The sequence below is a fragment of the Periophthalmus magnuspinnatus genome, chromosome 24 (genome assembly GCF_009829125.3).
Source record: "Periophthalmus magnuspinnatus isolate fPerMag1 chromosome 24, fPerMag1.2.pri, whole genome shotgun sequence".
Classification (NCBI taxonomy): domain Eukaryota; kingdom Metazoa; phylum Chordata; class Actinopteri; order Gobiiformes; family Gobiidae; genus Periophthalmus; species Periophthalmus magnuspinnatus.
In genome coordinates, this window is record NC_047149.1 from 10,484,502 (window position 1) to 10,555,378 (window position 70,877).

The following is a 70,877-nucleotide window of genomic DNA, read 5'->3' on the forward strand; positions in this document are numbered from 1 at the left end:
TCCACCACTGGTATTAGTCTATGATCTCTTTGGCAATAGATTCCAATGTCTTATCATATTTATTCATTGGAACTGTATAGCAGCCTATCACAACATGTTGCCATTGACACTTTTAAATTAGGGCTGGGTACACACTTATTTACTTCCAATAATATGAAAACAGAATATGAAAAGACTATAGTATTTCAGGGTGTGTTAATTCTCTTACATGCTTCAGTCCTGACTTGAGTGAAGGGATCCCTGGTTGCCTGTTGAGCTTGTCCCCATAATTCTCGGCTGCGTCATGCTTTCCCACCTCAAACTTGGGCTTGTAGGCTAACTGCTCACTCAGCCACATCTGCGTCCTCACTTCAGGCTGTAGCGGGTAATCGAAGGGGGGCTGCTCGCTTAAACTGCGACTGCATAGGTCTTGTGGAGACGTGAAGCCGGTGAACAGGTTGTGTTTGATAGGAGAGGAGAAGGCTGAGGCGCTCCTGTGTAATGTCCGATCTGATTCTACATTGGTGGACTTCCGGCTCAATTTGTAGTAATGACATGGCCCTGAACCTGGGGAGCGCAGGAGGGAGCTATTGCATCGAAGCGAGGACGTCAAAGGAAGGTAGAAATCTGTTTTGTTGGCGCTTGTGTCCTTTTTGAAACCTTTGAGCAACCCCCTGTCCAATGAACCTTGCAAGTCAATGTTCTTAGTGTTGCTATAGGTACGCGTGGAGTCGTAAACCGCCCATGACGACAGCTTGTTGAGAGATGAACTTTTTCGGATGGGTTCCTGGTTGTTCTTCTTCGCGTGGGTGCTGGGAGATGAAGAGGAGGTGAGCTGCTGACAGGTTTTGTACCACTGCGCTGTGTTCTGCTGTTGGGCGGAGAGCTGGTCGTATGAGCGGGTCAGGGACAGAGGCCTGAGGGACGTGGGGGACAGGCCGGAGACGAGCAGAGAGTGGGGCTGCAGAATGGAGGACACATCTGGAGGAATACACCACACACAGATATGGTTGTATGTGAGGGATACTTCATTTGATTAAATTATTTTTTACAATATTTTAAGCCAAAGGTGTTCTGTGTAACTTTTCTAGTGGATGGTCTGTCACCTACATGACTATTGCTTTGCCTGGAAAGTTCCACAATATTGCATTAAAACTTAACTTTCTTCATGGAGACAAGCATGTGACGTCACCGGACCAAGTTACAGGTCAAATATAATGAGAGGGAAGACTGCTGACAATAGAAATGCATGTTTTGAAGGTATTTCTTATAAGCAGTAACACCTACAATTGGAATAAATGCAAGATATAAAGTTTTAATGGAATACTGTGAAACATTCCAGGCAAAGCATTAAAATGCCCATGATGACAAGCAGAAAAGTACATCTTTAAATGCCTTCCATTCCAATAGTTTCTGTTGGTTTAGTTCAAAGAATGTAAAAATGTAATCCACTTTTTTGGTGCACAGTCTTGAAACATTTTTAACTGTACATATAGAATCAAATAGTAAAAACTGTGGTACCCTCCACACTGTCGGAGCTGTAGGTGTAGAAGCCCGTGTCTCCACTGTCAGAAAGGGAGCTGGCTCTGCGGCCGGATGTCCTGCTGCGAGGGGCACGGCCTGGAGTGCTGGGGCCGGACAGGAGCTCTGTGGACCCTCCATGACTGCTGCAGCCTGAACAAGAGCAAAGGGCTTCGCTTAGATTGTATCACTGCTGCATAGGCTTTGGAACAGGCGTTAAAATGTGTCACAAAAATGTTACTGTGATAACGCAATCAAGAAACAGCTGCTATTTATTTGCAGTTCATTAGAATCTAAAAGGTGAATTTAACAGAACTAATAGTTTATAGCTAGGCCTATGCTCAAATAATTCTTGGTAAAGCATTAAGAGAAGAGTTAGCCTATTCCCCGGAATGTGGTAGTGATGTAACAGACTAGCCTACATATAAATATCATCAGAGCCACATGCCAGCTCTTCTGTAGCTCCACAGCCATAATGAAGTCATGCACGCTTCAAATGCAACAAATAACCTGATATATTTCATGCAGGATTATGGAAAATGTTGCTAGCATTATTAGCTTACCACTCGGATGACCAAGCACCAATAGCTTACTACTGACCTGTTTTGTTCACGTCTGCTCCAATTCTCTCCATGTTCTTATTCGAGTAAAACAGTTTCCCAGGACAGAGAGGGGTTATGTAACGCGCATTTCTTTAGATGTTGGGCATACCACAGACGCGTGGAGGAAGCGGGATGCCCTCCCTGAGCTACTCGGATGCAGGAGGATGCGCAGCATCAGCAGCACGAGCCGCGACGCACTGCTCTCTGAAGGCACCAGGGGGCGACGACCGCGCGCATTGTCAAAAAGGTCAGAGAAGAAAGAATGCACTTTATATTTTTCCCAAACGTTTTCCTTACAGGGTGCTCTTCTCCAGGGAGCCGTTTATTCCAAAAGTGTAATTATTATCTTCGTGTGACAAACGATTTCAGTTTAGTTTTTCTAACCTATATTGTTCATATTCCCTTCCTAGGAATTATTTAAAGCGGGTGGACGATTCAAATTATAACTTGAATTCAAAACTCAGGGTTTAAACATCTCGTATGCCGATTGTTTCTACCCGGGAAACACAAGACAGCTGTGGCAACAAGAACATGTGATTCTTTATCATCTCTAGATATTTAACATTATCCTGCAGGTAAATTGATAGTAAGGTCACAACTACTAACGTAACGCTAACTTGTTTAAAGGTGCACTGCATATGTAAGTGGTGGAGGGTCTGTCCTCTGCGCGGTTCATTGGAGATGATATTGAACTGCCTGCAATGTTTTACAGAATGACATGTTTACCTGTCCTGCATTTAAACTAAACGTTTAACACTTTCGTTGAACGTGTTGACAATATCTTATCCCTGGATGTCTCAAAATTTACATCATGTTTGTATGTGTTTTTAAAAGTTACATCGTACACCTCAGATGACCTGCTGTTGTTAACATTCTGAACCTGCTCTCAAAGGAACATCAACTTTATGCCTTTTGTGACTCTTCAATAGCATGGCCCAGGGTGAGAGGCTGAGCTCAGAGGAGGAGGCCCTCATCCGCAGCGTCTTCAAGAACTATGTGCTGGAGCATCACTCTGAGGATATCACCCAGGTCATCACCGAAGCTGACGTGCACACTCACCATCCCATAATTGTCAATGCCATGAACCTATTTGAAGCAAACATGGAAGTAAGACCTCGTTAAAACCTTTGCTTGCCTTTATATTCCATAAATTTGCTGTTTTATTGAATGCTTTATTTTTTATACAGGTTGGGGACTATTTTAATGTGTATCCCAGGGAAGTCTTGGTTCTTTTTGACGAAGTTTTACAACAAACTGCTCTGGAGCTTTCAAGAAATGGCCAGCAGAGGGGAGCAGAGCAGAGCCCAATGTGCACACTTCATGCCCGGATCTCAGGTGAGTGCCAAACTACCTAAGATGCCTTTAATTGTTGATTTGCTGTAAAAGGAAGTGGAAGCTGTGTTTTCAGAGGTGTTGGTTGCTTATGTGCATTTTTACTCATACAATATCTTTAATTTCTAAGTTTCGTTGTCATTTTTGTTCATTCTATATATTCTGTTGAATTGAAGTACGTGTAAGTGTTTTTGCCATTGTTTGACAGTTTGCTTAATAATACCTATTTGTGTTATTAAAACAGTTGGGAATATTTTTCTTTTACATTTTCTGGATTTGTTTTGCCAGTAACAGATTTAAGGGGTTGCGTTTCAAAGTGGGTGTGGGTGATCTGTGTAAGTTCTAGTAGAGGTTTCCCAAAATTTGTTTATGTTTTTACATGTCCAAAATACATGACTGTGGTGTGCCTTTTGTCCAACACATTGTTGCCAGCATTCACAAGATGCTTTTTCCTTTTATACTTATTTTGTATTACAGGGGGTTTAAAATAGTGATTACTTCATTTGTATTCATATCTCTTTTTGTAGGTTTACCTGTATGCCCTGAGCTCACCAGAGACACTATCCCTAGATCCAGAGATGTGGGTCATTTTCTCTCAGTCACTGGCACAGTCATTCGAACTAGTGATTCTAAGGTGGGCCGAATAAGATTAACTTCACTCAGTTACTCAAGTGATAAAATTCTGGCTACATGTTTCACACAATAACCATATTAACCATATTATTTGAGTTTAAATATAATTAAAATTGTTTTATTTCCCAGACATCCATCAGGTGTCCAAGTACCACCTGATGGAGCTTGTGTGTCACAGTTTGAGAAATACTTTTCTTTTTGATCCAATTACACATTTATTATATTTCACTTTACCACAGGATAGTTTTCAAAGGAAGTCCTCTATTAACATAATCCTATAACCCTGTAATGTGACTTGCATGTAATGTCTGTGGGTAATGGTTAGGATATGAAGTGGAAATCATTTATGTTTTTTGCTTTTCCTCTTTTTCCATTGAAAGGTTCTAGAGTATCAGCGCGACTACATGTGTGCTAAGTGTCGTTACGTTTTTCAAGTCAGTGCTGAGTTTGACCAGTTCTACACTTTTGTCCCTCCTGTGGCCTGTCCCAACCCTGACAGCTGCGAGTCCCACAAATTCAGCTGCCTCTCTGGGGACACAGAGCCCGCTGCCTGCAGAGACTACCAGGAGATCAAGATCCAAGAGCAGGTACAGCAATAGGTTGCATTGACGGGCAAGTGCATATGTAACTCTTTGTGAGATTCATTGTTTTTTTGTTTTTTTTTCAAAGAAATATCCAAAATGGAAAGCCACAAACATAGAACGATCCATGTTAATCTTATGGTTTGTCTGATTTACAATAACGCCTTTAGAGTTGTGCAAAATTTCTACAAAGGCCCAGTAATTACAGAGATATTAACCATATTAAAAAAGACAGTTAAACAAAGCAAATTCTACCATAGAATTCTGACCTGACCTCCAGCTCAGTTTAAACTATAGGGATCCTAGACTGTTGTGATCTTGTGAATGCAGCCGATTACTCCTGACAAATCCAGATTCAGGGTTACACTTTATCGTAACTAGGTATACTATACTGAACCCCATAAAGAAATATGTACGATGCATTTGACCTTCAATGCCACCTGTCGGGGGCAGTGGACGTCTTAATAAAACCTGTAGGAGTGTCATGGTCATAACATATTAGGCAATTTTTAAGATTAGTATATAGTAGTGTAAAATTGAACAGTATAGCTTCCCTTATGTGATGTTTGTGCAATTTTCCAAACCTAAATTGGAAAGTGTTGTAAATTGTAATAAAACATAATTTATAAGTAATACACAGGTATGAACAATGGAAAATATGGTGTGTGCACATAATACATACACATACATAATACAGTTATTTGAAGATACACAGAAAATCAGAGTCAATATTTGAGCCAATTTAATATTTATTTTTGCTTTTGAACCAATGTAATATGTATTTTCCAATCCTCGCAACTATTTCATAAAGTAGCTGCAAGGATCGGTCCTTCCTCGGTAGGCAAAATGGGATTATGATCAGATTTCTAGAGTTCTAAGACTATTAAACTGACAAACAGCAAAATAATCTTACAGGTCCAGAAATGGGATAATAATTTGATTTTATTGTGCATGTGAACAAAGCCAGTGATTGGCATTTCGAAGTCTGGTGTTTTCCATTTTCAGCTGTGCAATCTCGTCAGCAAAATCAAGACTTTTCAGTAACTGTGCTGCCAACTTGTCCTCCAGCTCTTCTGTAACTGCAAAAATGTCTCTCTGAAAGTCTGTGAAGTTATCTCTTGCACAAGCTTCCAGTTTCTCATTTTGGATTCTCAGTTGATCTTCCAGACGTGACATTTTATGTTGAAGTTTGGTGTTTTCCAGCTTCAGCCATACAGTCTCGTCAGCAGAATGAAGACGTTTCAGTAACTGTGCTGCCAACTTGTCCTCCAGCTCTTCTGTAACTCCAAAAATGTCTCTTTGAAAGTCTGTGACGTTCTCTCTTGCACAAGCTTCAATTTTCTGATTTTGGATTCTCTCTTGATCTTCTAGACTTGAGATTTTATTTTGAAGACTGGTGTTTTCAAGTTTTAGTTGATAAATCTCTTCAATGTAATCTTGAGTTGTTATTTCTTGAGGCTCCAACCTCTTCAGATCTTGAAAAGCTAGAGTTTGTCTTTCAAAGTCGGACACATTTTTCTGGGTATCATGATGTTTCAACTGCATCATTTCTCCAGAGCGACTGTTCCTGTCCTGTTGAACGTTGGTATACTCCTCATTTTGTTCAGTTTGGATTTTTAAGTTCTTTTTTAAATCCATACCAACAAAATCCTTCAGCTTGAAATTTTCATTTTTGGCTTCTTGCAGTTCTTGTTTCAGAAGACCAATTTCATTTTCAAGTGAATATATTGCTGCATTGAGGTTCTGATTTGCCAGTTTGAGATGATTACTTTCCTCTTTTTGGATGCAGAGATTTTCTTCCAGATCCCAAATCGTTTTCTTATAGATTTCCACTTGGCTGAGGTTTGTGTGGTTACGTTTACAGCTCTCTTCTGTCGCCTGAAGATCGTGGACCACCATCCTCAGCTGTGAATTCCACCTCTGAGATTCACACAATGCTTCTTTAAGCTGAGCGATCTCCGCTTCATATTTGTCTCTTTGGGTGTTCAAATCTTGGTTCATAACACTTATGAGCTTCTTGTGATTGTCCACTATCATTTGGAGGTCCACCACGTCTCCTTGGGTCTCCTGGTTCAGCTCTCCAAGCTCTCCGTTTTCCACTTTGAGGCGCTGTAACTCCTTTTTCAGCTTGCTTTGCTGAATATTCTGCAGCCCTCCTCTGACCTTCGACTTGACCATGCCTGTGTATTTGGTGACTTTCTTGGTCAGTTTGGAGAACTTACTGGGATTTTTTTGGTCTTTTCTGTCTCGGCCACACACATTCATATCTGTCTCCGCTGAGTTGTCATCGCAGAGCAAAAGTTCAGAATAATCCCAGTCCTCTACACTTGGCTGACACAAGAATGGTAAAACGGACTGGGGATCCTCAAACTCTGATATGAATTCCTCTTGGAAAATTGTGTTTATGTCTTCCATTTGTTATCTTCTTTAAGTTATATGAAGATGTTGAAAGAGTTTGTAAGCTAAAATGAGTAGCAACTATTCTTTCGTCTGCTGTCTCTCTGCTGTGACTTTCTCTGTCGCGTCTGCAGTATTTGTTATATCAAATAATGAAACTGTTCAGTACTAAATCTCCAGCAACTTTGTGTCAAAGCTGCGAGTGATGTCATATAGTCGTCGTCATGGAGACCGAATAGAGCTGCATGACACCAGTCGACCCAGTGTCGTCATGACGATAGAGGAATTCTATGTAAAGTCTACATTCATCATTACATGCTAGAATACCCGTAATTTAAATTACATCTAGGTTTTCATGTTTTCTAATTATTACTTGGTTTGATGGGATAGTACCTGTGGTAGAGAAATTTTTTGCCAAGTCTACAATCATAACATTCTAGACTGCCCATGATTTAAACTATATATGACAGTTTTTTGTAATTATTATTTTGTTTGGTGTGAATAGCATAGTACCTGCGGTAAGACTAAATAATAATCATTGATTTCTGTCATGCCATATGCTTCCCATGTCCAATCAGGAAGTGACAATTTATAAGGTAAATTGTCTGAATTATTCTTAATAAATAATAATTTCATGCTTTATTAAAGCTAATTAAGGTGTAATTATTATAAATTGGTACCAGATTTAGTGTAAACCCCTGTGTTGGACATATTTATGTCACTACAGGTCCAGCGGCTGTCAGTGGGCAGTATTCCACGCTCCATGCTCATCGCTCTGGAGGATGATTTGGTGGACTCTTGTAAATCAGGTAAAATTATATTATCGATGCAAAACTTTGTATGAATCGTTAGAATATTAGTGAATACATGCTAAAGTAAAATCATTAAGCTTTTTAAAATTAGGTTTGTGCAAATGGAGAAAAAAGCCAAAGCCAAGCCAATTACAAAGATCGTATAGCTAGGTTAAGCAGAAAAGACAATGGAACTACATAGACCCTGAACCTTTGCTTTTATTCAGTGCAGCTGACATGAAGGAATAACTTCAAATGTAGCACTTTGAATTACTTTGTGTATGAATTGTGCTATAAAAATAATCTTGCCTTGCTTTTAATGCATTGCATTTTTACAATAGTGGAAAGCCTCAAAAAAGCACTTTTTTTTTCTTTTCCTTATTCAAAAATTGTATATTTTGGGATTTCACAATTGGACCCATTACCCAAATTGTGATTTCTTTTGCGATGCAGCTCTTATCGCAGCGCATTGCTGCATGCCTAATCGATTACAGTGACTGGTAGCTTGCTTGTCTTTTCTTTCCAGGAGATGATGTGACTGTCTATGGAATTGTGTGTCAGCGCTGGAAGCCTTTCACTGAGGGCTCTCGTTGTGACGTGGAGCTCATCCTTAAGGCCAACCACATCGAGGTGAACAACCAGCACACGGCCATCTCTGTGCTGCTGGAGGAGGCCCACAGGGACATGGAGGACTTCTGGGACACTTACAAGCTCAACCCTCTGGCTGGTGAGAACTTTAAGGCCCATCCATATGGTACTACTGTATATGGTGGATACTATTGGGGAGTTGGTTTGTAACGTGTTTCTTTTCTGTAGGTAGGGACCAGATCTTGATGAGTTTTTGCCCACAGATATTTGGGATGTATGTGGTGAAACTGGCTGTTGCTATGGTGATGGCTGGAGGGGTACAGAGGATAGACTCTACAGGAGGCAAAGTTAGAGGTACCGTTCTGTATCTGGTCTTTTTTTCTGATCATTATACAAAAGTCTGGATACACCTTCTCATTCTTGTCTGGGTCAGGAAATATCAAGATTGTGTAAAGCAGTGATCAAAGCAAAGGCTGGCTGTTTTGAAGAATCTAAAACATGTTTTGATGTTTACTATATTCCGTAGGTGTGTATTCATAGTTAAACAATTCTGTCTTTTCTAGGAGAGTGCCACATGCTTTTGGTGGGCGACCCGGGTACAGGGAAGTCTCAGTTCCTTAAATATGCAGCAAAAGTCATGCCTCGCTCTGTGCTCACAGCTGGGATTGGGTCTACAAATGCAGGTATGCCCTTGTAATAATGCTAGTTTCCCCCCGTTAAATATGATGTCAATGTTGGATTTATTATTGTTCTTATAGGCCTGACTGTAGCAGCTGTAAAGGATGGGGGAGACTGGCACTTGGAGGCGGGAGCTTTGGTCTTGTCCGATGGGGGCTTGTGCTGCATAGATGAATTTAACAGTATCAAAGAACATGACCGCATCAGCATACATGAGGCTATGGAGCAGCAGTCCATCAGTGTTGCCAAAGCTGGGTACGACATGCCACAAACATTTGCTTTTAAAGTATGGTTTACAGTTTTGTGTATTTTGTTATGTCCATAATATTATTTGTATATTGTAATTATAATGTGTTTGCAACCCTGGTAATGTTATACTTAGTAGTACTTAAAATGTCTCCTTCCAGTATGGTGTGTAAGCTGAACACCAGAACCACCATCCTGGCAGCCACCAACCCCAAAGGCCAGTACGACCCTGCCCAGTCCCTGTCAGAGAACGTGGCCCTGGCCAGCCCTCTGCTCAGCCGCTTTGACCTGGTGCTGGTTCTATTGGACAGCAGGAACGCAGAGTGGGACCGCACCATCTCCTCATTCATCTTGGAGGACAGAGGATGCCCAGGTGCTGCTCTTCTGTCCTATGTCACTTACTAGTATATCAAGAAGCACCATCATGGACGAGTGACCATTTGATTTAATAGTTCACTCTAAAGATAATGTATAGTGTGATCTATAGAGTTGTTAAGTGTGATGTCAGTACCAGGTCCAAGACAAACTATATTGTGGCAAAATAAAAAAACAAACAAAAAAAACCAGCTAGGACAGCTGTGAAGTTGCCTGGTGGGCCCGAAAGTGACGCCATTACTTAACAACTCTATATTCACAAAGTGGCTTGTTTTAAGAATGTTTTTCTTTACTAAGTATAAAGTATGTAATAAAAAGCACAATATATTTTAAGGTGCACTATGGAAAGTCAGGCACCTGTTTGTCTGATAATGGCTGTTACAAAATATTATGTTGTTATTGATCACCAACGTCTTGGTGCATGTTCAGGACAGCCTGCAGACTCATCCAGCCTGTGGCCTATAGACAAGATGAAAGCATACTTCTGTTTGATTAAACGACTGCAGCCCCAGCTCTCACAGGATGCCAACAGAGTCCTGACCAGTTACTACCAACTGCAAAGACAGAGCCAAGGACGCAACGCCCGCACCACTATCCGTATGCTGGAGAGCCTGAGCCGATTGGCCGAAGGTAGGACAGGCATCTACCATTTGTTTATAGACATTTGATATTAGACATTAGAACTAAATGTAACTTCAATTTACCACCCCACAGCACATGCCAAACTCATGTACAGGGAGACCGTCACAATTGAAGATGCTATCATGGCGGTGTCTGTCATGGAGTGCTCTATGCAGGTATCGAATTGATGTTCTGCTTTTGATTGCAGCATATATTATTTCGCAGCAATAGCCTCTAATAGTGATGCCATTATTCAAATTGTTAGTTGAAAGAATTTCAAGCCATAAGATTAATATGGCAAGTTTGTTGAGCCAATTCTTAATCAATAATGATTAAGATAATATATGATTAAGATCAATAATGATTCGATATTTGTGGATCATAAATTTGGATATTTCTTCCAATATCTCCCATAGAGTTTTATAGGCCCCTGAACTATTTCCTATTGACCACCAAGTTTAGAACACTGATATAAAATAATTTCTTGATAATTGTGCGAAACAACTATTAATACTTCTTTGTTCTTGACTCTAGGGTGGCGCTCTTCTTGGGAGTATGAATGCATTACTGACATCTTTCCCTGAGGATCCCGTGGAGCAGTACAGGACTCAGTGCCAGCTCCTGTTAGAGGGACTCCACCTGCCCCAGCTGCTGCAGAAAGAGATGGACAGACTTTTAGCACACGCAGGCAGCTGAGGAACTTATGCATTTATACAGACATTTTATATGAATTTACAATAATCTGTGGTATTTTTACTCCTTATTTTAAATTTTATATATCATGACATAGTGTAAATAAACTGTACACTGTTTGATTAAGTCTGGGGGTTGAGCCGTGGGGAGTGTGTGTATTTTTTTGGTGCGGATTCTGCTACATGCTTTTCTCTATGGAAATGTTATTTTTTTGATTGGAATGTTCCACACTATGGTATTAGACATATCTATATATCATTTATTTTCTTATGTTTCCTATTGTTAAAAAACACCTTGATGAACATTTATTCCTATTGTTAGTGGCTTGCCTCTCCGCAGACCTGACCTGTACGACCTGAAGATAGATGGGTTTAATGCCATACTGTGAACCATTCTAGGCAAAGTAATAGAGCCTTGACCAGAAAAAATATCAGATGATCATGTAAATTAAGTCAGTTCTTCTCAATAGCCAGGTCTTAGTTATTGCATTCAGACAACACTTCTGTTTGAGATGGAAAGCACAAAAAACATTATGCCGTTCTATGTGCATATAATGGAGGAACTGTATACATTTGAGTATGATTTACAAAGGAAGATTGATCCATCTGTTTAGGGCTACAAAATTAATAAATCTGTTAATCTTATGGTTTGTCTGATTTACAATAACGCCTTTAGAGTTGTGCAAAATTTTGTACAAAGGCCCAGTAATTACAGAGATATTAACCATATTAAAAAAGACAGTTAAACAAAGCAAATTCTACCATAGAATTCTGACCTGACCTCCAGCTCAGTTTAAACTATAGGGAAAATGGAGTCCGTTGCGCTATACACGTTCAAATGTTCGTACTGGTTTACCTCATCTACAACAGAGCAACATGAAACTGTTAAATCTGAATAAAGATCTGTACAGTGTGTTTGATGATTAAAAAGGAGTTACATGGAATAAAGGAATGTAGAGTTATTGCTAGACAATAAGAAAATATTATTATCATGAGAAATTATTACTTCAATAAGAATAATGTAAGAATGCTCGTTTCTATTGTAAGCGACAAAGACCAAGAGACTGAAACATAAAGTCAGAAGGTTTAATGAGTTGCACACAGGTAATGTGGACAATGAAGCAACGGACTCTGAGGAAAGGACAGAAGAGAGTCCTGAGACGTGCACAACATCTTCATGAGTTCCGGTACATTCCATAGGTCTGCGCCCCTCGTGGGCACGTGTCATTTACTTTCGTGTTAGTAAATCAAGACACTAGCTTGATGTAGCGCTGCACTGCTAGAAAATACCTTATAATAATCAGATGAAAAGAACTGGCACGGCATAGAAGGGAAACAGTGCCCTCTACTGTTATTAAAGTGGTGTAGCCACTGGCCAAAATACTGAACCATTAAACTGCAATATCCCACTATATATACAACTAATCAGTGTTCTCTGGTTTATAGACTATGAATGTAGAAATGATATTGTTACCTCTGTCTCTGTTATTACGTTTTCACAAGGTATATTTTGTTTAAGTTATGAAGTAGCTACAATTGAGTAAAAAAATCACCTCGAACGTTATATTTGCCTATTGATATTCAATCTAAACAGAAAGAAACGGCTGTGACGACGACATCTTGACTTTTTTTTCTATTAAATAATAAATCATTAAAAATAACGTACGTAATGTACGTATCGTACGCTCAAAGACAGCGGTGGAAGTGCGGTCCATGGTGTAGACCTGTCCCACTTCAGCAAGATGGAGGGCGGCTACACTGAGGAGGGCAGATTCTCGACCGGAACCTTGAAACTACACTTTTGAAGAGTACTTCGAAAGGACCCTTGAAGGGTGCATTTGGCGAATTGGGACACAGCCACTGTTAGCTATCAGCGGATGAACGCACTTGGCTCTTTTTGGGAGAGGGCCTGACCCCGTGAGTCACAGCTCTAATCCTCTTGTCTATTCACTGTATGGTACTATTATTCCTGATTTATGTTTATTTATTATCCTGATCATATTTATTCCATTCTGGGGCATGTATCTGCGCCACTTTCACCTGGGTCTACTGGAGCAAAGAGCAGTAGTCTGGATGAAAGTGGACTAAAAGCAGTTAGTAGTGACAGTAATCCTGTGATAACTAAATGTAATCTTAGTTTGCTTAAAAAAAACAAAAACTGCTAAATCGTTATAGATCATATTTTACAGGCTGTTATAGATGACGCAATAGCACAACTCACTAATGAGCTGCATATAAAATTTAATTTTATTCTGTTGCTATTTTTTTTAATCACCCTTGCGTTTATATAGATTTCAAAATGACAATATCTTAAACATATGTTCATTATACGTGAAGTTTAGATAAGTTAAGGTGAACTTTGACCTACTCACTTCAAAGGTCAGTATTGTGCGCGTGAGAAAACCAGTGCTCCGCTCGCGAGCGCTGTGAGGATGCGCTGAATGCAGTTTCTTTGCAGGTACTGGGTACCTCTGTGCATAAAAGCACTGTAACATGTCTTCACTCTGCAAATATAGTTGACCTAAAACATGACAAATTCACTATATTAGTTCAGGGTAATACATTAGAGTTAGATAAATAATCAAAATACTGTTGATCAAAATCACTGTTGATCTAGTACTGCAGACATGTTAGACACTGAGAGGCCAGAATAACTGGGTTAAGCCAACTACCAATGTATTATTTCAAAACATTCACACGCATTTGGGTTTATTAAAACATAACAAAACAGTATCTTCTAATTTAACATGTATGCAAAGAGCTCAACAATTGCTGTTTTGCCATGTGCGTTCAGGTTTTGGCATAAACTGAAATTTTAGAAACCAACATGAGAAGCGTTTTGGTCTCTACAGTTTTGTCATTTTGGTTCCTTCTGTTGGGTTTGCTGTATGCTGGTATGTGAGCCCTGTTTGTACCATCAGTGTCTGACACAAATGTTTCTCTCCACAGATCTGTGTGAGACAAAGCCCAGCTCTGCTCCGGACGTCCAGGCCTCCTGCACACGTCCTCACATCAGGAGCTAAGTCCTCACACACTCTTGCACATACAGACATACACATTTACACAAATACACACACACGCCTCCGCCTTGCCTACCTCCGCCGTGTCCCTCCTTGCTACCCTCGCTATGCCCCTACCCGCCACTTCCGCTATGACCCTCCCCGCTACCCCCGCCATGCCCACCTCTGCTGCCCCCGCCATGCCCCTTCCCACCGCTACGGCTACGCCCCTCCGTGCTGCTCGTGCTATGCGCCTCTCTACTCGTGCTAAGCTGCGCCGTATACGTCTTGCTGAGGCCCGCGTTGCTCCACATGCTAAGATCCACCCTGCTCCTTCTGCGATGCCCCTCCCTGCTCATCTTGCTAAGCTGCTCCATATTCGTCTTGCTAAGGCCCCCGTTGCTCCTCCTGCTAAGGTCCTCCCTGCTCATCGTGCTAAGATCTTCTCTGCTCATTGTGCTAAGGTCCTCTCTGCTCATCGTGATATGGTCCTCTCTGCTCATTGTGCTATGCCCCTCCCTGCTGCTCAGGTGATCCGTATTCATGTTGCTAAACCCCGTGTTGCTCCCCCTCCTGAGGTCTTCCCTGTTAGTCCTGCTATGCTCCTCCCCGCCGCTCCCGCCATGCCCCTCCCCGCTGCTCCCGCCATGCCCACCCCGTCCACTCCCGCCATGCCCACCCCGTCCGCTCCCGCCATACCCACCCCCATTGCCCCTGCCATGCCCTTCCCTGCTGCCCCCTCCATTCCCCTCCCTGCTCCTCCCTCTAAGCCCCTCCGTATTCGTCTTTGTAAGGCCCGCCCTGTTCCTTATGCTAAACCCCGCGTTGCTCCTCCTTCTAAGGCCCTCTCTGCTCCTCCTGCTAAGGCTCTCCTTGCTCCCTTTGCTACGCTTGCGGCTGCTATTGCAGGGGCCCTCAGATCATCCATGTCCCGTTTTCTGTCATTTCTGACTCCACAGATGCCAACTAACTACGACACTGTATCATAATATACATAAGTGTTTTGTTGTAAATAGTGTGATTCTTGTGTTTTAGTGTGAAATAAAAAACAAAAAAAACAAAACAAAAAAACAATTAAGAAATCTGCCAAAATATGCCTGATGTTAAGTATAGTGCTGTGTGTATTAGTGATCATTCTGTGATTTCTGTTGTAAATAGCATGTAAATAGTGTGGTTCTTGTGTTTTAGTGTGAAGCAAGCAAACAAAAAAACATATATAAAATGTTAGGGATCAGATATTGTGTTTTCTGCTCCCCCTCTTCTTGTGTCTTGTTTGTTCCCACAGAGCTGGTGGTGACGAGGGCTCCTCCTGCAGCAGACCAGACCAACCCCTCTTCTCTGTTTTTGTGTTTGGGCAGCACGGTGGCAACTCTCATGCCTCACAGCAAGGCCTGTGTGGAGTTTTCATGTTTCTCCCCGTGTCTGGATGGGTTTCCTCCGGGTACTCCGGTTTCCCCCATCAACTAAAACATGAACCCCCCCCCTTTCAAATCTTTCAAATAATATAATATTTTCTTAAAGCATACATGTTGTTTTTGTGATTCTTGTGAAATGCCAATTGAGTGTTTTTGTCCTTTGTGTTCAATGCACTTTGTTCAGTGGAATAGTTCTTGTGAAATATATATAACAGTTACAAACTAATAACACATTAACTTCCAGTACCTGGTTTTCATGATTAAGAGGTCACTATTGTAGCATTTGTGTACACTGCACTGCTTTTATGTGTGGAGTTTGCATGTTTCTGCCTGTGTCTCAGTGGGTTTCAATGAGCAGCACACTAAACTTTGAGGTGAGAGAATTTTCCTTGTGTTCAAATTGATAGGTGACAGCACGGCGTGACAAACTGTAGTGTGTCATGGTGGCTGAGTGGCTCACACTCATGCCTCACAACAAGAAGGTTATGGGTTTGATTCTGGTTTCCACTATCAACACAGAGCACACACATGCACAGCTAAGGCCCTGACGAAAACTAACTCTGGAGATCTGGAAATGGCTCACCAAGTGCTGCACTGTGCGCCCACTGCTCCTGGAAGCTTGCATAAGAGGTGTAGATGGATGGGTCAGAGGTAGAGGACAAATTTCTCTATGGGGACAATAAAGTGTTCTTTAAAGTAGACCTATTCTGCAAAATAGTTTTTTCAGAGCTTCTAATCATGTTATAGTTGTTTCCCCTTCTCATTTACCCTCTCAAATTTGTTTTTGAAGTGGTTTGTGCATGTCTTTAATCTCTTACTTTCATTATTTATTGTCACCATCTTGCCAATCAACTCTCGTTTTCACCGCTACTGGCTTACACCCACTGCTCTGTACTTACTTCAACCTTCAATTTTATTTCCTTAATCAGTGATACACATAGTAATTTTGATACAAACAAAAAATAAAATAAAAATCTACTACTATATAGATTGTACATGGTTTCTTTGTGTATTTTCTCAAATTTAAATGAAATGTATTTGTTTTCTAAAATGGTCTTTTGTCATTTTCTAATGAAAATTAAAGTTAATGAAAGGTGCAGTTAATGAAGGAAAAACTCACACTGGTCACAAAAATAACTTGAATCTGACAAAAGTAATAATGAATAAAAATACTATGAAATTTAACCAATGAAAGTCAGACATTGCTTTTCAACCATGCTTCAACAGAACTATTTTTAAAAATAAACTTATATAAGAAGTCTGGACAACCTTCCTTATCGAAGGGAACCAACAACTTTGTCCACATGTTCATCTGCGCAGGTGTCCACAGCACAGAGGACATCAGAGCAGGTATCTGCACAGCTGTCACCTCTACTGGAGCAAAGTACAATCCGTCAGTAGTATTAACAGGGAACTTGGATTATTTTAGTTTGGGAAACAAAGATGAACAGGCCACATTAGAAATCTGACACATTTATTAATTTCAACCTGGATATTTTAAGCTAGTGGACTTTGAACAGAGAGGGACATTCAGCAAATTGTCAAAGAGAGTCTGCTGTCCCGACATCGAGACAGGTCGGCCTATGATGCCATGTAATAGGAGCTATTGATCATATTTAACAGGCGTTGGGTTATATACACTGGTGGAAAATAAGTAAGTAAAGTTTAAAGTAGATACTTTTTACCTGTACTTCACTTTGAGAGCAGGTATCTGTACTTTCTACTCCACTACATTTTTGAACTGAGCTGCAAAGTAAAAGTATGCTTACTATTGTTTGAGCCCTGCTGAAAAGGCTGAGGGTTTATTTTTAACACGTTCATAATTTGAGCAAACAAAAATATACAAATAAAAACAACTAGATGGAGTCGTTTTTTATGAACAAAATCCAGCACAAATCTTTATCCATCAAAATCAGTACATTTGAAGCCTTACAGGACCTCAACATATGCGCAAAATGACTTCTTACTCCATCCATCCATTTTCTTCCGCTCATCCGGCCGGGTCTCGAGGGCAGCAGTCTAAGCAGGGACTCCCAGACTTCCCTCACTCTGGACACGTCCTCCAGCTCCTCCGGTGGGACCCCAAGGCGTTCCCAGGCCAGCCGAGAGACATTGTCCCTCCTGGACACCTCCCTGGGGAGGTGTTCTGGGTATGTCCCTCCGGGAGGAGGCCCCGGGGAAGACCCAGGACTTCTTACTCTTTAAGTATATCTTGAACAGGTACTTTTTTTGCTCCTATATGTGGACTTTTACTTAACAAAATTGAGTGTTTCATCCTCTCCTGGTTATAGATGATGCAAAGACGTGCGTGTGCTGACGTCAGTGCGCACCTGCGTCCTCTTGTTGCCAAGTGCGTGTTTCAAACACTCCCGTATCACTGCAAATTTTGCAAACTTCGGCTGCGACAAAAAGCTGCATTTGTTCACTTCATTTGGCAATTTCTTCAGAAAGGAGACCTAACTTTGGACTCAGACTTCACCCAGACGTCTACTGACCGCCTCCTGACTCGGACTAGAGACTTCTCTTAGGAAAACACGTGAGGTTTGTGACTTTTCATGTTCATGTTAGTCCTTATGGGGTATTACACAGAATACAACCAATATATCAAAATGGCATTTTAACAAAACCCAGATCAAGCTTACAGTGAGTTTATTCAAAGAAATATGCGCCCTTGTGTGTTTGATTTCCTTTTCATACAAAATGAAAAGGATTAGTCTGTGTACAGGCCACAGGCAGAGGCTGTAGTGCTCAGTAGTCAAATACAGCAGATAATAATACTATATTTACTTGAGTAACTATTTATGTATTTTTTTACAACAACTTGAGTAATTTAGTTTTAATGTAAAACCTACTTGGCTTCAATGTTCCCTCTAATTTTTCCCGAGTCTGAGCAAACACACAAACTCCCTGAGCGGTCATGGACCACTGTGAGCAACATCAGACGTGTGCACTGTGGTCATGCTGCATCGCATCCATCCAAGTTAAATGTTTTTTTAAAAGAATCAAATGACCACATTTACATTTCTGTTATAAGACTTTTAATTAAGTGCTTTAGCCACTTATACAATGAAAATGACAAAAATCTTGCTCATGACCTGTGTAGTATGTTGATGCTATTGGAAGTTCAAATATTTAATTTTAACTATGGCAAAACATGAACTTCCAACCAAACCAAGACAGCTGTAAACTCCAATGTTGAAAACACACTTAACATTTTTATTATAAAGCTCTGACTTGTTTTATGAGTATAAGCCATTGTGTGAAGTTTTTGCTGTGACTGAGTGAGATTGTCCTACTGTGTCTGGGAGACAGTCCGGTAACTCTTTTTCAGTATATGACACGATCATTTGATTTTTACAACTCATAAACTAGTGAAAGTCAATGACCAATACACACTGAGAGGAATCTGTATCTGCACAGCTGCTCTATTACTGTACATTTATATATCATATCAAAACACAATATATAATGTGTATTTGTATATAAAATATAGTCAAAACAAGTGGTATGGGTCAAAATAAATATATTGGGCAGTATTCCACGCTCCATGCTCATCGCTCTGGAGGATGATTTGGTGGACTCTTGTAAATCAGGTAAAATTATATTATCGATGCAAAACTTTGTATGAATCGTTAGAATATTAGTGAATACATGCTAAAGTAAAATCATTAAGCTTTTTAAAATTAGGTTTGTGCAAATGGAGAAAAAAGCCAAAGCCAAGCCAATTACAAAGATCGTATACCTAGGTTAAGCAGAAAAGACAATGGAACTACATAGACCCTGAACCTTTGCTTTTATTCAGTGCAGCTGACATGAAGGAATAACTTCAAATGTAGCACTTTGAATTACTTTGTGTATGAATTGTGCTATAAAAATAATCTTGCCTTGCTTTTAATGCATTGCATTTTTACAATAGTGGAAAGCCTCAAAAAAGCACTTTTTTTTTCTTTTCCTTATTCAAAAATTGTATATTTTGGGATTTCACAATTGGACCTATTACCCAAATTGTGATTTCTTTTGCGATGCAGCTCTTATCGCAGCGCATTGCTGCATGCCTAATCGATTACAGTGACTGGTAGCTTGCTTGTCTTTTCTTTCCAGGAGATGATGTGACTGTCTATGGAATTGTGTGTCAGCGCTGGAAGCCTTTCACTGAGGGCTCTCGTTGTGACGTGGAGCTCATCCTTAAGGCCAACCACATCGAGGTGAACAACCAGCACACGGCCATCTCTGTGCTGCTGGAGGAGGCCCACAGGGACATGGAGGACTTCTGGGACACTTACAAGCTCAACCCTCTGGCTGGTGAGAACTTTAAGGCCCATCCATATGGTACTACTGTATATGGTGGATACTACTGGGGAGTTGGTTTTTAACGTGTTTCTTTTCTGTAGGTAGGGACCAGATCTTGATGAGTTTTTGCCCACAGATATTTGGGATGTATGTGGTGAAACTGGCTGTTGCTATGGTGATGGCTGGAGGGGTACAGAGGATAGACTCTACAGGAGGCAAAGTTAGAGGTACCGTTCTGTATCTGGTCTTTTTTTCTGATCATTATACAAAAGTCTGGATACACCTTCTCATTCTTGTCTGGGTCAGGAAATATCAAGATTGTGTAAAGCAGTGATCAAAGCAAAGGCTGGCTGTTTTGAAGAATCTAAAACATGTTTTGATGTTTACTATATTCCGTAGGTGTGTATTCATAGTTAAACAATTCTGTCTTTTCTAGGAGAGTGCCACATGCTTTTGGTGGGCGACCCGGGTACAGGGAAGTCTCAGTTCCTTAAATATGCAGCAAAAGTCATGCCTCGCTCTGTGCTCACAGCTGGGATTGGGTCTACAAATGCAGGTATGCCCTTGTAATAATGCTAGTTTCCCCCCGTTAAATATGATGTCAATGTTGGATTTATTATTGTTCTTATAGGCCTGACTGTAGCAGCTGTAAAGGATGGGGGAGACTGGCACTTGGAGGCGGGAGCTTTGGTCTTGTCCGATGGGGGCTTGTGCTGCATAGATGAATTTAACAGTATCAAATAAATCTGTTTTTTTTTCTCTGTAATTTCTTATCTTGCCTCTGCATTATTGACTATTATACTTTGTGTACTGCTTCTTTAGCAGTTACAGGTGAAAAAAGACCTCCCTGCTCGAGGTTAAATTGTGAATGAATAGAGTCAACAGTGAGAAGTGTCTGGGGAGCGGGAAGTAAGCACACCCCAGCTTAAATTGCTACCCCCATGACTTGGCACGGATTTGAGGTGTCCAACAATCTCAGCTCTGTCCCCCCTCCCCTCTCTGTGTGTTTAAAAGGGGCAGCAGAGGAGAGCTGCCTTCAGAGAAAACAATACTAACCACTAACCAACCACTATGGCTGAATCATGGATGGGACATTGTTGCAGCTCATAAAGAAGGAAACCAGCAAGAGAGGAGCAGGTAGGCAGTACAGTTTTTGTTGTTGTTTTTTTTTTTTTTTTTGTTTTGTTTTTATTTAGACACGTGATTTTAAAAAGACTGATGGTTTCTTTCAGTTCAGCGTGTGTCTTGTGTTCATCATGTGTATGCCAGTTTAGTTTGTGACTGTAAGATGTCATAAGCAATTGTTCATACAGCTAAAATGACAGCAGCCACATCCTAATTGTTCATAAATAATATTACATCTAGACATGTGTAAATACTTTATATTGTAAAGACTTGTATTGTCTTTGGCACTGAAAGTCATTCTAGTCATTTTAAGATTTCTGTGCCATTTACTTCACCTATGCACAATCTGCCTTAGGTGTATGAAAATGAACAACCCATCTGCACTGAACAAAGAGCTGTTTGTCCCATGTGGAGAGGTGCTGCTGGTGGCAGTGGAGGTGCAGAGGGCCAGGAGCAGGTACAGGTCCCTGCTGAGAAACAAGAGGGGCTCCTCCTTCCTTTGTGTCTCAGGTATGTGCTGTACTGTCATAAGATTATGTTGAACTGCTTTGAACTGCTGTGATCAGTCACTGGGAGACTAATGAGCTTGTGTGGGGTGTGTTCAGTGACAAAGAACAAACCTCAGAAGCTCTATATCATAAAGGTGAAGAGGAGCGGAGACTCTGGCTTTACCAGAAGGTCCAGGTGGACAGTGGAGGAACTGCGGCAGGTTAATGGCATAAACCCACACAAGGTCAGAACATACAGGAGCTTTATGTCAACTTCCCCTACAGGGATCAAGGCTGTTGTAAACAAGCAGATGCTAAACACTGTCAAGTTCTTTGGCCTAAAGTGTTAAAAGCCAAAAGAGAGCATTTTAAAATTAAGAGATCTCAATAACAGCGCTGCATGCTTTGCCTACTATGATCTTATTTATGATTATTCTTTGTTTACTGCGTGTCTCAGGACAGCCCTGAGTTTGAGCTGACTTTTGACAACACTGTGGACCACTGGGTGACCCGCTCTGCTGCTGACAAATGCATCTTTGTCCAAGTCCTGTATGGGGCCTGCAAGGCACACCTGAGAAGCCCGTCTGGGGTTGTGGTGATCATACCTGGGCCAGATGAGGGCCAGAAGAGGGCCCCAGGCAGTGAGAACGAGGGCCCCACTCCCAGCCCTATGCACACCAGTCTGCGCATCAGACGCAAGAGCATCGCTCCCCCAAGACAAACTCACTTTATCAACTGCCAACCCAAGCTGACCCGAGGTAAGTCTATGAAGCCAACATCTGCCATGATTACAATGCTATAATGAGCTCTTCATCTGCTACAGATGCCCACCGCATGAACCTAGTCGTCTACCAGTGTAAAGCCCTTCTCAACCGAATGAAGAACAAAGTGGCTGCTAAACAAAAGCAGTACAGAGACCGGGGTAAGACTTAAATTAAAGTAATACTAGTTTACCATCTAATGCATTTCCTTTGACTTGTGATTTTGACCTGTGATTTGTCCATTGCCACACCAGACACAAGTCTCTCTGATGAGAACAGTAGCTTTGTTTATTTGGGCCAAGAGTAAAATACAATAGCTGTTATTTGGAAGCTGAGCTCTGTTGAACCCACTGACTGGGGCAGTGTAACTGATGAGAGGGGTACCAGGCTGTCCCGGGACACGCACCACAGCCATTCATGGTTGGCCTCATATAAACTCAGAGACTGCAGTGATAGAACTTGTGGAGTCATACTAACACTGTCAGCATTTTAACTGTGTAAGGTCAGACAAAGGACTACTGTTGTGAGTATGACACTGTAACATGGAGGCAATGGTTGCACTGTAATGGATCACTATAGCAACATAACCATAACATGTCAAATTCTTATGTAACTAGTACTGCTTTTTCTGTGAGTGCACTGTTACTCAAGAAGATGTGTACTACTTTGCAACATAGGGGTCTTATTGCTTAGCACTTTTGTCTCACTGTGATATGATCCCAGGATTGAGCCAAGTGCCAAGCCACACACACACACCCACACCCCCACCCACACCCACACACATGCACACACACGCACGCACACATAGACATACACACACGCACATACACATAGACATATATAGACATACACACACACACACATACACACACACCTGCACACCCCTACACACACACACACACACACAGACATATATATTGCATACTATAGTTAAGGTAAATAAATAAAAAAGACATATGTTAAATAACTTATGATCTTGTAAAAGCCTGTTCCTTGTTTTTCAGCAGAGCACCTGGGGCAGACTGATGAAGCAAGCCCAATGTGGAGTCTGGTGCAGAGGATGACTGTGGCTCTGGGGAGGAGGAAGAGCAAACTGAACGCAGCTGAAAACAGGACTGAGGAGCTGAGGCAGGCGGCTCAGCGCTTTGCTCAGAGCGCTCGCCAGGTCAGTCACTAATTCCATAACTGACAGAGAAGTAGCATTTTTGTACTGGGCTAAACCCACACTGCCACACTTGACATCAGAGGTATAATACTCCCTACAACAGAAGCATAACCAGACTGGACTTTGACTTGAATGGAAAATATTTTCACCATATGTTAAGGGTTCCTGTCTCCAGGTCTCTGCTCATGGTAAATAAACCTCACCTGTGTTATAACTCCAGCATCATGCCTCTTCTCACAACAGGCACATTACAGACAAAATGATGTAAAACTGGAAAGAAACTGGAAATATTTAAGGAGAAATATATAGAAAGGACATGAATGAAACATGAAAATAAACAAAAAGTGCTCATTTCTAAATAACCTTATTGGACTGGATATGTTTTTTTCTGTTGAGTATTAACATGTGTAAGAGAACTGAACATTTTAAATTATAATAAGGAAAAGGATTAAAAAGGATTAAATCAATTAATATTTTAAATTATTCCCACTCATTTTGCTCAACTTCCAGGTGTGTAGTCTGAGTACAGTAGCTTTCATTTTGACCTGTGACCTTTGATTAATTGTCTGTGACACCAAATATACAGGTGGGGGCAGTGTGCTGAGATTTGTCTTATGCTCAACTGATAAACACTTAAGTCTTTTTTTCTTTGCAAAATACAGTTGGCTCTGAAGTACACCAGGTAGAGAACACATGGACCTGCAGAGGGCAGTAGGGGCTGAAGAAGTGAAGGTGCCACTTGAGCTGGAAATAAAAGATGGTTTTGTTTTGTTTTTTGTTTTGTTTTTTTTACCTATAAACATATTAATAATTGTTGCAAACGTATGGTGAATGTATATAGATGAATGCTTGATTCATGATTTATCTTAATTATCACAATATATCCCCTAATTGCTTCAAAGAGTTTCTATCCATTTTGGTTATGTATTTATTTAAAACTTCTGGAGAATGTAATACTTGTTGGCCATGTCAATTAATACAATTTATTGTTACAATGTCTGCATAAATGTGCTACTGTCTCGTGAATTTGTGTTTTTAAACATTTGTGGATGTCTGTTCATTAATGTCACTTTTGTCAATTGATATTTTTGTCTTTTGTCTGCTTGTCACTGGAATACAAATTAACAGATAAATAAAAAAAAAACATACTAACTTATCACTTTGAAATTTTACTAATGGGTTTCATTGTCTCAAATCACAATTTTAGTAGTTTCAGCAATACATGTACATGTATATTGAATTCGTCTGCCAAAGGATTTTTTATTTTTATTTTTTTTTTTTTTTTACTTTTACAAATCAAAAATAGGCCTACAGTTGTCTATAAGGTCAATATTAGATCAGTGGACTTGGACTTGCAAGGTTAAAGGAATACTTGGAAACATTCTACACCTTAAATATATATTTCTGCTTTTGAAGTTAAAGATCTACTAAGTGTAATATTAAAATGTGTCAGCAGAGGGCAGTGTTGTGCTACTTTGGTTCTCCTCCAAAAGTGTGTCCATAAATGTGCATGAGCGAAGTGTAGAACAGTTGTAGCCCTTGTGGTTATGTGTTATAGACTAGAGCACTTTTGAACTAGCAGGAGGAAAAGCTTTATAACATTAAAAAAGTCAAACCAATAAAAGGTCCTAGTTTACAGTTTTACCTCCAAAGTCACTGATGGCAGCCAGTCCACAGCAGGGCCGGGTTTACAGGGTGCAAAAGGGGGCATTGCAACCTCCTTTATAAAGGTTTGCACCTTGATTTGACGGGAGATAAATGATGTTCCTTAATGACACATTAGTAGTAAGTCTTTGCACCCCTTTGAATCTCAAATGCACCGTCAGTCAGTTTGGCCCTCAGCATCAGTTTACAGGTTGTAACATTCTCCTCTTTATTGCTTCAAATACATATATCATTGAGCTTTCAGTGAAGGTGTTTATTGCAAATAATGTGGACATATTACAGTTTTGCCCTCATACTCATATTCCCATGTTGGATATAAATATTTTTACATTCATATACACCTACAACATGGGCCTATTTTACACAGTGAGCATCACCATCACTGTAGCTTTCATACCACTGCTGAACTTGATGTTTTTTCCTGTTTTATTCCTAAAGCTGGCTGTGTGGCTGTGGTTAGTCTATGGTGTGACTGTTTTATTTTTATTTTTGTGTGGCTGTAGTTCCATCGGATGTTCTGTTTGGTCTGAGTTGTATTGACTTGATCTGGTGGTGTTTCAGTTGTTTTGTCTGATTACTGTGTTGCTTTGGTCTGATTGTGATGCCCTGTCACAGTATGACCTATATATTCCATATCATTATGCTTGTTTTTATTGCTCAAAAATACCTTTAAAAGCACGTTTCTTTTCATGATAGGGATCACCTCTCCACAGCTCTAACCTTGTGGAGTCAAAGGAGATCGGAAGGCTTTGATCAGATTGTGTTCCTGTAGTTTACACTGGTGTTTGATCTGGTTGGTATGTTAATGTTGTGATTTGTTGGTGTAATTGTGTTTCTGTGGTTTTGCTGTGGTGTGGTGTTAATACTGTATTTTGGTCTTATGCTTCAGTCTTATTGTGTTACCATGGTTTTGTTGTTGACTCGATATTTTTGTGTGATTTCATTGTTGTACAGTTTACTCTGGTGTTAATATTATAGTTTAGTCTGATTCTTTGATCTGTTTCCATGGATTTGTTTGGTATTAATACTGTAGTTTGCTCTGATTGCGTTTCCATGTTTTCCTTTGGTTGTTAGTTTTGTAGTTTGGTTTAAAGCTTTGGTATTATTGTGTTTCCATGGTTTTGTCCAATGCTTGGGTCTGATTGTGTTACCATGTTTTTATTGGGTATTAACACTGCAATTTTGTTATGCTGATTTGGTCTGATTATGTTTCCATAGTTTCCTTTGCGCTTTAATACTGTAGTTTGGTCTGATTGCATTTCTGTGGTTTTGTTTAGCATTAATACTGTAGTTTTGATGTCTGGTGCTTTGGTTCCGGGGCTTGCTGATGTGATGGTCGTGGCAGGACAGGGTCAGTCTGATGGATGTGACATTAAGGCGAGCTGAAGCCGGAGATGCTTTCCCCAGTGTGATGGTGGCATTTGTCACTGAGCTGCTCGCGCACACTGGGCCGGCCTCAGAGCTGACTGAGATTAATGATGACGCCGCCACTCTCTTTGTCTGGACCCCCACACACCAGGCAACATACACACCACCATACCAGGACTCTCCCAAATCACTCTAAACATATGTGATGCTGACAGACAAATATGGGGTTTAAGGCATTTGTTAAAATCTTTATATGCCATTTCATTTTGATACATGTTAAAGGAATCATGTGTGAGGGTTTGATTTTAAATTCCAGAAATATGACCCAACTGTGTTGCCAGATACGAGGCAGGCACTTTCAAATCAAATATAGTTAGCTCTTACTTGTAACAACTGTAATTCTGATTTATTCTTAATCACAAAAACAAAAAACTGAACATGATGACTATGTTACTTATTTTGTAATTTAGTATTTTGTTTCTCAAGATATTTATCAGAAAGCAGAATGATCTTCACATGAGTCTATTACTTGGGTTGCCTGTTTTAATGCTGAAATCCAGAACTAAAAGGACTCCCTCTGTCATTAATCAGTGCTAGTGCAGCCTCTGCAGCTCAGTGAGTGAATTCTGGAGGTCGTGAGCTTTCATACAATGCATGACCTGTCCTTATACTGAGAATTAGAAAAAATAGCATTTGTCCTCAGTTGTGATAATAGTACCTTTTTAAAGACAGCAGGCTACACATGGTCCCTTAAAAGGCTTCCAGTATTTTCTGTCTTACAAAAGTAAAACAGATTATCCTGTTTGTAAACAAAATATTCTGTGGCTATACCTCATGTTAAGACTAGTGTAAGTGATCTGAGAGGAATCATACATGGATGTACAGTTATGCTATGTCTAACCAATGACATGTCCCCACTGAGTCTTAAAGGGACAGGCTCTTGTCAATAGTATACAATTTTTGAACATGTTTTATGCAAAATTCACCCATCTTATTAGTTAATGTTTTTTTGTTTTTTTTAGCTTAGATAAACCCTTCATGACCAAAATGAGTTCAACTCTATATATTTTATAGGTTATACAACTTGTAAAAAATACTATATATCATATCTATATCCTATGGGATTGTTAGTCAAGCAATGTCAAGTAAAGCACTGTAAAATTATAATGTATTATGATATCTGTACTGTTTTCATTCAGGGCTTGGTTTGAATTATGGACCTGTGATGCACAGATCATGAAACAAACTGCATTTTAACTGTATACCCAGTTACATTGTTCAAAACTGTCCTATATTTCACACACACATTTGATATTACAACGAGCATCATCCGGATCCTATAGGCCCTGGTGCAGCGGTTGAATGGTGGCGAGTGTGACTACAGAGCACATGCAGGAAAAAGGTTTGTAATGAAGAAATGGAATAACCTTAAGCGGCATGCTGCGGTGCACAGAAAATGGCTCTCCCTGGACAGATGAGGCAGCGCTCAGATGGATGGGGAATAAGCCACTTGTGTGCGGCTGGGAGACGCAGCCCAGTGCCCCGATCATCCATCATCCTCTGACACTTTCACTTACATCTGCAGCACATACATATAGATGTAAGCCCCTGCAAACAGCACCGCGCCTCTGCTTTGTCTGAATGTGGAGGTGCACCTCGAACAAGCCACATATGAAGCATAAAGGGAATGTTTACAGTCGGCAAACATGTTAATGAATTATTCCTAATGATGTGTCTCGAGGTCGGACCAGATGTTCCTTAGCTGTGCTATTTATGAATTTGTGAATTGAATATCTCATCGAAAACCAAAGTCCCCTTTACTCCTCTCTGTGTTTGTGGTGGAATGTTTATAATATATTTGCACTGCACCAAAATGCTGCAATTAAGAGGAATGAAACATATTATTAGTAAGTAAGGTTGTAAAATGTTGACATACCTTAATGTTTAACGATATAAAACAAGTCGACCTTCTACGAGCAGAAAATAATATCTGATGGACAAATTGTAAGCCCACTGTAATCAACCAAGGGCTCATCGTAACACGTTAAAAGTACAGTGTAAAAGGCATATCTATGCTGTCAAGAATCCAAAGGCATTGGTTATAGTGAATTTCTTTTTGTTTTGTTTTTTATATTTGAGAGTTTAATTTAAGGTGCTGTCAAAAAGGTCTGGTCCCAGTCATGGAGGTGTGAGAACATGTCCCCTGCTGCTCCTGTGAAATAGTCCCATGCTCAGCTAAACATGAGTGGGAGTAGAGTCCAGAGGGTCTGTAATACTCCACTGAGTGGAGGTGTGCTGGGCCCTGGACCCTGGGGACACAGCTGATGAATGTTGATTAAACACATCCCAGTATTGGATAGACAGTGACTGTGGAGCATGGACAGTGTGTTTAATGGAATCTACTTGAGGTGTAAGAGCAGATACAGGCTCCTTTGATGTCTGGAGCTGGACATCACATGTTCCTCCAGCATCACTACATCACCTCCTCCACTAAACTCACAGCACAGTATATAGGTCCACTACAGTACACTAGAGTATGTCTGCTCCAGTGTGCACAGTGTAAACCTGCTCCAGTCCAGTGTAATGAGCATCCTCCCTGTCTGAGGCCCATGCAGGCCCGCCCCTGTGTGGGGGGACAGGTCTCTAACAGAATGATGAATGGCCCTGTTTGTGCCTACATAATTGGCTGCTGGCTGTTTGGCCCAAGCCTGGCTAGCTGTCTACCGGGCAGCCACCCATCTGTCAATCAGCGGCCCACTGCCGCCCGGCCGACCTCTGATAGCGATGCTAATGTGCAGTGCCTCTCTGTGATTGGCTGGACGTGCTCTGGTCCAAGCTAATCCATTACAGCTGTGACAGTAATAATCTCCACCAAACACAGGGTTGCCGTGTGCTAAACGTTATTTGACCGTTCCTGTCAGGCGGCTGCAGGCTGGGTGATGGATGAGGCCGAGTGTGCCGCGCTCATTCATCACTCCTGACTGCGCCTGTGCAGGTCCATGCTGCTGGCTTTATGTGCCTTTTGATTACTTTCAATTGAGACTTGTTAGAGTTAGTTTGGGCAATTGGTCTTACCCCATTCAACACTAAAGGGCAGTTCATATAACAAGACAAACTGGGCAGTCCCCTTGATCATATTCAAGTAAATCATATGGACATGTTTTTAGAATTCTCTTTTTCTAATTTTCTATAAAAGTACACTGTGAACTATTGTGAAATAGTAGCTATATAATTATTCCAAACGTATAGAGTACATGCTCTCACTTCATGTTTAGACCATTTTCAACAGGCCTCAGTGTATCTGCAGGGACAGCAAGGTCTGACAAATGACCAGGAGACCTCCACCTGCTGGCACAGTGAAATGGCAGAAGACATATTTCATATTAACCTTAACTTAAAAGGAAGCAACATTGAGAGTTAAAAGAAAAAGTTTGATTATTCACGATTCCCCGTGCACAACAATTACCCTGTGCTTTATAAGATGAGCTTCTTCTACCTTCTGTCAACTTATGTAGCTGCAGCTGTGCTTAATCTTCTCTTGAATCCCTCTTTATTTAACCATAGGCTATTTTACACAGTCATTTTGAATAAGAATTAGATGATACATAAAACATAGAAGAGTGGTTGAACAACAGGTTAACACACCAACTAAAAGAAAAATAATAGCAGCGGGTTTTGCACACTCCACTCTCTCTCACTCCAAACTATTTTACATTAATGTTTGCTTTTTCAAAAATATTGTGCAAATAAAAGTAAATGTAAGAAGTTATAACATCTTTGACTATATATTAGGGGAAGCACAACCGTTAATCATGTATTTACTGGCAAAAAAAAAGCAAAGTGAGAAAAAGTAAGAAAGGTCTAACGGTGTACAGTGAACAGGCTTGTGTAGATATACCACAGGGTTTCTACACACAATGGGTTTCATCACTGGGACCTAAACCTGCATATTTATTTTTGTATACTGTCTGAACACTTGTCGTTGACCCTGAGTGGACATGGGCGTGTGTGTGTGTGTCTTTGTGTGTGTGTTTGTGAGTGCACGTGTGTTGTCTTGCAGATGAATCCCGGGTGGCGTGGGCTCCTCTTTACAGTGAGCTGACAGGGCTGTGATGGCCTCTGACACACTGTTGCTGTGGAGACTAACTATGGCTTTACACTGATACTATTTGGCACGGTCTCACTCCAGAGAAACCCGTCCTGGGGCAGAGCTGCTATGATAAGTTCCAATCAGTGTTTTTTTTTTTTGTGTGTGTTCTTCCAAAAACAAGAGTTTACAATATCTGTATATTAAAGGAAACATATATAAAGTTTGTAATAATAAGACATTGGATTTATATAGGACTTTAGAGTTTATTATTGTTATTATTATTATTAAAGGTTTTACATTTTATTCTGCACTCTTCTGTTTTAATTTTAATTTTATGATGATTATTTGTGATTATTTATGTTTTAATTTGTGTGATTTTAATGTCTTTCTTATTCTGTAAAGCACTTTTTGTATGAATTGTGCTATACAAATAAACTTGCCTTGCCTTGCCTTATTATTCATTCACTCCATACACTTCGTAATAGTGGTAAACTGTAGTCATAGCTGCCCTGGGACAGACTGATTGAAGTGAGGCTGCCAATCTGCGCCATCAGCCCCTCCAACCTCCACCAATAACTCACAGACTACATTCGTACTGAGCAATGTGGCTGCTGTATCTTGCCTAAGAACACAGCAGCGAGTTCCTCTAGAGCCACTGATGTCCCACTGTGGCTCCTGGTATTCCCAGCGGACTCCCATCCAAGTAACAACCAAGCCCAACTCTGCCTAGCATCAGAAATTCTCAGAGCAGTATGGATGCGCTCCCTCTCCTCTCTATCTATCATCTCTATCATTGTTTCAGTTATGAGCCATATTTCTCCTCTGGCATCGTCTTCTCTTCAGCAGCCAAACCTCGAGCCCCTTCAGCCTTCCGATTTCCTTTGTCTCCAACACTTACCCATTCAATAAACTATCCCTCAGGCCTCACTTTGTCCGATCAAGTTCCTTTTGGATGAAATGTAATACTGTTCCTTGACACTGACATGTAAAAATGACAGTATTACAGTATATTATTATAACTGTCCAGAGTGTTCTGACGATCCAAAATGGCACCTCTGTGATGTGGTGATGTGTTTATGGGCTCTGGGTGCAGTCCTCCACATCAGGCTGACAGCTGCCCTCCCATGGACCGTCCTCAGTGAGAAACCTCCTCCGACATGTGTCCAGTGGATGTGACTGTCACTGTGTTTGTGTGTGGGGATGAAGTCACCTATGAGGAATGACCACTGTGGCTTTGTCTTTCATAAGTGTTTGGGAACATAGACTGTTCCCTGTCAATTATCAAGTTACCTCCAAGTGGACTCCACACACACACTCCAAGTTTGCAAAAAGGCTACTATTATTTTAAAGATCTATAATATAACGACTTATGGGAAAGTTACTGAAATTCACAAAACATAAGCAAGGTGGATGAGGTGTTTTGCCAAAGGACACAAGGGCAGGTACACATTGGAACTGGGATCTAACCACTGAGCTTCACATTGGTGGGCACTATACATCCTCTTTCTGCGGAAATAAGGGCATATGCCTCAAGAAAAATCTAGATGTGTTTATTGATCTGTTTTTTAATTCAAATGTGGGGATTGACAAAGACTGACCAACGACACGTGAGATCCAGAACAGCGTCACATTTAAACCGGGAGAGAAATATAACTCCAAACACCTGACTGCATCAGAGTAATCTGTGGTGGTCAGGGGAATATTCGTGTTTGGAGACGGGCATTTGTGAGGTCAGGCCTGACAATGACATGATGGAGATGATGAGCGTTAGAACGCACCCCACTGCCCCCTGCTCTGACTCGGGATTCAGTCACTGCCGCCAGTACGCACGGATCCGAGTGCCACGGGAAAATAATTAGGCCTACACTATTTTTTTTTCTTTTTTCTATTCTCACTCTAGGATCATTATTATTAATAATTTCAATGATATTTTTACCGTTAACATTTAGGAAATCAAATCAGTGTATTGTGATGAACAGGCCTACATAGCACACTGTATCATTTTAATTCAACTTCTGATGTAGGCTATCTCTTGTGGTGCGTGTTGTAAAGTGTAGCCTAATAAATATGAAATAGACAAATATAAAGATTTGACTGAGGTCTATACAGCGCAGTGCACATTAGACAATAGTAACGTGAGATGATTTAATTTCTTCCTGAGTATAAACGGGGATGTTTATGTCTTACAGAAGAGCCTCATATTATAAAACAAGTGACGCATGGGGTGCATGGAGCGTGTGCGCGCTGAAGGAGCGGTGACCCATATTTCATCGATGCTGCGCGCGCGTTTCCGGCAGCCTTCAGAACGCGTTTGTGGCGCGTGCCTCGGATCGGGCCTGAGCGCAGCCGCAGTGTGTCCTCTGCGCACTCCGAGCGCACTGCGGTCACTGTCCAAACATGTAGGCCGGAATACAGCAGCCACACAGCACCGGGGAATCATTTCTTAAATAACGCACCCGGAGAAATGACCAAATAAACGAATTTAGCAAAAAATGCATTAATCTAAGGCGTAAATTATTAAATTCGGGTGTGCAGTCTCACACACGGGCCTAATATGGGCGTTTCAAAATGTGAATTTCTGTTTCAGAATTTATAAAACCTCCAGGCTTCAAATATTTTGCTTTAATATTTTCTTATTTTTCCATAGTAAATATTGAATGAGACTGTGGGGTTTTTGCACGTTGTTCCTCTTCTCGCTGTGGATGACAGTGATGGATGAGTTTTGCGTTTAATTATTTCTCGTCTCTTCTGGGCTTTTTCTATACTACTCCATGTTATTTAGTTGCTATTTATATTTTTGTAAGACTGAATAAATATATATCCATACATATTTTTGGTGCGTAAAACTCTTAATCGTAATCTCCATCAGTGAATTTAGAGCGCATCACGTAGACACCGGGTAAGATGTAAAGTCTTTATTTCAGTGCAGTGTCGGTGAACTACAAAACTATTCACATACACTTCAAAAACACTGTACAACAAAACCAGTCTGTAAACATGGAATCCTTCCTGCACAGGGAATATTAATGCTTCCACACAAATAAAATGATGCACAACAAGACATGGGCACGTTACAGACACGTGAGTAGAGACACAATTTTATGTGGAAAAAAGGGAAAAAAGACTTGAATATTTTGTTTAATTAAAAACAATTGCTAATAAATGACTCAGTAAAATAAAAGGGGGAAAATAGCCTTGCACCCTTGTGTCTGCAAATGCAATCTAAAATGTTGTTGTAGTAGTTAAAATATTAAAAACACATTAAAAACAACAGTTTTTAATCTCACCAAAATATTCATTCATAATATAACAAAATACTCAATAAAACATGAAATTACTCAATAAAAAATTGTGAAAAAGCAGATCAAAAAGATCACATTATGTATTAATAGACCAGATTATAGACCAATGTTGCTTAAAAAAAATAAAAATAATCTCTTGCTCGTTAATAAATAACAATGAAGGCCAAAACTTGTCTTAAAATAGAATCAGATTTTGAATGTTCACAGTGTTTCAAAAATCACGCCTGATACAAGTTCTGCTTCATTACACAGTTTATGAAACATTATTATTCAATGTGCAGGAAACAAAAGACTGGATTAGACACAAGGAGCATGAACAAACAAATAAACAAACATGGTTCCAGCTCAAACATCAGCAGGTTCATTGGAGTCAGTGCATTTGCGGTGTCCCTCCCCTCTAGTCCAGGATAAGACTATGTGCCTCTCCATCTGAGGTGCAGTGGTTGAAAATACAGTTAGGTTTTACTATTGAACCCCAGGGCACTGGTAAATACTTTGTGGGTTGGTGGAGGGTATATTGTGAAAAATGTTGGTAGTCATATTCGTTTTTCTCTCCAGATATGTCAAGAAAGCTTATGAGATCCCATGTCTTGCCGCCATCAGTGGTTTTCCAATTGGCCTTTTAGAGTGCCCCAAACAGTGCTGATAATACAGAGGGAATTGGTCCAGGGGAGACGAGGGGTACAGGTAATCCAAGACAAAATAAAGATCTTTTTAAAACACAAAACATTAGCTTGTAGCTTGATTTCAAATCCAAAGACGACATTTTCAGACACTGCGACACTGAGAGACTGGACAAATGTCTCTATAGTGATTTCCAAACACAATGGGACTTTATAAAATGTGTTGTATAAAAAAAAGAAGTACATATATATGGCGGATTATTTTCTCTTTGTGAAAATGTCAAAATGGCTGAAGAAGGTTGTTTTTGGGTGTCTTCTCTTGTGCCATGTGACCCCCATGCAGACACTGGTGTGAGGAGCTTGGTGAGGAGGGCCGTGATCAGGACAAAAATGTTCCAACAGCTCCTAGTCTTTTTGTACTGTGAATTCCATCCACAGTCAAGACAAATAAATAAATAAGTTAAAGCTTCTCCCCAGCACAAAGTCAGTTTAGTTCAAGCTCGGGACAGATCCGTTAAAAGTCTGCGTGTAGGATCCGCTCCAAACGAGGTACGGGGGGATGGAGTCACACAAAATGGGCGTGGTCAGAGTAGAAGGTGTGGTCTGGTGGGAGGAGCTCCACTTCTGGAAGATGGAAGGTCCCTGAGCCAAACATGGAGACCTGGAAAAGACAAATTATATTGGTCAGAACAGTGTTTTTTCAGTATTTGAAGTTGAGAGAGAGAGAATGACAAAGACAGATGAAGGGAGGGAGAGTGAGCGAAAGAAAGGTGGAGAGAGAGAGGGGGGTGGGAAGGTGGGTTGCACTCATTTTTTATTAGCACATTTTCTAGAATCATAAACTGCATGGTTATCGGGCACTGAAGTAATTTCTAAAGGCTGGTTTTAAACAGGATGCAAAGAGGTTTTAGATGTGACCCATGCATGTTTGAACAATTTAGTGATCTCTCCCAGGCCCAATTTGAACCCTCCTTATGGTTCTGTCCAACGCACACCCTCACAAGCTTACATCACTTATGCTCCTCCGTGACAATTTTACATAAATATATAAAAGCAGGATACAAAACAATACACTACAACTTCACAAACCTGATGTGATGTGCAGTAGCTTCATTAGCAATAAATACATAAACACAATTTCATTTTCCTACTTTTCATAATTCACAAATTACTTTTATTACTACAAATTTGAAATCATTATGAATTAACGAAATAATACAATGCAAACCCATACAGCTCCAGTAAATGCTGTACGTTCCATAGATTGACTGAGGTGGACCAGTGCTCACTCAAGTATTCCACAATGTCCAAATGTTATGGTGCAGGCTTCATCGTGCATGTGAAATCCTCATTTACTCCCTTTTTCTGCACAGGGGAAATTTACAGCTGCAGTCAGCATATGCTTGTGAATCAAATTAACACACCCTAAAACACCAGAGTCATGGAGCCATTACTATAAGTAGTCAATGGTCATACACTGCGAAACGATTTGGTCAGGTTCAGAGCGTGACGTCTGTCTGGCTTGCATGCTGTTAACAAAGCTGCAGGGATAATGAGAAAACACGGGGACGGTGTAATGGTGAAAATTGTCTCTGGTAAAAAAAATGAAGCAGCTCCTATTTCCATATAAAGAGCTCTATTAATCAAGGTAAGTGTCATTACGCTGTGCCTCATTGAGCAGTGAGAGTGCCTGTTAAATACTATTGGTGTGCTGGTGCGCCCACGGCAGCGCATACATCTTGATTTGAGAAGTGTCAGCTCGGGCCCTGGCTAATAGACGTTGGGAGGTGTGTGGGGGTGTACCCTGGTTCTTAATCAGACTTGGGGGAGAGGGGGAATAAGATGGATGTGCTGAGGCTCGGAAGACTTTGGGGAATATTAACAGAATGTTTTTGTAAATCGGTTACAATCCAGATTATAGGGATGCAAGGTTTTGGGAAAAAAATATGTAATTGTAATATTTTTAGTGCGACTAGGACTAAGAATGTGAAATTTCAAGATTTAGTTCATAGTGTCCACCTTAAACAAATCCATTAACATTTGAGAGAAGACTGAAATAAACTGCTATACTCATAAATTATCCATTGTAGATTATATTTAAAATACATTTCTTTATATTGGACGTTTTGTACACTATAATCAACAAATACATAACTTAATAAATGTAGTCCTTGTGATTGGCTAATTGTGATCGTTTTCATGCACATATATTTTCTGATTTGATTATGATAAATGAGCCCCACCACAGATTTCAGACCAGTGAGTTATAATTACCCTCATGAATGAATTATGTTACTGTTTTATACTGTGTCATAAAACTATTATTACACCATAATTATTTATTGAGGAACATATTCTCAGTTATTGTCCACCACAAGCATTTTATTGCTAGTCGGCGACTACATGTTACATGGCTACACAGGTCTGATATACATTTGTACTGGCTGTTTTCAAATCATATATAATTTACTGGTAATTAATTTCACAATCTCTAGTGGGGGGCACTGAATGGTGTTCTTATGAGAAAGATCCAATTGGAAAAACTACTCTGTAACCATTTATATCAGTGACCGTAATGCTAATTGCACCAGAAAGCCTCTATCCTATCTACCGATCTACCTAACTATCAACAGACATTTTATATCTGTCAGTAACCCTATCCCGATGTCATAACCCTATCCCGATGTCATAACCCAATCCCGATGTCATAACTCTGTCCCAATGTCTCTGTCCTGACCTCATAACCATATCTCATTGATCTCATACAATTTAATGGCTAATTTGATCCTACCCTAAAGCTTAGTAAAAGTATCTTTTAAAACAAATTATAATCACTAATAGGCTATTCTGTGTACTTTAAATTTGCTCTAGCGATGCCTTGAGACAATAATTTCCCCATTTTTACAGTAACTATTCAGTGCAGTAAAAACACTTGGTCACTGATTTGTTTTTTGGATTTACTAGGAGGTTTAGCTTCAGTGCTACATATTTCAGCTGTTTCGTCTACAGAGCTTGAGTGATTTGTGATCTAGAGTGTGTACTTACGTTGTTACCCTGTTGTCAGGCTTGCCTCTGCCTCGTAGCTCTACATGTAGTGCCACTGTCCGTCCATGCCCATGTTCATCCCCATGCCACCCATAGGCCCTGTGAAGGTGGCACAGAGGGTTAGGGGTGAGTCTCCACACAGCACCCACAGGAAAACTCTGTATACTTTATAAACAGGTTTAAAAGTATTCATCAGGTGTACCTCCGTGTCGCAGGCCCATGTGCTGCTGACCGTCCAGGACAAAGCCGCCCATTGGCTGTCCATCGGGGCTGTATGCTGTGCCCTGGCTCACTGAGAGAGATAAAAAATATAAAATAATAAATAAGTAATCAACTAAAACATATAAGGGTATGCATAAGGGATTTTACAATAATGATGATATTGCAAAATCCCATATCAAGTCTCAAAATAATGTGGATTTTTTTGTCAAATAGCAAGTTCCTATTCCTACATGTATTGGTATGTTGCAGCAAGATGCTACACAGTAGGGGTGTGCTAAAATACTAAAATGTTGTGATTCTAATTAAGTGATACAGTAACAATATCGTGGACTGCTATTTCACCATGTTTTTTTCTTTTCTTTTTTTTATTTTTATTTTATAATCTTGTTGCTTGGTGTTTATGCAATACATTTGACATACTCACTGATTTGCTGATTAAAATGGGTGTGTTTCATATAAAGTTTGTGCAGATAGAAGAAATACTGTTGTTAAAATGTATTTGATTTGTAAGCTAAGCCCTACCACAAAGCAAAAAACTACATAGACCATGATCCTCCGTGTCTCCTTTCTCCTTTTTCTGAACACTACATGACTAGTAATTATAGCTCTTAAGACTTATCAGAGTCATTGTAGAGGTAAAATACCAGTTTTATAATTATTATGTCCCTTTTGTCTATAAGCATACCTGCTCTGTTGGACTGGTCAATCATTGGCTGCACTATTCTTCTCCTGGCATTGATGAACCTGCAGAGGACAAAAAAAATGTTTTTTTTCTATTGAACGTTTTATAAAAGAGAAAACAATACAAGGGTTATTTCATTAGCAATTATTCAAACTCCTCTGTCAACTGATCCAAGTGTCTCGAGAGTCAGTCCATCAATGAAATGGCCTGAGGCATTGATAAAGGTAAAGTGTTGATCAATATCTCTGCTCTGATGAATACACTGGATCTATGTCATTTTCAATTATCACACAATGATTATTTATTTTTGTTTATAGCACAAAACACAGAAGTCAATAGTGGACAGTTGACAGATGTTGTCATAAAGAATATTGTTGGAGCATACCAATTATTGACTTGTAGAATAGTGAGTCCTGTGTCTTGTGCAAGCTGCTTCTTCTGTTCCTCAGAGGGGTATGGGTGCTGGAGAGGGACAAAAGAGAGAACAAAAGGTTAAGACATCTGCAGACATGTTTAAAGACCCTGCACATGATTTTTCCCCAAGTATTTGAACAAGATCTTGTCTTGCCCCAGTACAGATATATTGTGTAAGCAGATCTTAAGGTCAAAATAAGTCTGCTGTGTACTGTCTGCATCAAATTAGAAAGCATTTTATTTACGATAATCAGGACTAGATCAAGCGTGCTAGTTGTTGTTCGATTTATCGTCACTGCAAAACTCTGCATTGGTCTCTGAGAGTTGTGAAATGTGCTTGTGCTTATAAAGTCCTAGTGGTGAATAATTAGGATGCTCTGAATTCACAAAGTAAGTGAGGAATATTTTTGGACCACTGCAAACTGTTTTACTTTACTAACTTCTTCTAACTTCCAAATGTTTTTCACATTTTAAGACAGTAAAAATCAGTTACAGCACTTTTTTTTTTAGAAAAGTTTCTTTAGAACTTTCAAACAAGTTATTTAGACACATTGAATTTGTAAAACCATAGTAAAGCAATAGTTTATAACCAAAAACCTCTCTGTAGTTTTGATAAGAGAGTTAATTTAATTTTAATTCATCCATTTTCGTTAAACCATTGTTGTTTAAATGTTTCCTAAAATGGCTCCTTCTCCTCTCCGGGGCCAGTGCTGGCACTCTACAACAGAAGATAACCACGGATTGGCCCCTCACTCTCAGGGCCAAAAGCACGTGGCATTGTGACAGTATTTGACATTATTTGACATTGCTTGACAAATTATCTGGTGGGGTACAAAGAAGGACAATGGCTTCTATTGTTGGGGGCCGCGGTGAGGGCAGTGCAGGGGCCCTCCCCTCTGTGTGTGTGTATGTGTGTGTGGTGGCAGATGGCAGACAGAGATGACCTGTAGACAGAGAGCAGGGTCCAGGGCCGCGGTTCTATTCTCCCCCTGTCACAGCAGCAGAATGTGGTATGGGCCGGGGTGATGGATGAGCTTCCAAACACTTCATTTAAACTGCTCTCACACATGTGTCACTATTGCACTGATTTGGCCCTGAGAACTACACGAAATCTGTGTAGCACAAATGATACGCTACAACAGGTAAGAGCGCCATCTCAACTCCTCCTAAACATCTCAACCTGGGATGAAGAAGTAATGTTTATCTATTTTATTTTTATTTTTCTGCTATGAGCTGTACAAAGTGTTCTATTTATCATCATATTCTAAAGGGTGTGTGATAAAACTATGATGCATAACAAATTAAACCAGGATCAAACTTATAAAATGGAAGAGGAAATATTCAAATACCATCCAAATTATAGTTTTGAAGAGATACAAGACTATAATTTATATTGCCTATAATTTAAAAAGCTGCAAATGCCCCCAAAAAACTGATAATACTGTGTGATATTTCAAACATTTTTGGGTAGTTTTGCATTCCATTCACCTTTTTGCACTTTGCAGCACTTGAACCTCAATAGAAGGTATATTCATGCAATTTTTTTTTAGGTTTTTCCTAAATATGATCTAATTATAAATCCTAAAACATATAGAGATAAAAATATGTACTCTTCTTGTACTGCTTACTGCTAAGTGCTAACTCAACTCCCAGCACATGGCACGTCTTAGAGTTTGTGTGTGGTCCAAGTAACAATAATCGATTATTAAACAAGTTGTGAGTAGGGCTGTCATGACAACACAGTTTGAAGCACGATATATCGCTACTGAGGAATATCACGATAAACGATAATATTGAAAATACTTCACGCCACTGACACAAAAGCAATAGAGCTGGATCGACCCAAATCTTATCATATTACAACAAAAATAACAAAAACTCCCCCATTATTGCAAAGAAAATGTATACACGATAAATACTGAGCTCCAGGTCTAGTAAATTATGTAAGATTTTATTAATTACACTGATTCTGACTGATAATAATAATAATAATGATCAGATCGCTGCCACTTCCACAACGTTATAATCCTTTCCAAATGTTTACATGATGGAGTAAAGGTTAACAAACTCTTACAATCCTCTAACAGGCTAATGGTTCTCACAGGCCTGTCCAGCTGCACCTTCACATGCACATCCTCTGAAGCTCTTTAGGACCAGTGACAAAAGCCTTCCAGCTTAATACCAGAGTGACAAACAAACTTTTATCCCCTCCTCTAGTCCAGATGAATACATGGATACTGCTGCAAAGGGGGCTTTCAGGGCCAAAACACGCTCGCACACTTTTCACAAACGCATCCTGCCAGCTTCACCACTTGTGCTTCAGTAACGAGAGCTGAAAGAGCTGGGAACGCAGAGGGGATAATTCAATGATCCTCCTTTATGACAAGAATCTAAAGGTGCCGATTGTAAAAGGAAAGGATTAGCCCGATTCAAAGCAGTGTTAACAAAACTGGGGACAAGAGTTAGGACAGCTGAGGGAGGAGAAAGAGGGGTAAAGAGGTGTACTAAAGGTTTTTGAGAAAATACCAATTACAATCACTTTAGGAGCCCATTTTACATGTGTTTGTGATTGAACACAGTTGAGGAATCCTCGCTTTTGCCTGTATTCTGTGGTTAGAGGTTTAATTCAGTGTGAGTGACAGCTGATGGAGAGTGCGGCAACATCACACCATTTGCTACTCTTCTAATCATTTTCAAAAGAATTTACTCACATAGTACAAAAAGCTCTTTAGATCACTACTGAAAGACAGTGAAGGAAGACATTTTTATTTTATCATTCCAAATCTTCACTCAGCACACTGCCTGTTTAAAAACACGATACCCAGAGCAATAATCAATACTGACACTAGAGTCAAAACTAGTATTAAATACTCATTTGATCAGGTCTTGATACTGAATAAATTACAGAAAAGAGCAACATTGGAACTTTCCTGGATAGTTTCAGAATGATCTGACCTATATTAGTGTAAGTTGTGCTGTAGAGCAGTGGTTCCTGACATTCTCTACCAGCGACCCTTGTATTATCCATGGATATGTTCATGACCCCCACATCATTCTCCTATAACATATTATACCTGAACCGTAATAACAGTTATAAAATACATTATATAATTAACATGCAATTCCTTTGCTAAAACTTTCATAATCTAGTTTGGACCTATTTTCTAAGAACCCCTGCAAGAAATAACATTTTTGACAATCACTTGGTTGATTAGTTGCTGAAGCTCTATCCTTGACAATGCCATGTCCCTGCTGTACGGCCTCATACTGGGGAGTGGGGTCTTACCGTTAGGTGCTGGAAGAGCCACGCCCTCATGATGTTGGTGGCCACTTTGGGGAAGATGCCTCGTTTCTTTTGCCTCTTTTTGTCCTGGTCGTCCTCGTCTCCTGTTCCGGGCGATGCCAAACTGTTGTCCAGACCATCTCCTGAACAACATAGAAGAATATGTACATTAGTTAAAATGACTTGAACTAGTATATTAATTTCAGTATAAAAAAGCCATTTATAAAGCCATTTATAATTTAGTACATCTTATTATCATTGCTCCTAGTTAGATATTTGTACCAAAGTAGTTCTGATTCTACTTTAATGGTGCGCTGTGTTATTTTTCATGGACAGTAGTAGTTAAAACACCTGTAATTGAATAAATTTAATGTCATATTATGGAACATTTGACACAAAGCAATAAAATGAGCAATAACACTATGAGAAGGTGACGGACTCCTCATCCAGAAGAGTTAAATAGTATATAGTAGTAACCCATGGATCATTTTGCGTGAATGCTGCAAACATAAACTGAAATCAAGTAAGTATATATAAAAAAAAACTGTAACCTAATCACAACTACCCAAAGCACCATTCTAACTCCAGCTAACTTGCTCTTCTGTATTCCTCTATCCCCTTTCGCTGTGCAGTCTGCAGAACAGTGAAGTGATGCTAGCCGCTCTTGATGTGCCCTGAAAGGACAAACCCAGATAGTGTGGCTCTCACCTCCATGTGACTCTGTGGACACTGGTTAATGAACAGGAGGCTGTGGAGTGCCAGCGCAATAAAAACACTGCTATTAATCCAATGTACGCCTCCAGTTTGACGTGGGCTAATGAGAGGCGAGTCAGAGCCTTACATAAAATAATGATGTTCCAACCGCACTGGCCCTGCGCTATATGTGGCCCACTTCTGAAACACCACTAATGCTCTGTGGACAAGAAGCTAATCAGAGACAGAGCAAAGGGATAGGCCAGAGGATGATGCACGCACCTGTTAGTGGAGCCTCTGTCAGGCTACAACACAAACAACAGTCTTCTTCTGTGGATAAGAGTTTTATTGATATTTTTAAATCAATGTTTGTCTAAAAGTTTAGTAAAAGTGGAGAAGACTGAAACTGCAAAAGTATATCACACCCTTGTGCCTTACAGGTTATGTAGGTGTAAACTAAAGGTGGAACAGATTTTATTGCTACAAAGATGCAAGACAATTAGTTTTATCCAGTCTTTCTGATTTCTGATGCAATAATTCAAATAACTTTGAATTCAATATTGATTTTTCTTAATGACTTCATCCCTTTCATTATGGTGTTATAAAGCTAAAATGAAAACAAACCAATTGAAACTTGCGTGTAAAATTTGAAAATAGTTACAAAGTCGACAGTGTTCAAATAACTAAAAATGTGACTCCAAATATCAGAATATGTTTGAACATTATATTTAGTCTTTTTTCCTGGCGTCTCAAAATGGAGCAGGGTTTGGTGGTTGTTTGGGGGTGGGTCACTGATGAAAGCTCAGTGCGTTCCCCTGTGCTCAGCTCCTCTCTCTGCTCTTGTCTGTGGGCTGGAGCTGCTCCCATTAGCAGAGCGGTGTTTGATTTCGGCGGGGAGTGGGCTGGCCCGGGCAGGAGGCCGCCTTTAAGCTGAGACTTCCGCTGCTGCCAGCTAACAGCCTCCAACACAGGGCACTCCTCGGACGCATTAATTGTGTATCAGCCGAGATGATTTACTTTTAACAGTGGTGGTTATTTTTCTGGCCCTCGGGGCAGAGGAGCCTTGAAAGCCTGCCTGGAGGGCATGTGAATAATGCATCTGAGAGACTCCTCCCCCGGGGGCAGCAACCCTACTTTTCTTAAGATTGGCCTAGCATGTCTTTTTGTTTTTGGAGATGCATCAATCATACGTGCCTATATGAGCCATATTCATGCATAAATATTTCAGTTAATGAACACGGACAATACAAGGGCATGCTCTGGGGCCAGCACTGAGGGTGCATGGGAGTCCAAACGGGTGTGTGCAGGGCTGATGGGACAGGCTCTGCCCTCTGTCCAAAACTAACACTGTGTAAAACAAAGTGTACTCAGGTATAAAGGAAGACCACTGCTCAGCTGACACTGGCACAAGTTTGGCCAGTCCTGCTGTTTCATCTGTACAATGTTGTAACTTTAAGTGCAGTACTATTAATATGTTGACATACTGGGAAAACATGAAAGCATACACCTAAAGTATAAAACAGAAACAGAGAACATAATTGCCAGGTACCCCTCCACACACACATATAAAAGCACACATATATACATATACACACACATATACACACGTGCATAGACACAAACACACATACACACACATATATACACACATAGAGAAGGCCCTGAGTGCGTGGCTGCTGAAAGCGGCCGCGGGGCACACGTTCTCTACACTAATGCTTTGTGACTGTTGGCGGGCAGTGCGGCTGTCTGTGTGGAGTGTGACACAGCGCGCTCAGCCCCCCTCGTGCCAGTGTCGGCGGAGGGTGGAGGGTTGGGGAGGGGGGAGTACCAGAGGGAACACTACTGCAGGATTGGCCCGAGGCTACTCTGAGAAGCTCAGAGAAAAACAGCTCCTGAAGACATGAGGAAGGCTTCCTCTAAAGCAGCTCTTAAGCACTCAGCCTTTGTCCAACAGACATGCATGAGTATATGTGTGTACAGGGCCATGTCAATATTTATCTACTCACTTATAACTTTCACAACCGTTGGAAATATGTAAACATGCTTTTTTTCTATTTCTGTTCAACTTTTGATCATGGTTTCTATGTATGAGCAATTGTATACTTGTTTATATTTTTGGATTGAAAAAAGCTCAACACTCAAATTATTACAATATTGCAGTAACTCTATCATCAGTCCTTGCAATAAATGTGTGAGTGGTTTAAGTTCTGGGCTTCAGTTCAGTTCAGTACACTGTAGAAAGTTGTGGTCAGATATAATAGGTGTAATAAGTGTAATGGTGGCTGTGATCGTGGTCTTTTGCACTGGGCCTGTGGGACACACTGTGCCAGCCGCAGTGATCATCTCTGATTGTCTGTTGGTTTTCTAGGTGGTTTGTTGGTCATGTTAACATGTCCATTAGCAGCTAGCTGAACTGATTACCCACAGTCCCTCATCAGTGATGCAGAGCCAGTGTGGTTGGCCTAACCATCTCAGGGGCCCCTCATCCATTAGCACTGTCACCGTGTGGCCCCCACCCCATCATTACTCTGCTCACATAGAGAAAATCTAAGGACCAGCAGCTCTGAGCAGCGGTCACAGTTAAATGACTTTTGGTCCAAATCTACCTCCACATTAACATAATGAAGCAGGAGGACTGTGTGGCACGGGCTTTGAGCTGTGAGCTGTTACAATGTGGTGCTGTCAGCTTGTTCTACAAAGTGTGTGTATGTTTATAACAATAATACTACATGACACTGTTTTTTGAATTATATTCTAACTGTTAAGACCAACCAGAGCTCAAACTTATGTTTTTTCTACAGTATTTACATTTGGTACATTTGCAATATCTGAAATATCTCTGCACGAGTAGGCTTTGGTTCACACAGACTTCCTGTCCTCACTCCTCCTCTCAGCAGTGTCCTGGGGTCCCCCACAGGATCTTTTGGTTCCTTTGTCCTGCTGTGGTCTTTGTGATGGACATTTCCAGAACCCCATTCCAGCATTCCAGGGATATCGGGCCCTTAGCTGCCATCCACACTCCCACTCTGGGGGAGCGCACTATCAAAGGCCCTACAGCACATCACACAGGGGGCACAGTGCATCACAGAGGGGCCAGAGCACTACATACAGGGGCCATGGAATATCACACAGGGGCCAGAGCACTACACACAGGGCAACAGAATATCACCCAGGGGCCTTGAAACACAACAGAGGGGCCATCAAACATGATCCAGGGATCAAGAGCATCACCCAGGGGCCATAGAACATCCCACACAGGGACCACAATGGAATAGCGTGATTAGACCAGGGGCCAAGTTCACAGCAACACACTGTAGGGGCTTCCTCTTGGACTAACTCACTCCATAGACGAGCACAACAGTCACTCATATTACAGCCTTTTAAGTGATGTAAACAGCACATTATATCTCCTCATTGTCACACTCTTATCACAGCATAGTCAAATCCAATGTCTAAAACACAATTATCTTCTTTCTCGGTGGCACACTGGTCACCAAAGTGCCTAAAGTTGCACATAAAAATCTCGCTGCCTCGGGAGCGGGAAGCCATTGTTTCTCTATCTTCTCTATCTCTATGGGGGGCACTGCACACCCCCATCCACCCACATTCTACAGCGGGTCAAAAGGCCAGAGGGACGGGCCAGTAAACGCAAGATATTCAAGCTTCTATCTGATCAAACACCAAAGAAACAAGTTGAATTATTTCAATTTTACAGGACAGATACAGAAGTCGAATTATGTTGTAGGGATGTCAATATTACTCAGGTACTCGATAACTGTAATCACATACAATCGTAGAATCATAAAAGCAAAAAGCAAAACAAAAGGAAACAAAAAATAAGAAATTTCAGTTCAATCTAGACTCCAAACGGGAGTTGAAAAATGAGCAGTTCTTGTCTGTGGGAGCATCCTCTCATTGTTGTGCTGCTCACTGAAGCCTGATGGGCACCGGGGAAAGTTACTTTAAAGTCTCTTCTATTTTTACTGCAGCCATGGGGCACGAAAACAAAAACAAGCCGTAAAACTGTGATAGGCTCCAATTAGCACATCGGAAACTCCAACAGCCCGGACACAACACACTGACAGGGCCTCAGCCAGCACCTCTGACGTTATAGTGAGGGTGTTATAGTTGAAAGGGTAATTTTGAACACTAATGTACTCAATTGATTGTGCTTATACTAACAGCTGTGTGCTCAAGGGGCAAAGACAAAGTCACAACAGTAGTTTACACAAAAATATGATCATTATCTGATTATTGAAATGTCCTGCAAACAGTTATCATCTTTCTCAGTGTTCACACCTGTGTAGATTTTGACAAGGACAATTATGCCAAAAAGAGCAAAGACAAAAATGAAAAAGGAAATATTAAAGACTGAAAGAGTTATTTTAAAATGTATTGTACTTTGCTGACCAAATACAACAGTTGCTCTAAAACTCCAGTAATTAACCGACATGTGCCACTATGTGTTTTTAATGATCAATGGTCATGTACCAAAACTCAGGTCTAAAAATGGCATTATGTGATTACTCTGGTTATCTGATTTTAAATGTACCCAGTGCTGTTTTAGTAATGTCACCCCAAAATTAAACCAAATGTAACCTTGGTCTTTTAAAAGGGGAAAAACCCACAATAATGTAAGATCCACAAGGGCCAAGTCAAAAACAGCTAATTAAAAAAAGTCAAAAACCACTAAAACAAAATCAGGCCCAACTTAGAGGTAACTTCTGATGACATCTCCACCTTCCTCATAATGGACCTCATTAAGATAAATGGCGCTGCTTAGTGGGCGGGCCTTTGCTTATCACCATGCAGGAAAGTGTTTATCCCAGTCTGTGTGATGAGATTAGATGGGGCCCCCGCAGCCCTGAGAGGTCACCCCAGTGTCAGGCCTTTGATATGGAGAAGACTTTCTTACCCAGGTCACTGGTGTTGTCCCCGCTCTGTGACACGTGGCCCCCACTGGAGGGTCCTGGGGTCCCCACCGAAGGAGTGGAGTGGGCGTCGTCCAGGTCTCTCCAAGAGGCGGGGTTCTGAGGGGTCAGGAGGGGTCACACACCAGGAGACAAGACAGAAGATAGAACATCAGAAAGGACAACTTAAAGATTTAAAGTAAAAACTACTCACGTATATAAGGGAGGAAACTGGTCAAAATAATAAAAACTGAAAACTCAAACATCAGAACAAAGTTAACAAAATTCACAAACTATAATTTTGCTGAGGTGAAGTGGCACAACATAAAACTGAATAATGACAAACAACATCACAACAACAAGAGCTAAAGATTTCCCCATCAACAAAAGGTTTACAGCACTATCTTGCCCACAAATGAATTAAACAATCTATATAAAAACATGTGCTATAAGAACATGTGGTATGAAACTAAACTTTTACAAATAAAACAAAATAAAGTAAAAAGTTAGTTTAGCCCAAATAAAGCACCTATATCAACTATATTTTAGGTACAATTCTCCAGCTAAGGTAGCCCTGACCAACATAAGCTCAAAATCTGGAGATGGGTCTTTGGGCACTGCAGAGTGGTCACTTCCTGGTCCTGACAGTCCGCCCCAGTAACATTGAAACATGGGTCAAATGCACAGGACAAATTTCCGTACAGGTAAAATAAAGTGTTTAAATCTTTAAAAAGTCTCGCTCCCTTCAGACATTACCATGATGTAGCTGGTCTTATGCTAGAAGTCCACAGAGCTCCTTTCTGTCTTGCCTGAGTCAGTCGTCCGTTCTGCTGTGGCCCCTGAGCGGTGCCTGTACTTATACTGCAAGGGCCCGGCCCCTGAGCCTGGCTGAGCTCTGAGTACACAGCCTCTTGAGGTGCTCGGTGTCAGCTGTTCACCGGATGGCCGTCAGTGAAGAGCTCAGCAGATGACAACAAGCCGCGCGCACAAAGCCTCAATGAATGGGCCCTTCTTACACTGATTACACTGCTCACACACACACATATATATGCACACATACACACACTCAAAGGGCCGCCATGTGTTTCCATGTTTATCAAGCTAATGAAGGGCTCCCATCTGTTGACACCCAATTAACAACACACTGCTCTAAGCACTGCAGGACACAATCCGCATGTTGCCCGTTACACACTGTAAACTCTTAAAATGTACTGCTACTGTGTACTTCTTAATCTTACCACTTTGGTTTAAGTTTCTATAGGGCTGGAGGGACCCCAACTCTGCACATCGATAAGCAGGTGAATCTTCTCACAAACATATTATTATTTACAACCAGATTTGTGTAACTTTGTAATAACACTAATGATTCTGTAATAAATGTAAATGCTGGCGGTCAAGATAATTTCTGTACTGTTCAAAAAGTAAGAATTTATTTAGATGTTTCTTTAAATAGGCAGATCAAAACTAATCTTAACCTAAAACTGACTGACTTCTACTCAATCACACGACTTTAATCACAGACTTTTAAGCCAAATAAAGTGAAATAAAGTAGAGCTACAACGATTCATCGACTAATTGTGACTCGTCGACTTTACAAAATAATAGTAGTCGTATTTTGATAATCATAATCTGGACTGTACAGACTCTAAAACTTTTTTTTAAAACAAAGAATAAACTGTTTCTGATTTTCACTCATAACACACTTCATTCATAAATATTCAATTGTCACATTTTAATCTGTTTTGGTTAAAATTGCGTTTTGAAAATCAAAACTTAAAATAGAAATAATTGTTTGTCCTGTTGCCTGATTAAAAAAAATAATGGCTGACGAGTCGACTAGTAAAATAATTGTTTGTTGCAGCTGTAAAATAAAGTTATCTTGTATCGCTTAAACGCTCCTATGTCCAGCCCCTGTGTCAGCTGCTCATCAGCTAAAGTAAACACAAACATGTTCACTGGACTTGCATGCATTTCTTTGTAAAAGCTAAAAATAGGAAGTGTCTGTGTAAAGAGCCCAGCAGGACGCAACCAAACAAAGAGGCCAGAGCGCAAACAGCTGCAGCAGCACGCCTGGAATCAACACCATCAATACACTCGCACAGTCTTCTCCCATTTACTATGTCACACTATGAACAGTGTGTGTAATGGATATATGGTCTATGGATCAACAGCTAATGAAGTAACTAATACATGTACCACAAATATGTATAAAACACTCATTTGGAGTAACTATTCAGGAAGTAGTGACTTTCATTTGGCATTCTGAATTAGTTATTTTCCTAATGCCAAAGGAATGGATTATGGTACTTGATGATGAAAACACATCTCTAGTTGTAAATGCATTTTTTCTCTAATTGTGACAGATTACAACAAACATAAATCCATTTTAATGTATGTTAGTAATAATGTCTGTGTAATCCCTCAGTCGTCCAGGTCTGATCCATAGTAAAAGCCGAAGTTAAATCTGTCAACTGGACAAAAAGTTGTAGGACTGAAGACATTTCGCAGCTTATCCTTCCGGCTTTTACTACAATAAAATAATGTAAGTATTCCGAATACACTACATATTGGGCCATGTAACAGAATACATTTAATTCAATATTACGCAGCTAAACACAATTTCAAAGTAATCTTCCCAATGCTGTTAACTAAATACTTTTTAAGCAGGCTTCGTTCTCTCAGGGTTGTTGAAACAGATCAATTGAACAGTGATTTGGTAAGTTTTTCCTTCAGATGCCCATCCTGGTTCTGGAGACAGCAGAGCCGTATTCACACAGATAAGGTTGTGAGAAGAGAAGGGACTCACATGGTCGGCCAGGTTTGTGGAGGAGCCCGACAGCTCATCGAAATCGGACTTGCACATGTCCCGGTCCTCGATGACCAGGTCGATGGGCATCTTCCCTTTGAGACAGCTGATGTAGCGGTGGCAGAAGTTATCACACAGCTCATGCACCTGAACACACCACAGAGCACCTTAGTACTTCATTCATTCATTCAGATTTACACAAAGAAAATGTCGTCTGTATGTGGCACCTTCTCAAGCTCCAGCAGGTGGAAGCGTAGCACCTGAATAGCTTGAATCATCTGCAAGCACAAAACTACAATGATGATTCAAGACAAAAAAATATTCAAAACACAGTCAATTTATTGTAAAATTCTTACCAGATTATCCAGTTCTGGGTTTGATGAAAATAGAGGCTTTTCTGCACGAATCTGAAAGAAGATCATTTCCATTTAATATTTAGAATTATTTATGCAACAGTTCACTTCAGCCATCTTAAACTGTTAAAATTGTTAAAATGCAGCTCCTCTTTCTAATTAGCAAACTTAGCCAGCAGGCCTTTTGATTGCAAATAACTGCTCACTTTAGAAAATCCGTGCATTTTTTGTTGTGATTGTATGAAATCATTTAACGGCATACATACTCTACCACAAAACAGTTTTAAGAAAGACCCCAGAAATTATTTAAAGGAGTAGTTTCTGACTGATGCTGCCCTCTTGAATCAGTATCATGGACCTTCAGGCCTCGCTCAGCTCGGTTGGCACTGGCCTGAGTCGCGCGCCGTGGCTGAACGCGCGCGCTGTGGTCTCACCTGTTTGGCGAACACCGCGATGTCCTCGTTGAAAGAGTCCGAGGAGCAAACGTCACCTCCCGCCACCCCGGGCTCACGCGGTGTGCACGTGGCCAGCTCGCACTTCTCAAAGACCAGCGCCAACAGCGGAAATAACGGGTGTCTGTGAACGCAACACGAGCCACGTTTATTAATAAGACCGAAAGATTGTTCTACTTTAAACAAGAGCAACTTTTAAAGCAAATTTCTGCAGTGTTCAAAATGTAAACCTAACTGGCAGACACAAAACTACACTCAAGGTAGGTTCAAACATTTTTAACACTAACACTGGTCTGTTTTGTGTGTGCGCACCCGTAGATGTGGTCCTTGTCCCTCTTGAGTGCGTCGCTCACGGCGCTGCCCATGCTTCCGGGCAGGATGTTGTGCGGCGCGTGGGCTCCGTAGTGCTGCGTGGGGTGAGGAGGGGGCCCGTGGTTCAGGTGGTGCACCTGGGGCAGCGGCCGGGGCGCGTGAGGGTCTCCGTACATGGACGTGGGCACGCCGACACCGTCCATGGCTCCTCCGTAATGTGCCAGTTCATCGTACTGAAGGAATGCACGGATCAATACAGGAGATCAGCAACAATAAACTGTCTGAGTGAGTATTAATTAGGATATTATTTATAAGAGATAATTTTGAGTTTTACCCCCACATACACAGGTTATATTTTAGTATGTAATTGAATCATAAAGGGTCAAATAAGACACTGGATGGATGAGTTTAAACTTAGCTCCAAAACAACATTTAACCTACGGAACTCGATTTGTATTTTAACACCTTTCCCTTTTTTTACTGAACATAAGTGTAGCCTATTTTTTTTTATTAATCTTTCTTCATACACAGGCAGAAAAAATCAGGCCGCTGCAACATGCGCGACTTCTTTTTTTTTAAACTCAGTGGATTAAGATTTTGGATAATTCAGTCGTTTAATGCTGAAAGTGTACTCCTTTTCTTATTATGGAGAGGAGCTCATCATGCAGTTATTGTTTGTCCTTTTCTCCCCAAAAGGTGGTTTAATTGTAGCCTGTCACGTGCACTTGTCATTACAAAACACAATTCTCAGCACATCACCGCTTTTTAGAAGAAAGTCACAGCAACCCACCTTTTATTTTTAATTATTTATTTTTTTCAATTAGATTTTATTCAAGCCTAATTTCACACAAAATGAAAAGGGAGCTGCATATTTTAGAGCGTATGTCTTTTACAGCAGAAGGCCAGGAGCTGTCAACAGTGAATTGATTTTAGGCCTTTAATTCGTTTGTCATATCTTCCAGAATTTGTCGGCTTATTAAAGTATTATGCTATTCAAAAATAATTTCATTAGGATTAACAGTAACTTTATTCACATGACGTTGCTCTGACTTATTTGGTGCCATTTTAGCATTTTCAGTAAAAAGCGCAAAACTAAAACTTTTACATATAATTATTTTTCTCTCTGTAGTTGATGATCTATTTGCAACATAATTGTTTTAAGAAGCCAATTTGACCTTAACTTAAAACATAAAGAACAAATGAGAAGTACAACTGTAGGTCCAAATTTGTTTAGGAACAGAACTGACAAGAAAAATATTGCCTAATGAATCTGAAGTGCGTCTGCAGAGGCCCATTCTGTGAAACAGTTGGTAAATGACCCCAGGCCGCCTGGTTTTATAAAGCCACACTCAAATAGGCTACAGATTCAAGAAAGACGCACGTCCCTTTTTGGCACGGCATAACCTATTTGCATCAAACACCTACCCTTTGCGCCATCCTGTTTGCACGGTCCGACACAGAGGTACTCCACTTATTGTAATCCGAAAACAAACTAATAAGGGTCCTTAAAAAGCGCTTGGAGCGCGTTTCTCTCAAGCCAAATCCCTCTCTGGTCCGTGCGTCACCATGTGCCCAACGCCGTCCACCCGCTGGACAAGGACAGGACTTTTTCAGAGTGAATGAGAGAATGGAGCCGGTCAGTGGAGCAGGTCTGGCATAAGCGCAGTGCGGACCATCACCTGGGCCCCGGGAGCGCGTCTGGACAAGATCAGCTCTGATCCTTCAAGAGTCCACGCGCTGTGGGGGCGTCTCTGCTCTGGAAGAGCTTATAGCTGTCTGTCTCTCTCTCTGCACCTCTCACAGGGCTCGTGACCGTGCGCGTTAACTGCACAGATCCCACAGCAGGCAACTTCCGCTGTGCTTCTAAAGTAAAAGCGCACCGATTTTAATGCTCAGCGTTATTCTCAGGAGAAGAGACAGTCATGCGAGTAGAAATACTCTCCCTTAAAGGTAAACGCACATAAAAGGTGACGCAACAAACTGTCAGCAGCCCAGAGCAGCAGTTTGCTCTTAGCCCCAAACCAAAGGAGAAACAATCTTTACCTGAAAACACCAGACCCCATGAGCTGTTTGGCAGCGCTCTTATTTTGAAGGAGGTATTCTCCTGTTCCTTCAGTTTCACGGGTGTTTTGGCACGAGCTTGTCACAGTTTCACTTTGGATTGTGTAAAGGACCGACCTGTACGCGCGCGTTTCACAACTCTTGTTGGTCCATCGGTGATGACGCTGTCATTATATTAGTATAAAAATAGAGTTTGATATAATCCTTTATCAAATCATTTGCACAGTTCAGTTTGGGCTGACCATTCTCTGGTCTCTAAAAAGAAATATGTCCATATTAGCAGCTAAGGCAAAGACTAATTATTATGTTGTAACATAATGATGATGAATTAACATGTCATGTTTTGATGGCCTGACAACCCTGACAGGGGCAGTAAAGTGCAGATCCTTCAGTGTACCAGTGTGTGTTCCACTGCTCCAGTGGCATTACTGTTGGAAGTGGAAGCGGGTCCTCTGTGTAACATGTACATGGGGCAAAGCCAGAATTAAACCCTGCATTACCGAGGGCACCACCAAATCCACTGTGATTAACAGAGAAAAGAAAACAGATCTGATAAATGGACATCCGGGCCATTTATTTATTCACTGCTTCTGTTTTAAACTCTTTCTCAAACCACACAAGGGTAAAGAACATGGTTTCAGTTGATTTAAAGAATACTTTTGTTTTGAGTGCAATTTCAGGTCAACTTGAAATGCACTTAACACATTTCAGCGCCACATTGAAAATGAATCCACCACATTTACCATAACAAAATGGATTCAAGATGATGCCGCTAGAAACATGTTACAGGAAACACTGATGTAAAATAAATATATTTACAGTATAATTACAAAAAATACACACAATTCTGAATTAAATAGAACACATTAGAATTAGTTAGTCAGTAAAAGTCTAATAGAGCTCATTAAGGTACATTTTCCTTTGCAGTGCCTGGTTCCATAATTAGGAAGCATTTGCCTAAAAGTTTTTTGCTTTTTTGATCCAAAGAACGTGCACTGCAGCTTTTGATATGCTCCGCGTGTGAATTATTAAAAGCACGGATTTGAATTATAAATACACTAACTATAAGGAAACAGGCAAAACATGCAGGCAGCCCGGGGCTACATCTCTCCTCCTCTGCTCTCCTTCTACTCCCTTTGTGTGTTTACGTGCCCCCCACACCCACACCCCAGAAACACCCCCCCACCCCACCGCGGCGTGCTCTGGTCTGATCTGAATAGAGCCTGATTCAGGGTGTCAGGGCTTGTCTTAAGTGTAATAAATTACCATCTCAGCCACATCACCAGAGAGGAGCGTGTACCACCATCCCTGACCTCCACCCCTCCACCCCCCCATTCCAAACCTCACTGCACCCCCACCCCGCCCCCCCCTTCCCGTCCCGCACACACCCAGGCCAGTCCGGGTGTCAGCCGGCATCCACAGTCCCGCTGAGGATCATTAGCATTGTCAGAGCTGGGCCAGGATGGGAAAAGGAGGCCAAGCAGCGCAGACCTGGATGGAGAGCATGGTGGGAGCATTGAGCATAAACATGAATTTGTATTCAAGAGGTTCAGGCGGAAAGTTTTGTGTCAAGTGTGCACTCTGGGATGACCAGGGTTGTTTCGAGAAAATGTGCATGCAAGCCTAAAGTGTAAAAACAACATGGTTATGGGGCTGATCACCAGAGATGAGCAATATACCAGTTCCAATATCCAGTATTCCAGTGACATTGGAGGTCACTGATATCAATATAAAACATTTAAACATCTGATATTTCATATTATTTCATTATTAATATTGACATCAAGCTAAAAGCTAAAACAATCCATATCAAGACAATCAATTTGTCCCATTCTTCTTTTGTTTATCAAAGAATGTGTTTACTCATACAGTAGTTCAACATAGTAAGCATAGACCCGTGGACTTGCTGAATTTTGCTTTCTTGAAGAATATGAAGGTCAGAGGGGACAGGGGCCACAAACAGAGCCACAGACCGGGATGCAAACTGGTCCATATTGTCGCCAAAGACTTTTGCCACAGACAGGAGCCACAGACAGGCGCATGGACAGTGCCCCAGCTTCTATGGATAGAGAGAGGCCATAAGCAGAGCCACAAACCAAGGACACTGTGCTATTGGTGCTCAAGGCAGGAGTCACACAGATGTAAAGACATGTATTCATAAGTTTCAACCTCTTGTTTTAGGCTTCATTTTGAGGTCTTTAGCCCATTCAAATTATTATTATTTTTTCAAACTAATTGCTGTGGCAACGTCCTAAACCAAGATATAGGGTCTATGTAGAGACATGGGCCACAAGCAGGCGCATAAACAGGGGCCATAGACAGGGGCCAAGGACAGACAGAGAGTAGACATTGAAGAGAGCCCACAGACAGACAGGGACAGCCCACACATGAGTAAACCACAGCTTTCTCATCCTGTACTCTGACGATTATTGATAAACACTAATGCTCCCCGAGTAAAGTGTGTACAGAGGGGACAGTCTTTGTGCAGAGGGAGAAATGTGGCCTCTGTCATTTCCATAAAGCATCCATCACAAGACTCATTATAAATCCTTCAGCTAATGCAGCAGTCACCATCCATCAGCCTGTAATCAATTCACCCTGTGCTCCTGTTCATTACCCCTCCTGCAGCCAAGAGGAGAGCAGCGTGAAGATGGGACCGCTTTTAGATCACATCACTTATTTGTGCTATCAAACATTTCTTGGACTTAAACTTAGACTAACTTTAATGATCCACACGGGAAATTACTCGGACACAGTATAGCATTACAATATAACACCTAAGAGCAAGAAATAAGTGGTAATCCCATGCAAATGACAAATAATTAAAGGAGTTAAAGTAGCAAAATACTTGTCGAATAAGGTACCGCTTTGTATATGTGCAGGCCAAGTAGAATAATATAAAATAAATAAATATATAGGCCTAGTTTGCTATTTCTATAGGGTAATAAAACATCTAAACTACATATTCTCAATCTCAAATCTAGAAACTTTGACTAACTCCTATGGCTATTATGTTTAAATCAAATATAATTCTGCTAAAACTATGTACTGACATGCTTGGTGAAATAGGACAAGCTACATTAGGTACAACTTTAACTGTAAAGAAATGATCTATCCTTTTGCACAGCTGTTTGCACTTTTCCCCACATAAATATAAGATTGATTTAGGGAAAAAGAAGAGTTTAACTTCAACAGCTTAAGTCGTGGTGCTGATGCGTAATTCTCCCCTGCTGCCATGGTGCTTGGTGGTGGCTGGAGGTGGCTGCGCAGACCGTACCCCCCTGCATGCCCCCCTATGCCCCCCCTCCATGCCCCCTCCCCGCGTGCGTGTCTGGGTGTCAGTATTAATGAGGCCAGATTTCATTTCCGATGAGCGATTATTTGACTGTTCATTTGGCTAAGATTTACGATGTGAGCCTATATCTGTAGCCCGCAGCACTGCTCTAGTCTTTAATAAAGGGAAATGAAGACATTAATCACCCGGCAGCAGTGAGCTCAGAGCACGGGGACGCCATCCAATCTGCACCCGCGTGGAGATCCGCGCGCACGGTTCAGACGCCTTATCTGCACCGCGAGAGGAATGACTTGTCTCACTAACATGATTTAAAAGCCCCAAAATACGAGACGAGAGCGCAGGGTTTTCTTTGGGACGAGACTATGCGCTCTTAGGGCCAACACCTCTACCGCCGTGGTCAGTTTCCTTTTTTTTTTGGTGACCTGTGTGGTTTTCATTATTAGACCAAAGCACACAGGCCTGTACTGTTCAAATGGGTCACACAATGTCATATTTTTACATTTGGTCAAAAGCACGTAGTTATGTCTTGTATTATAGCTGTGCGTTTAGTTTAGGATATCTTCACACGCAGCAAAAAGAAGCGTAATGTTCCCAGAATAACACTGACAGAATTCCCTCAGTGTGCTCTCAAAAGTGTCACGTGGCTCCAAACTTGAAGCTAATCTGAGATCAGAAATAGTCTAATTAAATGCAACGAAATAGCTTATTTTATTGTTTTTCCCACGTTGTAGAAACCGAAGAAAGTGTTAGACAAATCTCAGGGAAAATTAAAACGCTATTACTATTCAGACAGATATTAACATGCAAAATATTGGTGGGTTCTTCAAAGTAAAATGATAAAATAAAACTTGTCATCACACCGTTAAAGGGCCGTAAATGTCATCGGCTTCATGAAACAGGTTTAAATAGAGATAATAATTTTCAACCCTCTGGCGTCATAAAATTTAGTGGCGCGTCAAAGAGACTGTAATGTTCAGACAGACGAGCAGCGCCATCTACTGGACATGTGCGACATCACAGCCAAACTGAGCCAAACAACAGGTGCATATGTCAAGTGTTTTATTCAAGAAAATAGACCTTAAACTGGTATTGAGACATGCCTGTTTCATGAGTTAATCATTCACACAAAAGTGAATAAGTCAAATAAATCAATAACCAACAGAAACAATCAGATTCACTAGTTTATGTATTCTTCTTCACTGCACTGTCATCAAAAGATTAGACTAAATAAATACTGAGTGGGGAAGTCCTCTTTTGCTCTGAATGTGGTGTTTTTTTGCCTAAGTCTGAGACACAATGGGATATCAGCTCATACACATGTTCCCTTTACTCTCATACCATGTTCTAGTCTCTATACCAGATGGGACCAGGTTGTCTCAGCCCCACCTGCTTTTACACAAACAAAATCAATGTGGATCAACCTGGCCTGAATTTCCTCCAGTATATATACATTGATAAATGTGCTGGTGCATGTTGTAGTGTACATGAATAGAAATGTAAATATTTGTTGTCCCTAGAATTCGTTAAGAAACAGCACGAGCTTGTCATGTTGAGTTATAACTAGGAATAGCCTGACGTGTTGTGATGCATTTCTAATCCACATGGGGGCGCTGTTTCATCAGCTCTCTTTGGCGCTATGAAAGAATCAAACACATTAGAGTAAGCTCCGCCAGTGTGGGCGAGAGGTGTCGCCAAAGCCTTTAGTTGTTAGGAAAAACACACTTCATTATTGCTGTAACCTCCGCTGTTGTTTATGTGAAAAAGATGACTTGTGTCCATGGTGTTATCACTGCCTGTTGAACTTAGGACCTTTATGTGCAACACAGGCAGACCTCTGTACCCCTCATGTTCTACTTATCCACTCCCAGCCCCGGGAACCTCCCCAGCGACTTCCATTCAGAAATATCTTAGTTACATCTAGCCTATATTAAACTGCCCAGTATTAACCATAAGGTACAGACCCCAGATTCTGTTAATGTTTTGATCCATATCTAACTAATACCAGGGTGACATTTGTGTTTACTTTTATCTTTGTTCAAAAGATGGCACTGTCGGCTCGCCTTTTTCCAATTTATTTTAAAACATATTAGCCTCTAATTAATGCATATGTGTATTTAGTTCTGAGCCATCAAATATCTGACTATCAGGTTAAGGCTGCGTTCTTTTCATCATCACCAACATCTTCTTTTCTTTCGATTCTTTTCAGGGGGACCTCTTATGTTCCTCAGATCTCCCACGTGGCGCATCCACACTCTGCAGGTCTGACGTGTTGATGCCCGCAGTATACGTGAGGACGCTGGGCATGGCACGCTCTGGCGTACGGACCTCGCCAAAACGCACAAGCGGCGTGTTTTGCGACGCGGAGAGAGAGGTGGATCCGTGTGCCAACTACTCGTGCCGCCGCATTCCGAAGTAAACACAACGCACAGAGCAGCAGGATGTGAACGCTTAGGTCCCTCTCTGGAGCCCGGTCTCCCGCGGCGTTGGTTCGAGCTCAGTGGCGTGTGGCCGTGGGGGGAGACTGTCTGCTGCTGCTGATGCTGATGCGGGCATGGAGCAATGATGTGCTTTTACCTGCTCCCTTTCTCCATCCTCTCTCGGTTAAAGCCCAACTAAGACACTCGACGACAGAATTCCCAACACTGATCCGAGGCAGCAACGACCAAAAGAAAGATGAAATTTCCCAGTGAGAATCCAAGAAAACCGGGGAACATGAACCCACCTCCAGGTAAAACGCGCATTTACGCACACTTGTCTCATTCTCTGTGTTAGTTGTCAGTCACTGTGTTTTTTACTCTAGGCTATAACGCGTTCATTTCTGCTTGGTGCTTATGGAGCATCTTAGCCCTAGGCATTATCAATCACAAGGGGTCTATATATGTGAAAGCTATTGGAGAAACCCCGTGGATAAGCCTGAGACGTGTATATTTAAACATCTACATGCACACCTTTTGTCACTGTGATGTTTAAGAGGCAATGAATAGACAAAAGAGTGGAGATTATGTCCATAGATTGTCCATATTGTCACTGGGGGGAGAGGCTGAGGCACTGCAGTCACCCCCCAGCTCCGCGCGCTGGTATTAAAGACCTGTCGAAACACTGGCGCCTGCAGTGGGAGCCTCTTTCCATTACCTCATCGGGAGCGCATCTTCATGTGGCTCACGTCAGCTCCTCCAGCCCAGGCAGCGGGAGCAGGTGAAGCGTGTCGGGCTCTTCCTAACCTGCCATGCCCTCTCACACAGCCTCTGCAGCGGAACGGAGGAGGGGGGGAGGACAACACATGCCCTCCTCCCTCGTCTGCGCTCTTGTTGTCTTATGAGCTCGGGTCTGACCCCTGTTAAACGCACAACAGCGGTCACGAATCTCCCAAATAGTTGTTACGTAACATCTAGAGAGGAGAAGAAGATGTCACAGTCAAAAAACACCACTAGTGCCCTTGTTTTTGTGCGCACATCTGGCGACATTTTCATTATCCGCACCAACAAGCTCCAAAATTTGCTTTGACAAAATGTTTGGACTCATCAAATGCACCGTATGCTGCAATCAGGGTGCACAACATCTCTTATGAGTTGAATGAGCTGGAAAATAAGAAATTCAGGAGCATGTCTAAACAGGAGTCAAATTATATAAAATCAACATAATCAATAGACCAGTTTTTCATGGTTTTGTTCTGTCTCGGCTCAAAACTTTCTGATAAATCACATTTGGACCGATCTGCTCAAGTTAAGACAGCACTCAAGCTGCAAATGAGCTATCCTGGAATGACCTGAACAAGATGCATTGGGTTCTGGACCAGAGTTTAAGCTGTTTTATTGTTTGAAAAAAATGACATTTGAGAAAAACTGTCTACATATTGTGACATTGTAGTTACTGTAATTTCATTTTGAACAGTAGAATTAAATATCTACAATAGACTGGGAATTTTATGCCAGATACAGGCAACGCTCACCTCCATTATGTCCTTGAGCAAAACACTTCACTAACCAAGCCTGAATGCAGTATGTGACCATTGCTGAATGATAGTCTTGTTTTGTCTCTCCCAGGGAAGCTGTGGTAGTGTGGTGTACATAGTAGCTCATCATTAGCGCTGATAGAGCGTGAATGAATAGAGTAACAAATTGTTAAGGGAATTTGAGTGTAACCAGTTGCTACTAAAGCTACAAGATCCTGCTTGGGGAGCACTAAAGCTGGCAGCAGAGTCAGACCTGAGCCTGATGTGGGGAGGGGAGGCATGTCTGCTTTTTATATTCTTATGGATTGGACTGTTGGTGAATATTGTGCAGTTGTATTCATTTATATTCATTTATATGGTCCTTACACTCTAATAAGAAATAACATCATTCAAATATATTGGGATGGCATGCTCAAAATAATGATCAAAATCCCTTGCATTTTGAATAAAATCACAAACATTTTAATTCTTTATCTGCTTTGTTTACAAAATCTGAGTCTTAGATATGGATTTCCTCTTGCATTTCAGTTCCAGTTCACACCAACCTGGTCCCCCCGAAAAAGGTGCAGCCAGGCATGCTTCAGTCCAGCCTGGTGCACGCCAGTCTGGCCACCATGCAGAACCCCATGGGCTGCTCCGTGCCTCGCCTGTCCGTGTCCCGACCGGCGAGCATGGTGGCCAGCATAGAGGCGGGACCAGATGGTACGGTGGTCTTCACCTTCATGAAGCTGAAGACCGTGCTGGCTGTGTTCGTGGTGGTGGTCCTGTACCTGGTGGTTGGAGGGCTGGTGTTCCAGGCTCTGGAACAGCCTTTTGAGGACAACCAGAAGATCACCATCACAGCAGAGAAGGCAGCATTCCTCCACAGGCACCCCTGTGTGAGCCCAGCCGAACTGGAGGCCATCATCAAGGTGAGCTCCATATCTACACTTTAAGGAAACAGTGGCTCTAAGATGTGCATTCTGTCACTGTGTCCTTGAGCAAGACACTTCTGACACGTTTTGGACAGTAGTAGAGGCTGTTGGTGCAACAGCTCTGTCCGATATCCCCAGGGTAGCCGTGACCACAGAAATAGCCTAGCACCGGTGTGTGGAGTGGAGAGTGACTGAATAATGCAACATAAATATGGATTGGGTCTCTTAAAATGCTGTTCATAAATCCAATTATTACGATCTGATCCTGGGGATGTAACGATATGCAATCTGATATTATCACTGTGAAACTCACAGTATGAGGTTTTGTGCAGAAAACAAATACGTTTATTTTGTAAGAGGCTTTTCTCCTTGAGATGAACCATCCAGTTTTAAAGGGTCCTCTGTATCCGCACAGCAAACCTCATACATAAAGAATTTTCAGTTTTTTAAAAGGTACTATCACAAAGTATATGAATGCACTTATGTACAGTACATTATCAGTGCACTGCTTTGCTCCAGCTCTTCCAACCACACACACACACACACCCCCACACCCCCACACACACCCCTACACACCCCCACACACACACACCCACACACACACACACACACACACATTCTGTTTACTACCACATTCTCTGAGCCAAAACATGGAGTGGAGTAATCCATACATAACAAAGCCAACATCAATGAATAGCAGAGTGAATAAAAGACCAGTTTGAAACGGGCCTGGCTCGGACCCACACTGCATCACTGTACTATTGCACACTGCAGGACTTTTCATGGCCAACTGCTCTGGCCTCCCGTAAAGCGGAGGACAATGGAGAGGCAGCGGCGAGCTCGATGCTTATTGAACTGGGCAGCGGTGTAACCCGGTCTGATAATGGATGGATCAGGCACTTGCACAGGGCAGAGCCGAGTGAGCGCGCTCCATAAGTGCTGCACAGTAAACATTAGCGCACACACTAATTGTGTTTAGACTATCAGGTGTCAGAATCCTTGAAAGCACCTATTGTTACATCTGTATATGTGATTGTGTCCAAGTATCACTACTGCTGTTTACTATGTGCATTTCAGATTCTAAAATGTGACGATCTTAATTATAGGTGCTTTGATTGATCGACTGCCGTTCACTGATTGGCCGATCAGACAAACCGATCACCCACGTAGGTAACTGATGGGCAGCTAGAGGCACATCATGGTCTTAAATGTCCAGAAAAATTCCATGGGTGCTGTAGTTAGATTTTTCGTCAAACTTCATATCATCAACAGTCTATATTATTTTTTCAAATAATAAAAATAGTTTTCATCTCTATATCAAAGTCCATGTGATCTGAACTGGCTGAAATGTATTTGTCTCGAACATTAGGAACAAAAATATCATCTAATGTAACATTCACCACAACTAATTGTTGACTGTCAACACACAAGTGACACATTCTTACGTTAACAGAATGCTTATTAAACAAAACATATTTTAGTCTCCTTTTTATAATTCTCAATGAATACTTTTGTATACATATTTAAGTAGTTTTATATTACCACATTATTTAATCTCATCACTGAGTTCATTCTAGTTCCTCCATAAACTGTTACACATCTGTTTTTAAGAGTGGTCCGTGCATAAGGCTGCTACTGGCGAAATCTGCCCCTCAAATTGTAGACACAGTCTCTGCTTTAAAACATTTTTTGTATATTGTGTGGCAAACATCAGTTGAGCAATTTTAAGTTTAACAATTTCATCAAGCTTTAAACATTGCGATATTCTGCCTGATTTGAAACTTGGTAGCACAGGAGCACAGTACAGAGTATGTAACAGCCATGATCGGTATTGGCCGATCAAAAATTCACCTGATCTGCTTCAAAAATCGGAGCACCACCAATTTTAATATTGGAAGTAGCAACGAAATATGAAAGGAAGTTTTCCCAACTGTATTTATGATATATTTAATTATTTATATGGGTACAACAAATTTTAATGAAAAATTTGGATTACTGAGGAATCCACTGAACATTTATTTATGCTCATAGCCATAAACGCAAAACTGAAGTCAAAACTACAGTCTTTCCATTACATTTATTGTTAGATTTTGTATATTTATAATGCTTTTATTGTTCCAAACTTTTATTGGAGCATTTTATCTTTTTCTGATGTTGTAATTGGTACAATTCAGGATTAGCATGTAATGTTGTCTCTTGCCAAGTTAATATTCTATGAAAAAACATCTCTATTTGGAGTCCTGAAGAGCAGATTGGCACATCCTCCATTATAAACGTGTGTTGCCATGTTGTGCTAATGTATTATGTTTTTTGTTTTTTTTTATTTCCGTAATGTCCTGACATGTAGAGCCTTTACACTTCTTGTAAATGAAAATAGAAGAGTTTCTACTGTTACATTTTACGAGGTCCAGCTCTATAAACCGTAATGCTTGTTTACAACTCCACCCGTCCAGCTTAATTCACTAATGGATGAAGCCCATAAATATCACTTTATGTTCACACCCCAGACTCAGCTGGGTTCCTGGCTGCCATCTTGTGCACAGAGTGACTTTGATCACCACACAACATTTAATTACACACATAGGATCAAGGAGAGCTAAATATATTGCTCAGAGGTACAATGGCCGCAATACTTGTATACGGGGTCAAGTAATCCACAAACTTTCAAGTGACAATGCAAATTACTCTATTGATGCCACTGCCAGCCATTTTTAATGAGTGGAAAGTTAGACCATCGATATAATAAAATGTAATTAAGTAAACACCTGCAGCCAGGTATAATCAGAAGGACTTGAGGATAATAAGGGCAGTACACAGTGTTGTCACAGAGCATTTGTACTACTTGTACATAGGACTGGACTCTGGAAGCAGCACACAGTTTGGATGGCTTTTAAACAGAAAACTGAAAATGTACCTAGTTTGCACTGAAATTGCCAAAACCTTACAAGGAACAGTTTTTAGTGTTTAGACTTAAAATTCAATTAATGTGTGTAGCTCAGTCGTTTGTACCAGTTTCATGCAGGCCAGTCAGAGCAGATATTGCAAGGATATCGGGGCAGTGCCATATTGGTTTTTTCTATGAATTTTCACAGACTTAAATGGGAAGAGACTGTTATTGATCTAAGAACTAAAAGCTCTGAAAAAATTACTTAATACTGATATTTGGGCAGATAATGCATGTTTCCTTTAGAGTTTTACATTTGTTTACATTAGCAACTAAAATCAGTATGGCGACAGGTGGCATAAAGTGACATCTCATCATCAACCACCACATTGAGTTTTACAGGAATCCAAACAACACAACATTTAGATACAGCACCAAATAGACTCAGGGCATCCCTCCATCTGCAAAAAATCTATCTGTAGGCCTGGTGTGTGAGTGGTAGACGCATGGCAGGCTGTGGATCAACTGTGGGTCCAGCCTTACTCTACTGAATTATGGATGAGGCTGAAGGAGTGCAGGGCTAAATGGAGAAAAGAGGAGAAAAAGAAAGGACAGATGGTTGGTGCCAGGCGAACACTTTGACGGAGCCATGCTGGCACAGGCGCATGGCTCATTAAAACACCATAGTGACAAATAAACCCAACTATCAGTGTTAGAAGAAGTGATATAGAAGTAAAGCTTAAGGCGAGTACATTTATCACAATGTATTGACTCGATTTTAGTTAAGTGAGGTGCCCATTGACAGAGAGGTTTGTCCTTCCATTTATCCCTACCCTGTCTTTGTCCCTTACTTGTGCGTTATAGTAACAGGTGTCATGACATATATTGAAAGGACTTGAGGATTTGGGACTCGACTCGGACTTAAGGCCAAAGACTTCCAAAACAAGGACCACAAATTTTTCTTGTCTAATTGTCAAATAGTATGTAATTGTATAAGTATTTTAACACAAATAACTGGTCGTTGCTGAATACAATCTTTATCCATTAATTCTTCAATATATTTTCATACTAGTCAACCTCTGCCATGCTCCCAGTTCACATGACTGAAGAGACGTGTCCTAAAGTCATTGAACTGACAAATCGTCCTGACATCACCCTATGATTTGGTGATTTGCAGAATTGCACCCTGAGGGAGCAGTGTCACAGATATGAGACAGTGGAGCCAAAGGTCAACTTCTTTCCATCTGCTTGGGTTCATTAGTCATACATAATTATTTGTGTCTTTCTAAAACTGCATCAGCTTCTGTCAGTCGTGAAATGAAGCAAGAGAATAATGGAATTTGGTGAAAAATAACTCTCCAGAACTTAAACACTGGTGATGATGAAGGAGATGGAGAAGTTGAGGAGGTTGGTGGTTCTGCTGCTGCTGCTGCTGTGGGGTTGGGTATAGACGGAGGGGTGTGAGCTCTACTTGAGGCATCATTAAGAAGAAGGAAGCTTGAATAGGCTTGAGTAGTTGATAAGCAAAGGTATAGTTGGCGGTAACTAAAAAGAACAAGTTGCCAAGAGTAGGTAGGGCCGTCTTCTTAGTTGAAGTTTGGCTCTGGCTAAGAGAAAAGAATCAATTCAAATTACAATACAATGATTGGAAAAAAAAAATCAGTGAACATAAGATTTGTCGATGTATTAGTGTCATAGAGCTATAGTTTCCATACAACTCTGAGCTCCTTCAACAGCTTTATATTAAGATCTGAATTGTGTCATGATAATAGTAGCTTTTTCACAATCTGGTCATACTACTTCAAATAAAACATTCAAGAGTATCACTAGATTTTTCATTCATTAGTATCTGGATCTTGATTTCAAACACTAGACTCTCAACATAATGAATGACCTGACCATGACTCATGATCCACTTATCAGACCACAGGTGTTTGGGTCCATGTGCCCTTCAACCACCTTCTCCTCAGTGTGCCGCCTTGTGCCATCTGCCATCTGTGTGCCTCTGCCCCTGCTCTGCTCCCGTCCTGCCCTGCCCCTGTCTGGTCCTTCTGTGCCGTCCTCCTGTTCACACGTCATGATGTCTCTGTCCTCAGCACTCAGTGGATGCGGTGAACGCTGGAGTGAATCCGACCGGGGACACCTCCTACAACTCCAGCCACTGGGACCTGGGCAGTGCCTTCTTCTTCGCTGGGACGGTCATCACCACCATTGGTATGGCAACACACAAACACTAGATTTACACTGACTGCAAGTGCGATATGGTTTGTGACTCACGCTGGTCTGGCAACATCTAAAAACCAATCCACCCTGTTACACTGACCTCGGCGGAGTAAGGTCCAGGTGAGGCGTGAGTCTTATTCCAGTTTTGCAGATATGTTCAGTAACAGAACAGTGTCCTCAAATGGAAATGGAAGAGTAATTCTATAAAAAATATGGACGTATGTTTACACAATCACCATAAAAGTACAACAAATTATATAAAATCCAAGATAAATATATTTTTTACAAAGGTGAAGTTAGATTACACATGGTTTGATATTGGCTGAAAAATACTCACACTGCAACATCCCTGGCAATAATAATAATAATAATAATAATAATAATAATAATAATAATAATAATAATAATAATAATAATAATAATAATAATAAGCAGTCAAATTGATACACCCTATAATTAATTATGTTAATCAAGCTAACTGCATTTGGTTTGACTTCAGTTTTAATAAAGTCAAATTATAAATTAGTTCAAATTTCACCTCTGTAAATGAAAACTTGTTCAAAATGATTTTCCTGGTTAATTAAAGGTTAGATTACAGAAAAATCTAAAAAGTACCACTCTAAACACTTAAAACAAGTTCAGATTGGTTAGAACTTAACTAAAGAATACTAAAAGTGTATTCCTGTGTCACCAGCCTGTTCCTGTAGCAGAGGTGTTTCTGCACAAACACAGCACCGTCTCATTAGCAGCAGGAGCAGATGCAGTGTTAATGAAGGAGGCGTGCTCATGGACCTGTTAGCCGGATTAATTAGCGCCGTACCTGCTCACGGCTCCCCTGTTATGGTGTTTCTCCTCAGGCTACGGGAACATCGCTCCGAGCACAGAGGGGGGTAAGATCTTCTGCATCCTCTACGCCATCTTCGGAATCCCGCTCTTCGGCTTCCTGCTGGCAGGGGTCGGCGACCAGCTCGGGACCATCTTTGTCAAGAGCATCGCCCGTGTGGAAAAGATTTTCAAAGTGGGTGACTGATACTACGATTTTATGATGTACTGTTTGTATGCCTGAACCAACCTGATAACAGCTAAAACTGAGTATTGGTGGAATATTTATATGTAAAGAGAGATAAAAACTCAAGATTCAGTCCCAAACATCAGCTGAATCTTCTCTTATCTTCTTTCAGTTTCTTTTGCTGTCACACATAAATCCCATAATATAACCAAAATAACTAGTTTACAGTAATAAAAAAAAAAATTGGTTGACTGACTAATAACTAAAGGCTTACAGCTCTACATTAAAGTATATTTTGGAAATTCAACAGAAATATGTTTAAATGTGTTGTTGAGGATTAAGTACAAGACATAATGACACATAAAACTGCACAAGTCTTTTCAGTGAAATAGAACAAATGATGATCCACAAAGTTCCCCAAACACAAACACATTTAAAATTACGTTTGACCTTAAAACACTCTGAGACTCTTAGTAGCTCCATTATCACGATATTGCCATGCCATTACTGGTATCTATATCTTTAATTACCATATATCATTGACCAACACACACTATAAAATCATGCTTGTCAAATGGATTCAATATTAGCTTAGATAAATGTTAGCTTTATTGACCCATAATTACCTTTATTAAAGAGAAGCAATATCATTTTATGGCATGTAGTTAAAACAACAGTGTTTAAGCCGAGACATAAAACTGATCGATACCCACATGAGCTCACTGATGATCTCACTTCCCACTGAAGTCTGTTCTTACTTGCATTCTTTAGCACGTCGCTTCTCTCAAACTTTCACAACTCATGATGCTTTTATTGTTGTTTATGGAGGCAGACTGCACTCAAGTGAACCTGGCAACAATGACAATTCTTCACAACTTGCCTAGAATATGATAACTCTGTAATAAACTTCTTCTCTGTGGGATTTTATTATTTGGAGGGTTATCTTGTATATGTTCACAGTACACAGTGGGATACACTAAAGTAAATCTTTAGTTTACGCTCACAGCTCCTTTAAAGTGCAGATTACAGCCTGCACTCATTTTTGTAACTTATATTGAAGATTTTACAAAAAAAAAATCACACACAGTTTTCCAGATTTCTTTTCTATAGTGATGCAGGTGCAAATCACAGACGTATAAAGAAGTGGACTTAGTGAGCATGACATCAGCTATCGCGTTCAGCTCCAGCCAAATGAAGCTCATCGAGGCTAGAGTGGTGAATATAGGGGTGAATTCAGAGCCAAGTTCCATATTTAGAATTCCGGCTGCAAGTATCATAGCAACCAAAGACCCAATCTGGAGCGAGGCTGATGAAGAGGCTGATCGCATCGCTGGTTGAGCACGCAGTGGGCACTTAGCAACGCTGTCAATCAAACCTGCTGTTAACGCTAGCAGGAGTGACCTTGGGAAAAGAAAGCACCTGGTTCATCTGTTATTAATGTTCATATCTTCATTTACAGACACAATAGCGAAATAAAAATACTAAGACAATGTAGAGCAGGTTAATATGAACATTTTAACACCAAAAGGATGAGGCTCACTGCAGTTACACTGAGAGAGGTGACAATTTTTCAATGTAAAGTGAATTGGAGCCAGAGTCGATGCCAGAAGCGCGCCCATGATCACTTCCTATCCTCCTATCACTTCCACTATCCTCCTCTGTGATATACCATGCTTCAAAATGTGTTATTGTGACAGGCCTAGACAGTACTGGATTACTCAAAGCGAAAACATTTCACAAAGGATTGACTGAGCCACTACTTTTGGTCATATCAAATTTAGAGCTACAACCTGTGATGTACTGATGTAAAACTATGATCAATATTTACCACAGATATTATCCCACCAAACAAACAAAAAATGTAAAATTATGTAGAAAACTCAGTCTGGTTCGCTGGCTGGTTCCCATCTCTCTCCAGCCATTGTGAAATAAATTATACATGCCACTTTTCCTAATCCAAAGTCTGCATTTCTCTCCATTGCATCAGTGACTCACCTTCTGTGCTTGTGACGTGTTTTTCTTCCAGAACAAATCCAATCAGATCAGCCAGACAAAGATTCGCGTGGCGTCCACTCTGCTCTTCATCTTGGCCGGCTGCATCCTCTTCGTCACCATCCCGGCTGTTATCTTCAAGTACATCGAGGGCTGGACTGCGCTGGACTCCACGTATTTTGTGGTCATCACTCTCACCACTGTGGGGATAGGAGACTATGTGGCAGGTCAGATCATATCTCACACTAGGGCGTGTTAGTCTGTCACAATAGAATGTTTTTATTATGCACAAAATGATTCTTACCATTATTTCCTTGGTATCATAAAGATTTATTTAAAAATCTGATTATCCAATACTATTCTTTATTTTAATGGTTAGTTAGTTTTTATATCAGTTACAAGACTGACCATGACTAGAGAAGTGAAACGATATGTAAGATTTTGAGTGAATTATAATGATGCTTTATTCTTGATTACTAAAACATTAGACATGATGTTCTATTCTTTTATTATTAGGGGTTTTGGTTTTCAAGATGATTATCCAATTAGAAAACAGAATGAGCCACACATGAGTCTGAAAGTATCAAAATGATTGATAGTGATAAACATTACAAAAGAGAGCTCTTGATCAATCAGAGATAGTATAAGATCACTTGCTAATATGAAAAATTACAATAATTATAATAATAATAATAGTATTGTAACAAATTTTTTAATCATTGTGGTATTATTGTATATTAAAATTGGTATTGAGTACTGAGCTCATTCTTTAGTATAAAAACTATACTAGAAATTGGATTTGAAATGTCAGTTTCTTGACAGCACTACTTTGGAGCACACGTTTTTCCTTTATAATCTGAACGTCTTATAGTCACAGTGGAAGAGCTTTTAGTTTTAGAAAACAAACTTAAGTCATGTGATCAGATTAATGGCTCCAGTCTGAAGAAATAAAAAGCCATTTCCTCTTGTCTCTGCTCTGAAAAATGTGCTGCAGGCTACTCAGCCTTTCAAAGAGACTCTATTAAGTTTGTTTCTGTCAATCACACAA

At 40.8% G+C, this 70,877-nt stretch overlaps 6 protein-coding genes across 7 annotated transcripts in view; 4 read left to right on the plus strand and 2 right to left on the minus strand.

The window, feature by feature from the left end:
• cep85l (centrosomal protein 85, like) overlaps positions 1-2,283 on the minus strand; it is a 6,793-nt gene extending 4,510 nt beyond the window's left edge. The window contains exons 1-3 of the mRNA XM_033991434.2: positions 2,101-2,283; positions 1,501-1,653; positions 209-960 (exon numbers count right to left, since the gene is read on the minus strand). Of these exons, the coding sequence (XP_033847325.1) occupies positions 209-960; positions 1,501-1,653; positions 2,101-2,134 (939 nt within the window). The 5' untranslated portion in view covers positions 2,135-2,283. The remainder of the gene's footprint in view (positions 1-208; positions 961-1,500; positions 1,654-2,100) is intronic.
• A 324-nt stretch (positions 2,284-2,607) lies between these two features.
• Positions 2,608-11,646, plus strand: mcm9 (minichromosome maintenance 9 homologous recombination repair factor). Its single transcript, XM_033991435.2, has 14 exons — positions 2,608-2,677; positions 3,032-3,209; positions 3,290-3,437; positions 3,962-4,068; positions 4,448-4,654; positions 7,773-7,854; positions 8,363-8,563; positions 8,653-8,778; positions 8,988-9,107; positions 9,183-9,357; positions 9,510-9,721; positions 10,153-10,353; positions 10,438-10,520; positions 10,879-11,646. Exons 2-14 carry the CDS (start codon positions 3,033-3,035, stop codon positions 11,038-11,040), a joined length of 2,001 nt encoding a protein of 666 aa, XP_033847326.1. The 5' UTR covers positions 2,608-2,677; position 3,032; the 3' UTR covers positions 11,041-11,646.
• Positions 11,647-16,754: 5,108 nt separating this feature from the next.
• On the plus strand, positions 16,755-20,484 carry LOC117393244 (DNA helicase MCM9-like). Its single transcript, XM_055232400.1, has 6 exons — positions 16,755-16,834; positions 18,985-19,043; positions 19,552-19,752; positions 19,842-19,967; positions 20,177-20,296; positions 20,372-20,484. Exons 1-6 carry the CDS (start codon positions 16,755-16,757, stop codon positions 20,482-20,484), a joined length of 699 nt encoding a protein of 232 aa, XP_055088375.1.
• A 281-nt stretch (positions 20,485-20,765) lies between these two features.
• LOC117393246 (syntaxin-binding protein 6-like) lies at positions 20,766-24,516 on the plus strand. Of its 2 annotated transcripts, none has more exons than XM_055232249.1 (7): positions 20,766-20,877; positions 21,221-21,375; positions 21,471-21,598; positions 21,811-22,111; positions 22,177-22,275; positions 23,122-23,279; positions 23,942-24,516. In XM_055232249.1, exons 2-7 carry the CDS (start codon positions 21,225-21,227, stop codon positions 23,963-23,965), a joined length of 861 nt encoding a protein of 286 aa, XP_055088224.1. In that variant the 5' UTR covers positions 20,766-20,877; positions 21,221-21,224; the 3' UTR covers positions 23,966-24,516. The 2 variants fall into 2 exon arrangements, with proteins under 2 accessions (XP_055088224.1, XP_055088223.1); XM_055232248.1 differs by having other exon boundaries at positions 23,119-23,279; positions 23,942-24,451.
• A 10,023-nt stretch (positions 24,517-34,539) lies between these two features.
• On the minus strand, positions 34,540-53,098 carry meis2b (Meis homeobox 2b). The gene is made up of 13 exons (XM_033990915.2): positions 52,925-53,098; positions 51,500-51,732; positions 51,170-51,311; positions 50,739-50,789; positions 50,610-50,660; positions 50,383-50,529; positions 47,582-47,696; positions 41,977-42,116; positions 38,662-38,738; positions 38,280-38,338; positions 37,575-37,664; positions 37,373-37,471; positions 34,540-34,988 (listed from the first exon to the last, which is right to left on the minus strand). The coding sequence occupies exons 1-12, from the start codon at positions 52,934-52,936 to the stop codon at positions 37,413-37,415; spliced, it is 1,176 nt and encodes a 391-aa protein (XP_033846806.1). The 5' UTR covers positions 52,937-53,098; the 3' UTR covers positions 34,540-34,988; positions 37,373-37,412.
• A 6,077-nt stretch (positions 53,099-59,175) lies between these two features.
• The window catches only part of kcnk10a (potassium channel, subfamily K, member 10a), a 14,924-nt gene continuing 3,222 nt past the window's right edge, over positions 59,176-70,877 (plus strand). The window contains exons 1-5 of the mRNA XM_033990999.2: positions 59,176-59,583; positions 61,336-61,718; positions 66,702-66,819; positions 67,686-67,846; positions 69,864-70,056. Of these exons, the coding sequence (XP_033846890.1) occupies positions 59,529-59,583; positions 61,336-61,718; positions 66,702-66,819; positions 67,686-67,846; positions 69,864-70,056 (910 nt within the window). The 5' untranslated portion in view covers positions 59,176-59,528. The remainder of the gene's footprint in view (positions 59,584-61,335; positions 61,719-66,701; positions 66,820-67,685; positions 67,847-69,863; positions 70,057-70,877) is intronic.

Excerpts from the sequence above, each read along its gene's own strand:
- mcm9 (XM_033991435.2), top strand. The coding sequence starts at position 3,033 with ATGGCCCAGGGTGAGAGGCTGAGCTCAGAGGAGGAGGCCCTCATCCGC. Across the intron at positions 9,108-9,182 it reads GATTGGGTCTACAAATGCAG|GCCTGACTGTAGCAGCTGTA; the intron begins GTATGCCCTTGT and ends TTGTTCTTATAG. Across the intron at positions 9,722-10,152 it reads GGAGGACAGAGGATGCCCAG|GACAGCCTGCAGACTCATCC; the intron begins GTGCTGCTCTTC and ends GTGCATGTTCAG.
- LOC117393244 (XM_055232400.1), top strand. The coding sequence starts at position 16,755 with ATGTTCATCTGCGCAGGTGTCCACAGCACAGAGGACATCAGAGCAGGT. Across the intron at positions 16,835-18,984 it reads GTCACCTCTACTGGAGCAAA|TATTCCACGCTCCATGCTCA; the intron begins GTACAATCCGTC and ends TATATTGGGCAG. Across the intron at positions 19,044-19,551 it reads GGTGGACTCTTGTAAATCAG|GAGATGATGTGACTGTCTAT; the intron begins GTAAAATTATAT and ends TTTTCTTTCCAG.
- LOC117393246 (XM_055232248.1), top strand. The coding sequence starts at position 21,225 with ATGAAAATGAACAACCCATCTGCACTGAACAAAGAGCTGTTTGTCCCA. Across the intron at positions 21,599-21,810 it reads ATGGCATAAACCCACACAAG|GACAGCCCTGAGTTTGAGCT; the intron begins GTCAGAACATAC and ends TGCGTGTCTCAG. Across the intron at positions 22,276-23,118 it reads AAAGCAGTACAGAGACCGGG|CAGAGCACCTGGGGCAGACT; the intron begins GTAAGACTTAAA and ends CTTGTTTTTCAG.
- meis2b (XM_033990915.2), bottom strand. Across the intron at positions 51,312-51,499 it reads GACAAGGACCACATCTACGG|ACACCCGTTATTTCCGCTGT; the intron begins GTGCGCACACAC and ends TTGCGTTCACAG. Across the intron at positions 37,665-38,279 it reads TGACCAGTCCAACAGAGCAG|TGAGCCAGGGCACAGCATAC; the intron begins GTATGCTTATAG and ends TATCTCTCTCAG.